The sequence below is a fragment of the Dermacentor silvarum genome, chromosome 5 (genome assembly GCF_013339745.2).
Source record: "Dermacentor silvarum isolate Dsil-2018 chromosome 5, BIME_Dsil_1.4, whole genome shotgun sequence".
Classification (NCBI taxonomy): Eukaryota; Metazoa; Arthropoda; class Arachnida; order Ixodida; family Ixodidae; genus Dermacentor; species Dermacentor silvarum.
Genome location: NC_051158.1, coordinates 136,457,777 through 136,529,865, shown reverse-complemented (window position 1 = coordinate 136,529,865; position 72,089 = coordinate 136,457,777). Strand labels below are relative to the sequence as shown.

General features: G+C 47.4%; 1 long non-coding RNA gene across 1 annotated transcript; it reads left to right on the top strand.

The window, feature by feature from the left end:
* The first annotated feature begins 26,450 nt into the window (after positions 1–26,450).
* LOC125946025 (uncharacterized) lies at positions 26,451–59,462 on the top strand. Its single transcript, XR_007467327.1, has 4 exons — positions 26,451–26,523; positions 46,195–46,227; positions 47,216–47,266; positions 59,311–59,462. It is a non-coding gene; the product is annotated as an uncharacterized LOC125946025 (long non-coding RNA).
* The last annotated feature ends 12,627 nt before the right edge of the window (positions 59,463–72,089 follow it).

The following is a 72,089-nucleotide window of genomic DNA, read 5'->3' as shown; positions in this document are numbered from 1 at the left end:
TTTAACGCTGCTTGGATACTCAGCTGTCACTGATTGACTATATTTTTTTCTTTAAATAAAATCAGCCATATCGTTATTTGCGTCCCTAATACAAGGAAATTACGAGGCGCAGTATGCAGCGCGCCTTCGCCTTTACTATAGCCATTTCCAGGTGCTTACAAGGCACCCTTATGAATGTCGACCCGATCATCTGGAATCATGATCTGTATAGATTTCGATAGGTGAGCGTCGTAGCGGCATGGCAGTGCGATGATAGTCACTAAAATATAACGCACCTGAAATTTTATTCAGGGGAACAATGCACACATTCGACTGATCACCTTGCTTCCAGGAATAGTACGAATCCGTTGTTACACAGATACCAGTGCTGCCGATGAAATCTCTGGCGGGCGCCTTTGCTTTCTATTTTACACTCTCAGGACAACTTAAGATAGTAGCCATGCCAATGGATGGATGAATTGAATGTCTTGCCTTTGTGGCGCTTACGCACAGTTTCTTAATGTTTTTGTATTTATAATAGAATTATCCCTAGGGAAATTACAGGAGTGGAAGGCTCTAAGATGCACAGTTGATACAGTACGAAAATAATACAGCTAAAGGAAGAGCCCTAACATCTCAGCAGAGAAGCAGGTCAGTTCTATTTACAATGTGCTGTGCAAACCTAAAAAAATAAACAGCTGCAGTTTAGGACACGTCAGGCTTTAACTTGCGGCAAAAATAATTTTGTGAACATATTGCAACAATTGTACAACATGTGAGGGTGGCAGGGCAGAATCAGGGAGCGCTTTCTATTCATTAATACTTGTATGAATGAAACTGTACTTGTGTACCATGTACATTAATGACTGTGCGTGGACGTACACTCTATCACGGGTTTTGCCCTAGCTGCCCTGATTGCATTCATCAGATTACTAGGCGCCAAAACATCTATTCAGTGAACACACCCAGTTAGGACAGAATAATTGAGTTTAGGCAATCGGAAAGATTATAATAATTAAACATCGCTAACGAAAATCAGCAAATGCGTTAGTGTTATTAATCCATGCCAAGAAAACCGATTTCACTTCTAGCTCGACTCAGCCCAAGCTCGTCAAAAGGAGCATCGCTAATGTAGGTTTTAGAACTGTTCCTGAAGAATCCTGATGCTCCTGATACACCACTCGGCTTGCACAGCAGTATTTCTTTGATCGAATTTGCCGTCTGAAGGCTTCAGGCTACACTGATCGCAAATTAATTTTGGACACTGTGGCTGAACTAAGGAGGATTAGGAAGGAGCCTTCCTATCAGAATAAAAGAAGGAATTAGTACCGGTAATACCGTACATTCATCGGCTATCACATAAACTCAAGAAATCATCGCAAGGGTAGAATGTGAAGGCTGCACGTTCCTGAATGTGTAAATACTGTGCAAGTTAACTGAACCTCGCTCGACACTCTTTTACCCTAAATAAACTTCATTAAGTGTCAGAGAGGGGAGGGGTATCAATTTTCTCTTTCCTGGGGAAATACGTACAAAGGGCTAATGTGGTGTTGCCTGAATGACCGTTTCATGAAACACTGCAGTAAATTCAAAAACGGAAGCAACGAACATGCGGCTGTTCATTGAAAAAAAAGTGCACCTGCAATTCTATATTTGACAGCTCTACTGTATCAAGTCGGAATACCAAACAGTGGGCAAGACAATTTTTGAGGCGAAGATGGTTTGCGAAGGAAAAGATAAATGTGCCAGCACAGCTTTACTTTCCCTGACTAAAATAATCAACGTTTCTTGGATGCCACATGGGTACACGGCACGTTATGAAGAGCAATATGTCGTGCATACTCAGTTACCGCATAATTTCCAGATCAACCAGCCGAAAGTAGGCACAACGTTGTCTCGTTCTCCCTATGGCCCACTTTGGTTAAGCGCACTTAGAAGTTCGTAATTGGTTGTCTTTATTGTGCAGATGAAGAATATTTGTCTTCTCAAATCATCTGTCGACCATCTCGTAGAAGGTAAGTTTATTACAGAAATTTCGCAATTACACGTCCCTAATATTGTGCACCTTATAAACACAAACTACGCCAGTCCTATTCGTTGATATAATCATCGTGTGTTACACACTGAAGGTGAAATGATAAAAACAGCTGTGCGCAACAGGCTCAGCAAAGTTGTTCTTGAGCCGCCATTTAGCCGTTGTGCAGAAAAAACAGATGGCAAGTGTCGCTTATGCGTCGACTATCTCCACACAAATAAGATTCCGCGAGAAGATGTATACCTGCTACCATGTATTGACCACGCCATGAAGTGCCTGTGTGACACCAAATACTTTAGCTTCATCTTCGGTCCTGCCCCTAGCAGATATCTACAAAACACCTTTTGGCTTGTGCCAGTTCCAAGTCATGCCTTTTGGCATATGTGATACCTCGGCCACTTTTCAATGGATGATGGTTTCGCTACTTCGTTGTTACTAATTATTCACTTCACTTTGTTGCATGAATTGTGACATCATTCTTTCTCCAATTTTTCGCAGCCATTTGTACCGCCTGCTCGCAACTTTGCAGAATTCAAAAAAGCATGCCTTCAACTGCGCCGCACATATTGTGCTGCGTCGGTCTATGTTTTTACTTTACCATATCGTCAAACATTTCTCTGACGTGGCCACATTACAAGCGCAACTAATGAAAAAACACTCGTTTCTCGTAGGACCCGAAACGAGTCCATGAATTTTCCATTGTGGCCCGTCTCCTGAGAACTACAATAGATCTACGCCACCTTCACTGTTCAGAAGGCGTCCAATCTTCGTGACCATTATCATTGTGACCAAGAGTTTTTAGTTATTTCGGAGCAACGCAGATAATTCCAGAATACTCGTTTACTATTTATATTATTGCGTACTATACAAAATAATGAGTGGAATTTTTTTACGGTATGGTTAATGAACTGAAAGAGCCATCTTGTTTCTAGTTGACAAAAACGGGGGGTGTGGTATGGGTAGTGCATAGACTATGTTTAAATTTTATGCTTGAATTGATGTCATTGCAGTAATTTTTAAGCATTTATGGCAAGTCATAATACCTGTTATATACGTACAGCGAATAAATAGCCGGCTGTCCTTTTGAGAACCATCACTGTCAGCAAGGCCAATTTTATTAAAAATATAGAGAATAATACTGCTGAAATGCATAAAATAGTGGTGCATGTGCGCAATTAAATAACGACTTTTCAACTGAAATATTTATTTGTGTGCTTTAGCGGATAGTACAGCCGTTATGCGTAATGTTCCCCCTCTTCTGAAACCTTCTACCTCAGACAAACCTCACATTTGGTGGAACTAGGGGGCATGTTACGGTTAATGTGTCGCAAGAGTGCAAAGCTTCTTTCTTAATTACGAGTTTTTCAGAGAAGCTCCCAGCCTATTTCCTCCTTGCTTTATTCTTTAGTACGTGGTGCGCATTAGGTTTCCCTGATGTCCTTTGTGTAAACGTGCACACTGTTTATGCTTGCAGGAGATATGGCGAGCTGTTCAGAAGGCAAAGCCAAAAACGTTGGGAATAATTGAGCTATTTGCAGCAAATAACTTATGTAAGGGCGCTATTCAGGGTTACAAGTGTATTTGACGAACGAAAAGGAATTTAACCGGTTGTTCTGGGAGATGTACACTTCCATCGAGTTCCAATTTCCTCAAGAATAGGGAAGTGCTATGGTTAATGTACACGCAATGTTTTAGATAGCTGTAGAAATTACGGCCTTTGCCGTCAGATATTTATTTGAGTGCTCGGAAATAGTATACAGCATTTATTTGCGTATCTCCCAGTGTTTGGGAAGAACCGCGCGTGGCAACGAGTTAACAGTAGCTTGAAATTAAGTTTATCCTAGCCGTAATGTATGGCGAGTGTTCCAAGTTCCTGGTTTGACGTTGAATTTGCAGATGAGCAACAAATACTTCCTTACTCTCTTTTATCAGGCGTTCTTCAACGCGCCTAAAGTGTTTGTCTACTAACGTCGCAGAACTAATAGTAGCACTGACCAAATATTTCACGGAAAAGGGGTGCACGTTATGTCTGATTCGCTTGCAAAGTTCATGGTGTGCAGGTTAATAATGGTGTGTTCCAGTCGCCATCCGCATGCCTGGTTCCACGATGGAAAAAAATGATACATTGATCAGAAATTTGGAGTAAATGGGGCCCATGTCATGAGTGAAAAGCGAGCAAACATTTTCATGGTGTGCAGTACAATTACATGCAAAAAGGCTTGTTAAGGCCACCGTTTCATTGCAATAGGTTCGCTGGAAGTTAGGTAGTGTTTCTGCAAGATCACAAAATTGTAGTGACCAGATTTACGAATTGTGTGTCGCCATGTTCAATTAAGCCTAGATGTAAAATTGTTCTTCCTGTGCGCTCATGTACCAGCGTTGAAAGTCTTGAAAATGCCCTTTTTGTTTTCCATTTCTATAGGACCGGGTGGCATAGAATCTGTGTGCAACTGCATCTACTACGCTGTCTCAGCTGGCATGGCGGTGGTCCTGATACTCGGCGTCAATCAGGCAAGATCATTTGTTGTGTATATCTGTGTTGTGCTGATAAAAGATCCGCTCTCCAGGTCACTGACTACAGTAAATGTACGCTGTGTGGGAAAAAATATCTCGGAAAGTTGAACACTCCACAAATGTAAGACACTCAAAATATAAACACTCAAAATATAAACCTGGCATTTTTTTGCAAAATTATTTACGAATGAAACAAACGTACTTTACGCTGATGTGCTGAGTTACATCCTCCACGATTATAACTTCAAAATATTGTACTGCAGCAGGAAAATTTGCATTTCTCTCCGCAAAATTCAACTTCCGTAATAAAACTGTTCCGCCACATGACATACACCCTAACCATCTAGCAGGCACTATTACGCATAAATATTGCTGGTTGTGCGAGATCAATGTGGAGTGCTTTAACACATTTCACCGATTTGAGACTTGAAAGGTGTGAGAGGCTGCCAATGGCGCTGTGTTTCACCGTAAATATATGGGCTTCAAATGTCTCGCGTGATTGCCCTTCCTGTAGTGAACACAAGTGCGTTAGAAGAGTCTCAAGCGCTCTGATCATTACATTATCCCCAACATGCCCTCAATTACACTGGGTGGTGCCGACGTTCATTTCTGAAACTCAGTTACATGAATATGTGCACTTCATATTTCCGTGATATGGGTTCCTTGGCGGCAAGTTACCACATGCGGCATTTACTGAATGTGGTTAGCTGTGGTGTTTTTTTTTCGTACCAAGACTGCGATTTCATTAGGAGCCGGGCTGTAGTGGGGACCTTCGTATCAACTTTGACCACCTCGCCTTCTATGCCTTGGACCTAAAGCCAAGCACAGGGCCGTTTTTGCATTTCGCGTCCATCGAAATGTTGGAGCCGCGGACGAAAAACCATGGCATCGAGCTAAGCTGTGCAAACCCAAAATCACTGGGAAACCACGGGAGGTCCACCTGCGGCAACACCCTTTATTAAGTGCGAAGCACTTGAGGGGCCCGGGCTGTCGACCTGTGATGTCGTGGTAACGCGCAAAGACAAGGCCAAATAAGTAAAGAATTGATAAAATCCGGTTCAAAATAAACTTACATGATTCAGAAAAATGTAAAACATAGTATTAATCCTATATTAAGCCCATTAATTAGCAAAAACTCGTGAAATGGTGAAAATCTTGTATTGTGATCGCATGTCGTCGTGGTCACGCGCAGCAAGCAAGGGCTTTGGCTCCATGTGCGTTTTGGTTCGGCTCCATGCTCGTGGCGGTTTCCCACCAGTTGCGCCTTAGCACAGATGTCAAACAGAATGATGGATTGCTAAACACGAGATAAACACAGGATAAAACAAGATAAACACAAGGAAAACACAAGGGAGTCACCGGCGAATCACTGCTTCGCACTTCCCCAGCTTTCACTTTGAGTGGAACTGCATTACCGCCGAGTTTACCAAAGCAACTGTGCGTTTTGGTCTGGGGTACTGGAAGGCCCCAGGCCCAAATGTCTCGCAATTGATTCCGTTCATGTGTGCTTGCACCGACATCCCCACATAGAATAAGCGTCAGCGAATACAAACTCCTGTTCTTGCGTCGATTGCTGGTTCATTAGAATCTCAAGTGCAGTCGCACAACTCAAAATCGAGGCGCGAGCTACTGACCCAAAACAGTACTCCTGAGCCAGTGCCACCAGTCGTGATTTTTTTTTTTTGCGATGAACAAGGTCGCGTGGCTTCTGGTAGTCCGTGTCAACGAGCCCTTAGGCATGCGCCGAGGTACCAGGAATGAAATGGTGTCGGATTTAAAGCTTTTTTCTTTTTTCTTGGGGGGGGGGGGTCACGTTAAAACCACGATATGATTTTGAGACACGCTGTAGCGGGGGACTCCGAAATGATTTGGACCACCTGGGGTTCTTTAACCTGCAACTAACTCTAAGTAGACGGGTGTTCTCACATTTCACCCACATCAAAATGCGGCCGCCGTGGCCGGGATTTGACCCTGCGAACTCGTGCTTAGCAGCCCAACGTCATAGCCACTAAGAAACCATGGAGGATTTGGAAGCTTTTTGCAAGTGGGAATGGGAAGGCGTGGTTACACATTCCGATTGCAATAAATCACAAATGCTTATACCGAGGTCATTCTTCTGCAGATAGAAGGAAATGCAGGGTGTCGAAATTCAGATTTGCGTTCTCATACATGCCCCTTCAATAGTGTACACACTGTGTATTACCAGAGTGGTCAAGCTATGCATGTTTGCTTTTGAGAAGGCGCATCAGCCCTAAAGACTGCCACGGAAAGTATCTTGTGCTCAGACGGAGTGAGGCGAACGTAAGGTTCGATTTCAGGCACTTCAGGTTCACAGGGTGATCATTCTTAGGTTTTATGGAATTTTTTAAAAATCGCTTGTGGCAGATAGCATAAATCTTGCCCTTGAGGTGGATTGGTTATTCGAAGAGGCGGAAATCGCTAGCATAAGAAATCGCAACACACAATGATCATTAAACAAATATTCACAAATTAACTTCCTTCCTAAATACTTTTTTGCACATATTACAATTAACGAATTGTAGCCGGTGAGCTTGCAATATGTATCCACTTGAAATGAATTTCTAGAATGACACCAGTTTCAAAATATGGGCGTATCCATGGGCGTTCCAGTAACTTTTGTGCTTCGGTGTATAAAAGAGACTTTTGATAAGATAAAGTAAGTGGAACAACAGTGCATTTGTACGGCAAGTTTATTGGCGCATTTCTCTAAACTGGCGTCATTCTGGAAATTCATTCCAAGTGGATACGCGTTGCAAGCTCCCGGGCGACAAGTCGTAAATTGCAGTATCTGCCGTAAAGTAATTATTTCAGAACATTAGTGAATTTTTTGTAAATAATTAGTGAAATATGTTTTTCGATTTATCGTGTTAATATTGTCCGCCTCTCTGATGAATCCAGCTCAAGGAATGCCTGATCAAGAGCACAACCATTGCATGTTTGCTTCGTAAAAAGTTATTACGGTCTCCACAGCCGCTTTTTATAGTTTCTCCACTCTGTTTTTCATGATTTAGGAGCCTCGTAATTCAACGATAGTGTATATGTGAATATATATTAGCCTAACTTTACTCTGAGTGAACACATACATTTGATTTAAATTGATGGTGCAAGTACCTTTCCGCGCGTTGTTGACACCTTACGTATACATATGTTGACACCTTACGTATACAACATATATATGTTTACACCTTACTTAGTTCTGCTACCACTATCTCTAAAGATCCCACGCCCTGTGGCAATCGATGTCATGCGAAGCAGGGTGCGGGGAGCCTACAAGTTAACGAAACGACCATAAGAGCACCAAGACGTAGGCGGCTGTTTCATGACCTACATGACACTCATGTCATGACATTTATGTCATGAGTCTTCAGGAGTCCCTTTGCCATGCCTAAGAGACCTTAAGGCGAAAGCCTTAATGATGCTCATGACTATGACGGCGACTGCACTACACCTTTAGCCTTTTTCTTCACTTACTACTCGTCCGAACTCATTCAATTGGTTTTTGAGTGTTAATCTTTTTTAGCCGCTTCATTGTCATTTTTGCTGAGTCATAGTCATGACTCTGGCTTCAACCACCATCCTTTAGTGTTTCCTTCACTTAGTACCCACGTGGAAAACCATTTAAGTGGTTTTTGAGTGTTAATCTTTTTTCACTGAGTCTTTACGATTTTAGGTAGCTGTTTTATGACCTACATGACACGCATGTCATGAAATTTATGTTCGTCATACACTGTTGCCATACTAGGCCAGTTTTTGTACCTACCAATTAACGAAACGACCATGAGAGCACCAAGACATAGGAAGCTCTTTCATGACCTACATGACACACATTTCATGATATTCTTGTCATGACCAATAATTTATGTTTGTCATGCACTCGTATCATAGTATGCCAATGTTCGTAAATACAAAGTTAACGATACGACCCTGAGAGCACCAAGACGTAGGCGGCTAGATACATAGATACTAAGTGGCAAATGTTCGCCAAGAAATGCTTCGCATTTAATAAGAAAGGGTATTTGAGCGACAAGGATATTTAGCGAAGCTTTATAAGCTTATACCTGATAGGCCTGATCAAGAGCCCAACCAGGACATGTTTGCTTCGTAAAAAGGTATTATGGTCTCCACAGCCGCTTTTTGTAGTTTTTCCACTCCTTTTTTCTAATTGAGGAGCTTCAACGACAGTGTTTAGGAGAATACATGTTAACCTAACTTTACCGTGAGTAAACGCATACATTTGATTGAAACTGATAGTGTAAGTACCTTCCCGCGCGACGTTGACACCTTACGTATACACCAGGAAGTTCTGCTGCCACTGTCTCTAAATCTAAATAAGAAAGGGTATTTGAGTGACAACGATATTAAGCGAAGCTTTATAGGCTCACAAGTGTCGGCGGTGGTGGTGGCGCTGTCACGGTGAAAAGTGGGGCGATCCTGGCGATCGTACGGAAAGGGCCCAAGCTCAATGGCACATACCCCTGTCGTGTGGGCCGATCCTGAATATTGTGCAGAATGGGTCCAAGCCCAATGGCACGTACCAGAGACAGAAAAGAAAGAAGGGGAGGGCGAAAGAAAGAAAGGTATATGGCAAGAAAGAACGAGAGAAAGAAAGAATCCGGAAAGAGAGAGAAAAAGAAAGAGATTGGGGAGAAAGAAGAATAGAAAGAGAGAAAGAAAGACAGAAAAAAAGAACATCACCAGCCCTTCCGCTGTCAAGAAAATGGGGGTAAGCAAAGGTTGTCGCGTGTGTACTTGACCTACTACTTTCCCTTCCCTTTCCCACTACTTTTCCTTCACTTTCCTTCTACTTTTGTTTACCTTTCCTGCAAATTTTCCTTCCGTTGCTTTCTACTTTTTCTTCATTCGATGTATGCATTTAATAAACGTTTATGTTTTATTATCGTGACATGTAGTGAACTTTACGTTACCCTGACGAAGGTCCGACAAGCTTCGCTTACCCAGATTTTCTCGACAGGGGAAGGGCCGGTGAATTTTTTTTCTGGTCAAGACAAATTAAAGGCAGACAAAAAGAAAACCTCCTGACTGATCATATAGTAGCCTGAATAAAATGACGTGGGCTAATTAACTATTTAGTTATCACTTTTCGGCCATTATTTCCAAACGCTCCTTTGTTAATAATGCAGAGTTCTTCAGAAATTCGCTTGAAAAATGAATTGAAAGTTTTTTTTCACGCACTCAGCAGACACGCTTATATTTTTTCCTATTTATCGCGCAAAACCTTAGCTGAGCGCGCATGGATCGCACGACGCTTCAGCTTCGATTGCTTCCAGTGGCCTGTGTACAGCTATTTCAGAAGCGACATCTTTCATTCCTATGGTCATTGTAGTGCCCTTGCGCTTAAACCAAGTAAACGTGCGCATTGGCAGATAAACAGAATGCTCGTGCGCAGTACGCATGTCTCAATCGCACTCACTCTACCGTCAGATTGCGCAGCAGCGCCCATTCAAAGGCGGCAATAACGTCCATAGAATTTTGTTCTCCGCAGTACGTTTGCGGTAGAGTGATCAAGGGTAGAAGACAAGGCAAAACACTGATTCGCAGGTTGGTCTCGGGAAGCAATCGGTCTGGGGTAGACAACCAGAAAGAGACCTGTTCCGGCCTTTTCATTTTATGCCATGCATTTCGCATTTGCAACGATTTGGTGGTCATTGTGTGATTATCACAAGCCCGTTATAATCCAGAATTCCTTCAAGTCCGTTGTTTTCAAATTTTATCCTACTGCCCAGAAAACATGGCTACTGTACTGCCTGTAAGTGTGTTGCTCTCACGTTCGATAGGGGCATGGGCGATAAACATCGCTCGGTATTTTTTTTCCTTGCAGAAGACGTCGCACGCGGTAGCCAGATACGGGTTGGCTTAATGGGTACGGCAAGCTTTATGCATGTCATCCAGGTGCTTTGTTCTGTCGCTAGATACTAAGACGCATTGCTGAAACTGCAGTGACCCTTTCGAACTACTTTGTTTGCATCGCTACTCACATCATTGTAAACTTTGTTATAATGGAGAGAAGTGCAATTAGCAACAAAAACGTTTCCGGAATATCTCTGCCATACATATAGGCGCTTCTCGGATTATCAGGTAACCGACACTACCATATGTTTTCGATCAACAATGTCAAATTGCTTACATAACTGTATTTTCTGCTTTCTGTTTTCTAGGGAAACAAAGCCTACGTCCTCAGCTATATTGAAGTTGCAAAGATAAGAGTTGCCGCAGTCCTCAGTTGGAGATTGCTGACATGTTGCATCGTAAGTTGGATTTTTGAGATGGCTAACTTTTCTTATATATATATATATATATATATATATATATATATAAGCATATTAGAATGAGCCAACAAACTATAACACCAAGGACAACACAGGGGAAAATTACTTGTACTTAATAATTGAATTAAAGAAATGATTAATTGAAGAAAATGACAATGGATGAAAAAACAACTGTCCGCAGGTGGGGAACGAACCCACGTCTCAGGATTACGCGTGCGATGCCCTCACCATTGAGCTACCGCGGAACCGTTTTTCCATCCACCTTCTGGGGTATTTATGTTTTACAACTAGAACTAACCCTGGGAGTGTTAGCCAGCGCCACCACTCACAAACCATAGGGCGGATGTGGAACATCCTTTCTGCCGCAGGCGTCACGAGCACGTGATCTTTTTTGGCAGATGGCAACTGGTCAATAAACCCACATATGCTACCTGGAGGCATCATTGTTGCCGGATTCGAGCCCTCGATATATAGTGAATGAGAAGAAAGGGAACCGAGGCGCCCGATTTTTAATAAGCATATCATAATCAGCCAACAAACAATAACACCAAGGACAACACAGGGGGAAAGTACTTGTACTTAATAATTGAATTGAAAAATTATAAATTAATGAAAACGAAAATGGATGAAAAAAATTTGCAGTGGCTTAGCTCGACTATGCCAGGATATACGTAGCGTTAGCAAAGGTTCAGCTGATTATTCTTAGTTTTCCTGGTTGTCTCCTACGCTCAACTGCTAATTGCCAGGCAACTACTTCGGGATCCGATGAGTCAAGCTTCTCCGTTCTTCTGCGCTGTTGAGCAGCATTTGCGCTCTCCTTCTCCATGGCTATACCACACTGGCAAACGCACGTCAGAAGCGCAGCGGCTCCAGCGCAGTGTCAGACGGCGACTGCACGCGAGCGCGCGCTGGCGCCAGTGCATCTACCACGGCTACGACGTCACTCCTCTGGAATGCGCAGACCGGCAGCGGTGAGTCGCGCTCGGCGGCGGCGGAGTGCGCGAGAGGTGCCGGCTCCGGTGGCTCCGGTGCGCAAGCCGTGTGACATCACTGATCCTTGCGCATGCGCAGCACGGCTCTTGATGTGCCGCGCGAAACGGGCTTGGCTAGGCCAGTGTAGCTAACGCTACAAAACAACTGTCCGCAGGTGGGGAACGAACCCACGTTTTCGCATTACGCGTGCGATGCTCTCACCATTGAGCTACCGCGGAACCGTTTTCCCATCCGCCTTCTGGGGTATTTATGGTTTACAACAAGAACTAACCCTGGGATCGAGTGTTAGCCAGCGCCACCACTCACAAACCATAGGGCGGATGTGGAACATCCTTTCTGCCTCAGGCGTCACGAGCACGTGATCTTTTTTTGGGTGCTGGCAACTGGTAAATAAACCCACATATGCTACCTGAAGGCATCATTGTTGCCGGATTCGAGCCCTCGTTATATAGTGAACGAGAAGAAAGGGAACCGAGGGGCCCGATTTTTAATAAGCATATCATAATGAGCCAACAAACAATAACTCCAAGGACAACACACGGGAAAATTACTTGTACTTAATAATTGAATTAAAGAAATGATAAATTAATGAAAATGAAAATGGATGAAAAAACAACTGTCTATATATATATATATATATATATATATATATACATTGTTGAGGGTGAGATGGGTTTATTTACAAGATCATCGAGTGGGTGTAGAGACGAGATTGCAGGCCGTCAGGCATAGCTGTATACACCACGTGCACTCCTTCCATTTCCTCTTCTTCGGCTCCGCCGCGCAGGGTAACATCTTCCTCCGGCGCAGACGAAGCTCGCCGAGCGAGTTAAGGAACTACGTGGTTGGTAGCGCTCGATTCGGGAACCCTATGATGGTAGGGCTTCAGGCGCGCCACATGAACCACTTGTGTCTTCCGCGACCGGCGATTATTAGAAGTCAGTTTTGCTAAGACGTAGTTGACGTCACTTAATCGGTTGAGTATCACGAATGGACCTCTGTACGTTGCGATAAACTTGCGATACAAGCCTTTCCACGTGCAGGTGTCCACAGTAAAACGTGATCGCCCGAAGCGAAAGTGACAGGTATATTATGCCCGGCGTCATAGCGTGCCTTGGTTGAAACTTGCGAGGAGATGGTTCTGAGGCGAGCAAGCCGACGAGCTTCATCGGCACGACACAATATCTGTGCAATAGATGTGTCTTCGTTCAGTGTGAACGGCAAAATTGTATCCAAGAAAGTTTGGGGACTGCGAGCGTACAACAGATAGAAAGGCGCATACCCGGTTACTTCATGCTTGGCTGTAATGTATGCGTACGTGGCGAAGGGCAGCACAGCATCCCAATTCTTGAGATCAGCTGAGACGTAGAGTGACAACATGCTGGTGAGAGTACGATTCGTGCGTTCGGTCAGGCCATTGGTTTGTGGATGGTATGGCGTTGAATGCCGATAAGTAGAACCGCAAAGGCTCAGCAGATCTTCAACAACGTCGGCGGTGAATTGCCATCCGCGGTCACTTATAACAACACGGTGAGCGCCGTGGCGTAGGATGATAGAATGGAGCAGAAACCACGACACGTTGGCGGCGGTAGCAGAGGTAAGCGCCGCAGTCTCAGTATAGCGTGTCAAGTAGTCGACGCACACAATAATCCAGCGACGGCCGGTAGAGCTCTTGGGAAAGGGGCCAAGCAAGTCGATACCAACTTTTTCAAATGGTGAAGTAGGGGGTTTCACTGGTTGCAAAAAGCCTGCAGGAGGCGACGCCGGCTTCTTATGACATTGGCAACCTGGACAACTGGCAATGTACTGTCTTGTGCTCTTCCAAAGCTTCGGCCAATAAAAGCGCTGGCGTAATAGATGAAGCGTCCGGGAAAAGCCCAGGTGATCCGACGTGATGTCGTCATGCATGGCGCGAAGAATCACAGTACGCAGGCGTTCGGGAACGACTAGGAGCAACGAAGCGCCGTCAGCAGAGTAATTCTTTTTATAAAGCAGGCCGTCACACAGCGTGAACGGCGTGGTCTGACCTGACGTGCGGGCTGTCTCCAATAGGGGTATCAGTGTAGGATCGCGATGTTGTTCACATTTAAAGGTACTGACGTCAGGAAACTCGGTAATGCTGGCAAGGTAGTCGTCGAAGTCGTCGTCGAAGTCGTCGTCGTTAGCGTTGGTATGTGGCGGCGGGAGACGAGACAAGCAGTCGGCATCGGTATGACACCGACCGCTCTTGTAGGCGACAGAAAAGTTGTATTCTTGAAGGCGTAACGCCCAGCGTGCCAGCCGTCCAGAAGGATCTCGCAGTCCAACAAGCCAACAAAGGGAATGATGGTCTGTGACTATCTTGAAATGGCGACCGTACACATATGGCCGAAATTTCTGGATGGCGAAGAGTACCGCCAGGCATTCCGAATCGGTGACAGTGTAATTTCGCTCCGCTCGTGTCAGTGTCCGACTTGCGTACGCAACGACGTGCGGGCGCCCATGGTGAAGTTGAACAAGGACGGCGCCAACGCACACTGCTAGCATCAGTGTGTAACTCAGTCATGACCTCGGGATCGAAACGGCACAAGACTGGCCCAGAGGTTAGTAAGTACTTCAGCTGACGGAACGCGTCCTCGCACTCTGTAGTCCATACGTATGGACTGTCTTTCTGAAGAAGGCACGTGAGTGGGTGAGCAAGTTGGGCTAAGTTCTTAATAAACCGGCGGAAATACGAACACAGCCCTAGGAAACTTCGGAGGTCTTTTGCTGTCTTCGGTTGGCTGAAACCGCGCACTGCAGCAATCTTTTCAGGATCAGGTCGTATACCATCTTTGTCGACGAGAAAACCGAGCACGAGAGTCTGGCGCTCACCGAAGTGGCACTTCCTGGAGTTTAAAACCAGTCCTGCGTTTTGTATGCGATCTAGTACGATGCCAAGTCGGTGATTGTGCTCCTCGAGTGTTTTGCCAAAATGATTACATCATCGAGATAGCACATGCATGTCTCCCATTTCAAGTCGCGTAGCACTATGTCCATAAACCGCTCAAAAGTTGCTGGCGCGTTGCATAAGCCAAAAGGCAAGACATTAAACTCGAAGAGTCCGTCTGGGGTCACAAAGGCAGTTTTCTCCTTATCCGTCGGGTGCATCGGTATTTGCCACTATCCCGATCGTAAGTCAACGGAGGAGAAGTAGGAGGCTGAATGAAGGCAATCGATAGCATCGCCGATACGTGGCAGAGGGTATACGTCCTTCTTGGTGGCTGCGTTAAGTCTTCGATAATCAACACAGAACCTCCAAGAATTGTCCTCTTTAGGGGCGAAGCTCCTTATAGCGGCATCCGTTCCGTCCCCGTCGTCGTAGTAGTAGTGTGTAACGAGTGTGAGAAAAATGAGAAAAAAAATTCCGAAGTTGTGTCCGTAGCGCGAAATCGAACCAGACACCCCTCGCTTCCGAGCGCGCGGCGTTAGCCCACAACGCCACGAAGCGCACATGGACATAAGCATCACGATGGCAATAAATGCCCAACATTAACGAACGGCCGCGTTTCTAGCGCGTTTCTAACGCGTTTGTGCTAGCATAGAGAAAGAAAAAAAAGTTAACTTTTTTTTTTCTTTCTCTATGGTGCTAGCGCGTAACGGCCCGTGTAAGAAGCTGGTGTAAGACGCTGTGGCCTCTCCGCCTTACCTTCAACGCGTTTCGAACGCGCTGCCCAAAGCGGTGGCAAGTCAAGTTCAAGTCGAAGAGCGTTTATGAATACGGGGGGTATACTCTCTCAGCAGTCATGTGATGGCGTCGGCAAACGCGGTGCACGTTCCGGCATGTGTAAATGGCTGCGTAAGACGCTGTGGCCGCTCCCCCTTACTAGAGAGTACTGCACGTTTCTAACGTGTTTGTGCTAGCATCCCCTTAAGCGGGAAATCCGATGATTCCCTCCGGAGCTTCGCCCGCTCATCATCATTCACCCCGTGGATATGCTGTGATTTTTTCTTGACTAGTATCACTGGAGCTGCCCAGGGACTGCAAGTCTCTTGGAAAACACCTTTCCGCAGCATTTCTTGAACTTGCTCGTCAATTACATTTAGTTCTGCAGGGGAAACGCGGTACGGCTTTTGGCGAATAGGCGTTGCTTGGCCCGTGTTTATGCGGTGCTGCGTGCGCGAGTCAAGAAGTGAAATTGGACGCTCGTCTTGCGCGAAATCGAATACTGGCGCATAGCAGACGAGCACCCTTTGCAATTCTTCCCGCTCTGAAGAGGACAGCGACTTGTTCGTCATGCGGTAGAACTCCGAGGTTTAGTCACGCTTTGCTGCGCTCGCGTCAAGAGACGCGTCAACGGCAGCAATACTGAAAGTCGCTTCTGAGTCAAAGGTGGCCAGCTTCAGTCCAGACGGCAGTAAAACTTGTTGCATAGACGCGTTCACCGTCCACACGTAAGCACGACTATCTAAGTATTCCATAATCGATCGAGGAACCAGAATATTCTTCTTAAACATGGTAGGGAAGTATGGCTCAATTAAACCATGACAGCGATGCGGAGGGTCATGCGTGGAAGTCACCGGAACAAATGCCGCTGTCTGAGCCGGTAAAAGTACATCATGGGAGACGGAAAAGACTTGTTGCTTGTCCACGTCAGATACTTCTGGTAATGGTGCTATCACGTGATTTCGAAGAGAAATTTCACCAGCCCCACAATCTAACAATGCACCACATTCACCAAGCAAGTCAATCCCAAGGATGATGTTGTGAGTGGTGTGTTCCAAAACAATGAATTCAGTTGGAAAATCTTGTCCGCCAACACACACTATAGCAGAGCAAACACCAACGGGCCGCAGGGTTTCACCTCCAACTCCACGAAAAGTAGTCTTTCGATCCCACGCGAACATAACCTTGTATCCAAGACGATTTTTAAACGAAACACTCATTACTGAAACTGTAGCACCGGTATCTACTAAGGCATCAGTATTTAAACCATCAACACAGACACACACTTTGTCTTTGAGCATGGCGACAGGCGGAAGACTACATGACCGTCCCGCGACCTCACCTCCATCGGTCGCACCAGCTAGTTTCCCAGCTGGGATGGTGGCGAAAGTGAGCGACGGCGAGGCAATGGCGAGCGGCGAAAGCCGGTCGGAGGTGGAGTAAGACTGCGGTCGGAAGCTGGAGACTCATGCTGGGATGCATGTTCACGCGCATGTCGTCGAAGAGGCACAGGGGTCTGCCACGGCGCCCTGTAGCGCCCTCCAGATTGATAATCGGGGAAGGCCGACACTTGCTGCTGCCGCCTGCGACAATACCTGGCGATATGTCCACGGATTCCGCAGCTAAAGCAAATAGGTGGCTCCCGGTACACAGAGTTGTCACAAAATATGGTCTGAGGGTGGCTGTATTGGGGAGAAAGGCGTTGGGGTGGTGCAGCCTGGCGGCGTTCGAAGTTAGGTGAAGGATGCCGGAACTCCGCCGGGTCGACGCGGACGTGTTCATCACGCAAGGGCCGATTTTCGCTGTCTGTTTGCAGTTGGCAAAGTACCGGCTGTGCAGGACAGCTTTCATCAAGCGTGGATTGCTGGTATTCCCGGGGGGCGTCTCGTCCTCCACTTTGTGCTTGAAAGTGAGCCAGTTCTTCTTTAATGAGTTCACGTACTAACAAGGCGATGTCGTGGGAGCTAGAGATGTCCACACTTGCGACAGTGGTCACGTTGTCAAGTCTTCCAAACTTTGGCAATACTCGTCGCGTCTTCAGCGCCTCAAACGCACGGCAGTGACGTCTTAAATCTGAAGGAGTACGCAGGTCTTCCTTTGAAATAAGAAAATTGTAGACATTTTCAGCGATGCCCTTCAGGAGATGGCCAACCTTATCTTCATCCGACATGCCCGTGTTCACAATTCTGCACACTTTCAATACTTCTTCAATGTAAGTTGTGCATGTTTCACCGGGCAACTGTGCTCTTCGCGCAAGCGTATGCTCAGCTTTCTTTCTTGTTGAGAGTGAGTCCCCGAAGCAGCACTTGATTTCCTCAACGAACCTTTCCCACGTAGTCATCGTGCTCTCGTTGTAATCGAACCAGAGAAGGATGGTTCCGGTGAGAAAGAAAACGACGCTAGCCAGTCGCGCCGTAGAGTTCCAGCCATTGTGACCGCTTACCCGTTGATAATACTTCAGCCAGTCGTCGACATCCTTATCAGCTTTACCGGAAAAGGTGCGCGGTTCTTTCTGAGGGATCCAGCAGATGACTTGCCTGGGGCGCTCACTATCCTCTTGCATGCTTGTGTCATGGCTGCCGCCAGCTGCTTGCGGTTCGTTGTGTCCGTGTCTTCTTCAGGTGGTAGTCCGACCAAGCGCCGGCTTCGTCGGAGGGTCCGTAGAAGAAGGTTGTCCAGAGCGATTACCCAGCACCGTCCACCAAAGTTGTTGCGGGTGAGATGGGTTTATTTACAAAATGACCGAGGGGGCGTAGAGACGAGATTGCAGGCCGTCAGGCATAGCTCTACACCGCGTGCACTCCTTCCATTTCCTCTTCTTCGGCTCCGCCGCGACGCGTAACACTACACACACACACACACACACACACACACACACATATATATATATATATATATATATATGTATATATATATATATATATATATATATTTACAGCGAAGCTGTGAAGGGCTCACTCTGCGGTGGTCGCGTCAAGCATTAGACAAAAACTCTCCTTGGCCTAATGCTGCATGTGACCACCACCACCAGCGCCGAAACTTGTGAACCTATAAAGCTTCGCCTAAAGAAATATCACAAAATGGAGGAGCCGTGCACTGTTGTATATATGGGCATCTCGACATTTATGCATTCAAAGTTAGTAGTGCCTTGTGAATCTATTCAATGCTTCATCCCCCTCCCAACCTCCTCTCCAAAATGTTCTCCTTAATTGATATTTACAAAGGAGTACTAACATAAAATTGTTGTCCCGTTGTTTGAAGACAATGTCTACCTTGGCGTGGCACAGTCACTTTTAGGTATCGCGTATGTCTGTTTCTAGCTTCAGCTTCTTTCGTGGCCGATCCCGACCGTAAGTGCAGTTTTAAAATGTTACGCAACTTATTATGCTTGCTGCTGATGAGGATTAACCATAATTCTTCGATGGAGATATTGTCTTCAAAATATGACAGAATTGAGTATGATTATGAACCACACAATTTCTTATGAAAGCCGCGCTGGAAATGATTATGAACATGATGCTGAATATTTGATAATGATGATCACGCTGACGATTATGGCAGTGCTGCTGCTCTTGACGATTACTATGATGCTAATAGTTGTCATGATGGCAACGGTGATATCGGATCACAAGAAGTTGGAATGCGATTCAACTTCTATTTGACATCGATCAGCCGTTGTCGCACCAGTGTGGTTTTCACGATAAATTATGCGGCTCATAAACCTGCGTGTCATCCCCAGCTTGGCAGCTCTATTTCCAAGCATTTGACCGTAAATGTGACGGCAGGCCGTCATTTCTATATTACAATATTTTAAAATCATCTGGCACTTCCCATGTCAACACTAAACGAAACCTAGCCATCAATTTGACAGTATTTTTCCGTCAATGTGACTACATATTGTCATATTAAAATGACGGTGTTTTTTATCATTTTGAAGTTTCGCGCATCAATGTGATATACAACCTAGTTGTCAATACGACAATTTCACCGTCCATGTGACTGCATGTTGTCATTCTGAAATGACGGTGCTCTCGATTATTTTGACGTCTCATGTGTCAAATGAAATACAACCTGGTTGTAAATTCTGAAACAAGCCGTCATTTTCAAATGACGGCATCATTTTCAAAAGACTTGGGCCATACAGGCCCAAGTCGTTTTTTTCGCAGTACAAATTCAACTGTCACTCCTCATTTACATGTCTGTGTCAGTATGGTCCCCCTAAGTGCGTGACTCATTTGCAGTGGATCGTACATCTAATAAAAGATCCCACAACGCTTGGTATATATACTTGCAGATTTATTTTTTAGAATGTTGAGTCCGAGTTGCATTTTGGGTTTAGCATGAAGAGCGCAGCATTATAATAGCACTAAGGTACCTGCAAAATGGAATGTAATATTATGACCAGTAAAAACAATAGTAGATATCGAGTTTGCGCAAAATTACACAAAAAGAACTATGTAGACATAAAAAAATGGTGACTGAAACCAAGCTACAAAACAAACAACCAAATTCACGTTAGGGTAGGCTGTTCCAAAACTGCAATTCTCTGTCAGCAATATCATATGGACTAAAGACACCGCTAGACTCTAGGCTCATAAAGAGAAGTCAACGGGTTTCTCAATGTGGGCTGCTCTTGTTTTTTTCTTAGCATTCTCTTAGAAAGGTACGTATTGTTATCTTTGGTGTGCACTCGCATGAAGTTCCAGTGGTCTGCCAGATGTCCTTCAGATTTATTATTTGTAAGTTCAAATTCAGGCAATGTTTGTGCTTCAGGTGTGTGTGAACATAACCTGAAAGTTAGAAACGAATCTCGGGAAGACCTCAATTATCGCTGTAGCTGGGGTGGCAGCACGTCTTATTTGATCTGATTACAAAAAAGCTTTATTTTATTTATTTATTATTACCCTCACAGCCAAAGGCAAAGAAAGAGGAGAGTGGGTTACGGCAAATGAAAAGAATCAGAACAGGTACATAGTATGAGTACAAAGGCTTCTGATTATACAGTTTTAGTTAGGGTTTAAAACGTCATGAGAAAGTGGTAGCAAACTGAGAATGGAATGTAAATACAAAATTTCGTGAATACAAAATGCACTTAGGTTACAAATATGTAGTAAAAAATGGTTCGATTACAGAATGCTAGCTAAAGCTGCTCGAAATCTTTGGTCATCGTGAATGAATAAGACTTCAGCAGGAAGGTGGTTCCATTGCGTGGATGACCGAATAAAAATGACAGCAAAAAAGTTTTAGTGTGACATGATTCAAGACCAACCTTATAAGGGTGGTTTATTTGAGGTAATACTTATTGTGGCTGAAAATTTCGATCGTTTCGTAGTGCTGAATGATGGTATAGCTTGTGAAAAAGAACTAAACATGCGATTTTACGACGAAATGAAAGTGGAGTAAGTTCAAGGTTGGTTTTCATGGCAGACACACTTCCAGTTCTATTACAATAAGATAAGCTGAAACGAACTGCATTATTTTAAACTTTGTTCGTATAAATTTATTAGTTTGTCAATGACAGGATCCCAAACAGCGCATTCATATTCTAGTTTCGGAGGTATAACGCTAGTAAAAGAAGCTACGGCATGGATAGTCAAGCTTGCGGTTAGCATTGCTAATTATGTAGTCGGTTTGAACATTCCACGTTAGTAAAGGTACATATAGGCATTTATAAGAGTTAACCAATTCCAAGGGAACATTATTTAGGCAATATGTGTGCATGCCTGTTATTTACTTGGGATACACGCATCAATTTACATTTCCTAACGTTTAGTTCCATTAACCAATGTTTGCACCAGTTAGCTACAGTAGTTAGACCAGACTGAAGATAGTTAGGATCCTCTGCATTAGATATTTCATGAAAGATAAAAGAATCGTCCGCAAATAACTGAATGATAGTGAGGAAGAGAGGTCTTAATATAAATGAGAAATAAAACAGGCCCAACAATGAACCTTGTGGTGCAATGCATAAAATCGAGTTCCTGTGTTGTAGCTAATTCAGTTTGCAGAATGCACACAGAAAGTGTCATAAAAAACTATTCCTTTGCCAACACAGAGCCATGAGTGCGTATGCACACCTACGTTCAGTCAGATTAAAACTCTAAACCACTCTCTCATATTGGTATTAAATAAAAAGGTTAAATAATCATGTTTATGCCGTGTCATGCTTTTGTTTTTACCTCAATTCACCTCTGTGGATGTTTATTGTAGCAACCCATCATGGGCAGCTAGCCCAGTGGCTGTCATTGCACTGCCAAGCTGAAGGGCTTAATGCCAGTCTGGCCAGCCGCAATATGATGAGGACAAAGTGCAAAAACATTTATGCACCTAATTTTATGCGGTCGACGAAAACCCAAGGTGGTCAAAATAATTTAGAGTCCTCCACTACGATATACCTCATTGTCAGATTGCAATTCTGTCATGTAAAAATCTAAAATTCAATTTCGTTTATTCCAGTTTCTGTTGGTGACTGGATACATCCTAAAATACAAATAATGAACATTTTTGTACCATTGAAACAGTGTGATTTGTTCCACACTATAGAGGTGTCATTGACTACACACCAGACAAAACATATTTCCCTTCACTTGACATGCATGTTGCAATCATGTTGTAGAAGAATAAAAACAAATGAAAGGTCGAAAAGCACTAGGGAGAGTCATTCTACCAATAACCTACCACATTACAACTCCGATGGCTTTGATGAGACTCAGCAGCCTTGGCGCGATGCCGCAATTGAGCCCTTTGCCCCGCCTTTTTGATGAGTTTATTTGCCCAAAGTACCTGGAAAAGAACAGAGGAAGACGGAATATATCTGCCTTAACCGTGACTGTCAATCACTCTGGCTTCAGTGCCGTAAAGCCATGGACGCGTGAACTACACTACGTCATGTAAAACACCGTGTGCTCAAATGAACAGACTACAAACATGGCCCTTCATCATAACCTGTGGCAGACAATGCAAACCCATGTGTGTGTTTAAGTAGATGTTGTTTCTATGCTCTAGTTCCAATAATATGTTTATAAACGTAACATCATAACTCCAGTTCACAATGTGATTTATTTCAATAGCAATTAGGGGTAATAGAAATTAACTAAACTGGTCTCAGAAAGGCCATTGGTCAGAAAGCGTCATGAAATCGCTGAATTATACATGAAATTAAGACATAAGGTCGAAAAGCTACTGCAACTTTCCTGATTACACTACTGACAATCTTCCAACCTAGAACACAGGACGACAAGCTTACAGCTCCCAATGCTTTCGCGCAGTTTTCCATAAAGCACTATATAATTGATGACTAGACATGTTTACAATTAACTGCTTGTGGAAATATTTACTGGCATTCCCACTGTTTCCAGAATCAAACGGGCAAATGAGTGAGAATCCCATTTTTTTAGACACAACCATGTGCAAACAAGTAATGAAGAGGAAAGCAGATGGTAAATTATTTTGGCTTTATATGCAGAAATTACAACATAAAGGCAAATGACAGTGCCACCTATGGGTTCTCCCACTGGTCACAAATTCTTTTTTGCGCATTTTCATTTTCTTTTACCTCCTAATTATTACACTTCAATTCAAAAACTCCAAATAACGCCCCATATGATTTCCTTGGCTTCATGTTGTCTTACACGAATGGGCTCCGGCATATATTAAGCTTCTTCTCATTCATTTAATAAGGTCTCGACATGGGCAAGTTTGATACATTAATGTAGCATATGAGTTTGTCAAAAGCTCACTCCAATAGTTCACGTACTGCATGATGCTATCAAGAAAAAAAAGGTTTACATTCAGCACCATGCACATTATGCACTTAAGTGGCACTGCCTAACACTCTCAGGGTTATATATTGTACGCATGCATTCATATCCAAGTGGATGGGGGCGTAGCCGCTGTGGCATAACTGCTAGTGCACCATACACATGTTGCGGACGTTGTGGGTTCAACTCAAATTAGCGTAAGGTTGTTTTACGACTACGTTCATATGCGTTTATCTTGGTCTTTACTGGTGGTCCATGGCTATTCTGAAGTTCGAATCACTGTTTCAGGAGCTGTTGGAGTTTTTATCTGACTGGTAGTGGACAGCACTGATCATAAATCATAACAGCAAGAGCTACCCCCTGATAAAATTACTGTGGGTTTAAGAAGCAAAACATGACTGCTTCACCTTTGTATCCTGGCATACAGTGGTTCGCCGTATGCCACTGTTTCAAGGGTTCACTGTTATATGCTGCAAGCAACGCCAAATATATAATGCCAAAGAATGATGTGCATTGCTCTATAGACTAAACAAAAGTTTAGTCTCTTCGCAGTCTCGTCACAGTTTAGTCTCGTCATAGTTTCGTCACAGTCTCGTCACAGCGTCGTCACAGACGACGCTGCGCCTTGGTTTAGCTCAACTGTGAACGCATCAATACCGCGCGCATGCATCTATGTAGCCATTTCCTATGAAGTCTCATTGTCCTCGCAGCTCCCTAAACAGGACACTTCTACACTTGGTACACTTTAGTGGTCACGCTACGTATCACTTATCGCGCTTGATGCTTCCTGTTGCTCTGTGCAGTCGCTCTTAGAATAGAATCTTTGCACCGGCAATACTATGTCGTGGTGCCTTCAGGTAAGAGAATGAGGTACTTTTTTTACAGAGCTGCATTTTCGTGAAATGCCGGAATCTCTTCTGAAACTACTTGAAAAGGTCGTAAAATGGTGTAGACATCATTTTTATATATCAATTGAGATTAGCTGCAAATTTTTTGTTACACTAACACCGTCTATAACCTCGTACAAAGCGAGTTTAAAATTATCGGTAAAATGGAATTGTCATCTGTCAAACTGTACCGCGTTTATTTGCTCAGAGAAACAAAATATGCTATCACAGTGCAAAAACAAAAGTACGAAAGACGTGGCATTGGGGGGATGAGTATGCGGTGAAAAGCTCGTAGATTGTTGGAGCTTCCCGTTTCCCTCACAATATACAAGTATGATGGTCCGCCAAACATATTTACGTTCAGTTAACACGCATCAACATTTGTGCATCTCGCCTGTGCGAGTCGATGGCAGTAAATAAATAACTGAAATTTCTCCAGTCGCTTCAACGCACCCGAAGTATGTTCTCGCCTCCTTATCCGGAGTGCACATGAAACGTCATCTGTCATTCAAGCATTTCCGACAGCATGAAGTACTGCCGCTCATCACTGACATCTGGAACCCTCTGGAAGGCCTCCGTTCCTTGAGGCATGTTCACGATTGCGACATTGCACACGACGCGCGCACACGCATGCAACGCAAGCGCGCGCTTTTCTTCCGAGAAATACCAAAGATATCAAGAACGCCTGGCATCAGGTGAACGCGGCAGTTCGATAGGAAAAGAGCAGGCGCGCAATTCGAGGTGAGTAAAGGAAAGAACGGCGGGGCAGGCGAGACACCACGTAGACAGAAAGACGCCGCGCCGACCGCCACAGACACGTGTTGTATTACGTAGCGCGACGTATCCAATACGGGGGCCAATCGAAGCGCGCTAGATTTCTCGTTCGCTCGTTCCGTCGCTCTCTCCACTTTTGTTGACGGCGATATTAGCGTTTTCTCCATATGACGCCGGCAGGTTGTCAAAATTGACGAGGAGAATGCCATCAAAATGACGGTTATTTTTTACATTGGGGCGTGATACTAAGTTGTGGCGTCGGGAGCTATGTATTAGAGCCAAATAAAGAGGGAACTAAAATTTCGTGTCAGCACTCCGCTCCCTGCGCTCCCGGTCCACATGGTCCTATAGAAAACGAAATAATATGCTGTATGCGCTCATTTTTTTTTGCAGAAATGAAAAAAAGTCTCCTAATTCTATGACAATGTGTAACATTATTTTCCAAAAGTGATCAGTAATGAAGACAACTTTACGAATAATTCCAGCATCACCTTGATGCATCCATGAATTTATAGGTGCAACATTTAGAGAGGACAAATTATTGGCGTAGTGAAACAACTGAACTTATATACTATAATTTACCTAAGGCACGTAGGCATCACCAAATTTCAATGAATAAAAAGTTAAACTAAGTAAAAAATACATAAATTGCTTAAGCCGACTAAAATAATTAGGTAAGCATGCTGTACGGTTGTCGAGCAGAACTCGATAAGCTTCGTGACATTTTTAGCGGGATTACAGGCGGTTGCGGCCTAATTAATCTTTCTTGCCATTTTTTCATCCACAATTTCCCGGAGCGTTCGCACAAATTAGCTAACAAACAAAGTAATGTCATATAAACGCTACAGAGTCATCCAAGTATTATAAGATAAATTTGCGATGCCTCATAATAATTGCCGAGGAAAACAACGTCCACTCTCCATCTTTATCCACTGAGGTGCCGCCCTTGCTCTATGCCACGCAAAATTTTCACGAATCCACAGTTCTACTGCAGTAACACCACCAATCGCTGAAGTGCCACCAGCAACCCATCTATCGGACACAGCAACCAGCAACCAGTGCACTTCTGTGCTTCAACACAGCAGATGGCCTAAGCACTTCAAGCATTCTGCCCTACTGTGTAGTATTAGTGCACAGCTATATATGCCGACCACGCATACCGCTGAATGAGCCGATAATATCACTGTGGCAAGGTACATGCGTGCTTCCGAGCCGACTTACTTCGGCCAGCGCCTTCTACTCCTGGACAATTTCAGCAGCGATCCCGGATTTAGCCTGCGGCTGAACCAGTTCGGAACGGTTCAGCCAAAAAGTTCCGGGTGGGTTTTGGTTCCAAGATGAAATAAATAATATTAGAACGCTTCGGTCGCGATTCGGCAGAAAATAATGGTTCAGCTCTGGTTTTCGGTTCAGTTTCGGTTAATTTCGAAACCAAGTCATCGTGCGACTAGTTAATAGTAGAGCTTGTTCAGTGGCTATATTGTAATCGCAAACTGATTCATTCCAGGTTACTGGCCCAAAACTGGAGGTGAAAGTAGAAGTGTCGAACAAGGGGGCAGGCCATACCCGTTATACTACAACGACAGGAGTAAGTATGAACCTGTTTATCAACACTTTGCACTACAATAACCTACCGATGACCAGTTGTCATTTGGGCACCAGACCCAGAGTTCCCTTGCAATTACTTCATTGATAGCGGCAGCCGCTTAGACCTTCTTCAAAGTTCACAGCCCGAATGCTGTGCAAAGAACCAAATTGCAGGAGAATATGTGTGTCGTTTGCAGAAAAGGGTACAAAAACAAGCGCTGACTGCCGACTGAACCACAGCGCCCAGCACCCAGCACTATCCGAACCACGCACCTCCTCTCCTGTTTAAACTCACCGGACCTTCTTAAGCATGCTGGCTGGAGTTTCGTATCAAAGGTCACAAGACGCTCTCAAGAAATGAACTCAACCCATTAAGAACACAGAAAAAACCACCGGCTAAATTTCATGGATTTTTTGTGCTAGATGATACTTTTACACTGCAAGTACAATGTGAAAGTTCCATGAGTGCCGCTTCATTCGTTGAAACGCTACGATTGTGTACTTTATAAAGTACGATGGGCCTTTCTGGGAACAAAACCTGATGTAGGTCACCAAATGTGAATGCTATATTTTGGAGCTTCAAAAAACAGAAAGCCATGCAGCGAAGAGAGAAACACACTTTGCTTAAGCATTCATAACCTTGTGGTAGCAAAATGAGCATTTTAGTGGTAAATATTCTTTGCTGAGAGGTGTTCTTACTATTCAAGTGTGCAGCATAATTTAAAGGGGAAGGACTTTGGTGTTGCTTTCAGAGGCGCGCGGGATGAAAAAATATTATTGGTGCAAATCTACACGTGATATCTTACGATGAATGCAGGTTTTCAAAACTAAGCATTCAGCATTTGGTTCAGCAGTAGTTGAAACATTCACCAGACTGGTGGCATCTCCTCCTATAACAGTCTGTTCTTGCATTTCAGTCCTGTTGTATGATTTGGTCGGCAACATTTTCATTAATATTTTCTCACCTTTCATGAGATGGGATCGATGTCTGGTTCCCCAGTGCGGGTTGCTCTTCTTTCATTACATAACTCATATCAATTGGCGCAGGAATATAGATCGTCATTGTTGTTTTCTGTTTCCTTCCACCTATTTTCCGATTTGTAATAAATTTCTGCATAAATATTCTGCCGCTTTAAATAATGTTCATGCGAAATTAAATGCATCTTTATTCATCTGAACTTAATGCAACACTGCTCGCTATTTTATTGACTCTGAAGATAAGAGCGTTATCTTTCTCGGCAGCAAGAAAGTAACCAGGAAGAATAGTAGCAATCTTGATGTAATACTTAATATACTTTTTACCTGCAATGGTGTCTGAAATGTTACTAGTCCGCAAAAAAATATTTAGAAAATAGTCAGCGAAAAATAATGGTAAAAAAGCCACCGTGTGTCTTCGAGAACAAGCACACCGCTCTAGCATACACGTAGGCCCAGTGTACACCTACATTCATTTTCTCACAACGCTATAAATATATAATGTATATGGTACGTAATAGCATGCATCGTTTACGCCATTCTATATAAAACTTCCACACAAGCCTCAGCTTCGTGAAGTATATGATGTGCTTCATAAAAAATGAAGAAGGTGGATGTACAGCAGCACCTCCTACGTTCAGAACTTCTCCAAGTTTGTCGATGAAAAATGCCACAGTTTCGCCCCAAGGGCGAAGCAATGAATGCGATAGCAACACAGCAATGTCATACGAAGTAAGGTGAGTGGCTTTGGTAGCAATATGAAGTGTAGTAAACATGAGCTGATTAAGTAAGCAGGTGTGCTGCGGCGTAAGTAGACCGACATGAAGAGAGACTCGATGACCACGAGAAGGCGCGTGTGAAACGCTGGTGTTGATGGGAAGCGCTTCCCGTGGGCAGCGCGCGTGCGAAGGGACACACCTGTAGCGCTGAACTGCCGATCCGGGCAACATTACATGTGTAGCGTGCGTTGGAAAATGTGGCCCGACTATTACTAACTGAATGAACAAGCGTGGTGTGAGCGCGCACAAACAAACATGAATAGATCACACTGAATGACTGCAGACAACGACTGTCAAAACGCTGGCAGCAAGCGCATATATACGCCGCAGCAGCGGGCGAAGGTACGTGCGGTCTATCGCTTCAACAGAAACTGAGCGGCGAACGCATAGTACATAAAGGTCAGAGCCGTGTGGAGAGAAGAGACGGTGCGGCGAGTGACGAGCGCGGTTGTTGGCAGAGGAAAAGTGCGCCCCCCCTCCCCCCCCCCCCCCCGCTCCCTCCGGCGCTGGCTTCCCGCTTCCTTGCTTGCGCGTGGGAGAGATAAGAGACCGTGCGGTCGAGCGACGAGCGCAGTTGTTGGCACAGTAGAAGTGCCCCCCCCCCCCCCCACCGCTCCCTCCGGCGCTGGCTTCCCGCTTCGTTGCTTGCGCGTGGGAGATTGAGTGCGTTCGCTCTCCGTGATAGCGCGCGTCCCAGCACGCTTCCGCTCGGGCATACGGCGCGCGGTGAAGATTTTATCTATACGGAACCTCACGGCGACGGCGACGCCGACGGCAGAAATCCAGTTGAAGTGTCCATATAATTGATATCGCAATAATAAATCAAATACATCGTGCAACTGAGAAAAAAACTGCAATGTGGTCGTCTTCGCAGGATGCTTTTTAGCAAAATGGTATACTAAGGAACACAATATATTTCTTCTTTAATTATTTACAAATGAAAACGGTACTGTACTTTTAATAGTACGCTGGTATATATGGGTTAAGTCAACAAGGCGACAGATTTTCTACCATCACCTCATCGATCGAGATTGCTGTTTCTCAATATGGGAGATCCTAACTAAAGTTATCCTTCCGTCTTAAGCGCCCTCGCCTAAGTTTACTTAGGAGTTATCACAATACCGTTGTTGAAAGTGAGATAGTCGATTCCTGTGACAGGATATTCACAATCACCTTAAGAAACGTTCTTTCCCGATTTTTGGAGAACTTAATATTTCTTTCGTACTCTGGCCGAAGTCTTCAGCAGCCTTTATGGAGACTCTGTAGTATGTATTTACTATGATGCTGCGACTGATGTTTGTTCATAGACTGATGAGAGTTTGTTGCCGAGTCTCAGAAAAATCTCCTAAAGTGGGCACTTGGTCAGGAAGCAAACAAATATTTATGTAATATCCTCCCAGTTCTTGCATAATTGTCATATAAATGGCTTGTGGTCCTAAATTTTTTCACGTTCTCGCAGCTTAATTTTTGCAATATACCTATGTGCTCTTTGATGCTTACTATGCTGCGCCCAGAGCTCGTGAAGTTGTTCAGTGAATGCCTCCAGAGGATGCGATCCCCATGTGTGGACTGACCAGGGGCGGATCCAGGTTTTTTCTGAGAGGGGGGGGGGGGGTCAGCTTCTCTCAAAGATGATGACGACGATGATGATGATGATGATAGTAGTCTTTCTAATTTACCGAAATTCACCGTTTCTGCTCACGATAAACCCGCGTTTTATACGGCTAGAGCAACACCTGTAGCCCACCATGGTGGCTCAGTCAGCTCAGGCGTTGCGCTGCTGAGCACGAGGTCGCATGACCGAATCTCGGCCGCGGTGGCCGCATTTCGATGCAGGCGAAATGCAAAAATGCCCGTGTGCTTGCGTTGTAGTGCAAGTTAAAGAACCCCAGGTGGTCAAAATTAATCTGGAGCCCTCCACTACGGCGTGCCTCATAGTCAGAACTGGTTTTTGCACGTAAAACCCCAGAAAGAGGAAGAATACCTGTAGCGAAGTCAGGTATCAGTTTCTCCGAGCTTATAGGAAAAGGACGTTACCCAATACAGCCATGTGCTTGGCGGCTGTGCCTGATAATACAGGGTGTTCAAAACGAAGCTTTTATGCTTTTCTTAAATTTAGGCACTGGGAGGCACGCGAAGACCACCTGCGCACATAAGTTATATGGCCAGGGGGGCACAAAGTGAGATGATAATTATCGCTAAGTTAATAATTATTAACTAAAATTGAACAATTATTTTTTGTCGACTGCAGTAGGTGGGTATGTTTGTATTGAAAACTTAGAGACAGTCGCGTTTCTACATAGTATCGGTCGGAAGAATTATTCTAGCGTGTTCGTGCTCCGAGATATCTGACTCCAAATTTCAATTGTCGTACTGCGCAGAGTTATCGAGTCCACGCGAGAGTGGTTTACGCTTTGCGTTGCTGTGGAAGGGAGGCATTTTGAACATTTTTAGGGCATTGACATCTTGATGGGTGAAGTGTTGTCATGCGATTTGTGCGTGACAATACCAAACTTAAAGCGGAAGTATGAAATAATCCTTAGCATAGCTAAAAAGGTTTATGCTGTTGATGGTGCAGTTGTTGCTCTTGATTTCATTAAAACTTACAATACTTCGAAATCAGCAGTCACTTTATTTTCGCAGCCCAGGCAAGGACCATGGTTGGTCGTCTAGTCACCATAGGCCCGCGCACTGGCCTCGGGTTTCTCCGCTCGCCCCATTATCTCGGCATGGCAGCTGCCGCCATCTTTACAGGCTGCGCGGTCGCGTGTTACCACAGCGGTTACGGGTTCTTCGATTTTTTTTAGTTCGCCAGCCGTGAGGGGAAGGGGGACAGTTATTATCTTTTCCAATGCCTCCGTCCTGTTGTCAGACTAAACGCCGCGCGCAACAGTCGCGTCACGTCAGGGAGGAGCTTTGCGCCGATCCTGACTGCCTTGCATGCGTAATCATGCGAACGACAATTAAAATTCGGAGTTGGATATCTCGGAGCACAGAAATGCTAGAATAATTCTTCCAAGTGAAACTGTGTAGAAACACGACTGCCTCTAACTTTTCAATAGAAACATACATACATACTTCAGTCAAAAATTAATTATTCAGTTTTAGTTGATTCGGCTGCTGACAGCGATAATTATCATCTCACTTTGTGTCCCCCTGGCCACATAAGTTATTTGCGCAGGTGGTCTTCACGTGCCTCCCAGTGCCTAATTTTAAGAAAACGATAAAGCTTATTTTGAACACCCGGTATATCTAGCCTGTATTGTTTCTTAAAATAAAATTTGGGATGATCTGTTCCAGGTTCGTTATAAATGCATAAGCACGGGTCCTTCTTCGGAGTTCTATTGGGACACCTCGATTTCCTTAGGAGATTCTTTGTGTCCGGTTGAGACACCTTCGTTTGCTTTGGAGCTCCAACGCGGCAACCACTACGCTGGTTGTTTACGATATGCGAATCACCGCGTATGAAGAAGACTCACGACGCCACCTACAAGAACGATGTGGCGTAGTAGCCGAGAGCGCGAGCCAGCGTCTTCATGTTTTGTTTCCCACGCGACGTCATCCTTTTACACAAGGCGCGCATCTGCTCCCGTTTCTCTAACCACGCGATGCCATCGCGTCACGTGGTTAGCGGCCAACGCCCGCGCGCTGGCGTTGGCCGCTGACGTCACGCTCCCTCACTTCGCAGCCGCTGCTCGAGGCTTCGCCCCGCTCCGCGAGAACGCCCACTCAGATCAACGGATCTGGCGGCTTTGAGCCTCCTATGTTTAATGTACGACAATAAAACTGAGAAGTTACACTGAAAAACTTGTAGCGTACGAACGGTACTGTGCTCGTACTGGATATTGTCAACGTGTAACTGTGATCACAATTAGTGCTACAGTTAAAAAAAGTTGCCTATGCGTAGTTCTTAGTTTAGCTGTTAATTATTATTATTTATATAAGAACACTTCAGCGAGAGATCTCTTCCATTAAGCAGGTTGGTCACGGAACCGATGACAGCCAATGAGGCAACCGATGACACCCCAAGGGGGAACTAAGTTGATCAGGCGCGAAGGCGCTCGCGCGGACATCGGCGTGCTTGGCAAAAGGAACGTCCCCTCGTTCATTAGACGCCACCGACATGTCGAGTAAGGCACGGCCGGCGCCAGGAGGTCCAATGGTGTTCATGAGAAAAAATAACTACGGCAACTTCGCGACACCACACACCTACGGAATACAACGAAGCTTGTGAGCAAGCTAGTTTTACTTCTACATGGCTGATATCACTGGTACTCGCGAAAAATACTTTTGAAGAATGCTGGTGACCATATATTTTTTATTATTTTTTTGCGACAGGGCCATCTCCCTGTCAGCGAGGGGGCGATGCAGGAATCTGAGGGGGGGGGGGGGTCAGGACATCCGGACATCCTCCCTGGATCCGCGCCTGGGACTGACTTTTCTTGACGGCTTCTTGGGGCATGAGCACCAGCGAAATTTTTTTGGCGACGAATACATACTTTAGCCAGCTGTTTATTCTATTTGGCAGCAAACCAACAAGAGAACGACTTGCTAACAACACACCGCCTGTTTTGGGGAGAACTTAGCTTCGCTTCCTGGTAAGAGCTTGTGTGAATTCAATGGCACCATCTACCAGGCATAGCAGTGCACCGACAAGCACAAATACAGCCAAGAATCATACATGAAAATCTGACGCGCCACGCTGAGTAAAAAGGATGTCAATTTTAATGCGTTTAGGTTTCTTTGGACACTAATTATGATTTCTTGATAGTGCCAAACCATTTTCGTTGGCCGATCGCAAACATTGTGCAGTCTAACACGGTGGTAAATACTGCAAGGTGGTACCGCTGGTACGGAGCCACTCGTCAGTGGTAAGCGGGAGCGTTCTCACACGTGCATTCGTGAGAACTAGCGCTTTGAGATGGTACGCCTCTGGTCGCTGGCGTCGGCAGGGTGTCTGATCTGTTCTTTGAGGAAGCGGCACTCGGTGTACCAGTAGGCTACCGCATACGCCTAAGCCACGCAGGTAAGGGGAGTGCCCACAATGAACCAAAATACACTCACAATGAACATCCTCCGAAAGCGTGCTAAACGCATTCTTGGCTAGCAACCAGGGTTGGCTTTTTTTTCCTCCGAGCGACACCCATAATGCACCGTTACCCAGATGTTATTTATGCTCATGAATCGCAGTAGGATGGTCGTTATTCGTCATTTAAACATAGCAGCGCATCCACGCGAATCACCACGGTTCGAATTTTAAAAACCCCTGACTCCCCTTTATGGACAAAAAGAGACTCTGTACGACGTACGCGGGCTTCTCTGTCAGACATTTACATGGCTGCGACTTCTAGCTTTCAGCCCGGAAAGGTGAGAAGGGGCAGCGCTACCGCGCGTCTAGCAAAATTTGTGCGGTTGACATTGCAGAGCAACCGCTTCTTTACAAGTATTCCTCATATGTACAAAACACCATTTTATCAGGGGACCACTTCGAAGAAACCAGTAGGCATCGTCTTCTCGACAAGGTGATGCCACTCCCTCTCACTAGCACCATGCCTACCTCAAATCACTTAATGGTGGCTGACAAAAAAAATAACTCTGTGTTTTTACGTGCCGAACCCACAATATGATTAGAGGCACGCTATAGTGGGCACTCCGGATTATGTTTGACCAAGTGGGATTCTTTAACGCGCACCCGATGCACAGTACACAGGCGTTCCACACCAACTGCTGATGATGACAGGTTCGGCAGCGCCACCCAACGATAACAGTCGTTTGAAAGGGTGAGCGCGCACAACAAGTAGAACGACGCTACGAAACTACGCAACACCATGTTCTACCTGATAGATCTCGCAAACCTGTAGTTTTGTATCCATGAGTCAGACTTCGCCACTTGGCCTACTTTCAAGACGACCTTTGCGGAAGTGTTCGTTCGCCCTGCAGTGAGCAAGCTTCGCGCTGGACAGCGTCTACGCGGGCGTGCGCAGCACCAGGGCGAGAACTTCACGAGCTCTATCGAAGACGTCATTGACTTGTGGAAGCGCGTGAATCCTTCCATGATTGAGCAGGACAGGATAAAGCACATCATTCAAAGCTTAGACGACGACTCCTTTCCTATGTTGCTGGCTAAGGACCCCCGCACCGTGTCTGAAGTAGTGGCGTTGTTTCAGAGCTTCGACGAATTACACAAGCAACATGCCTCAGGTCAGCGGCAGACGTCAACAGACGATTCCCTCGCTGAGTTGATCATCGGCGGCAACCGTGAACATTGTGGTTCTATTACAGATCAAACTTCTGCGTAAAGAAATTGCTCGACATCTTCCGCTTTTTCTAGCCACGCAAGCACCTACGCACAATCGCACTACGACCATCCGACAGGTGATACAAGAGTAGGTCGCCCAGGCTTTGCCGTCTCTGCCTGCCCGCTGACTCCTGTCAGCGCGTCGCTATCGTATGCGGTGCCGTCCGCCTCTCCGCCGACTCCTGTCGCCGCGGCCTCTGACGTATGCGAATGCGGTGATGAAGCCACGTCGTCTGCCAGTACTAACCCATCACCCACCAATTCGACAGCCAGTGACGCTGCTTTTCGAGGCACAGCCGCAGTACGCAAAGCCTTGTCGCACTGCGGACAACCGGCCGATATGCTAAGCTTGCATAATTCCAGGTCATATTGCCTGCTTCTGCCGCCGGCGTGCTCGAGTGTACCGAGATATCCTGAGTACTCCTTCCGACCTCCATACGGCTCGCAGCCCGAAGAAGAACCTGAATTAAGCATACGCCCGTGATCCCCTGCCCACTTCCGATGTCCAACACTTCGCTTCTCCTCGCTCACCCTCTCCACGCCGCCATTCGATGTCACCTTGGCGTCGCCGTTCTAGTGCTTTTGAGGTGGAAAACTGACTACCCCAGCTTCCGAGGCACAGGCTGCGCCGTCGTCCACCTGTATAAATTCTCGCTTGGCCCCCGCAAACGTTATTGAAGTGTATGTTGAAGGTGTACGAACTCTCCACTTGGACACTGGTGCCCGTTTTTCTCTAATGTGCCATATGCTTTGCCGCTTCATACGTAAAGGGACGTTGCTACCTTACGGGTTTTCTTTCGACACTGTGACCACACAGCATATTGACACATTGGTGGGGCTTCCGCACCGCGGGACGGCACGCGCAAAGGTAGGCGCCATGAAAGACGATGAAGCGCGTAACCTGCTCGTTCTTCTTCTGGCCCGCCATTAAAGGGACGCGTCTATTTTTTCAAGCCTCCATCTTCAGCCTCCGTTACATTTTTCTGGTGGAGGTGCTGGGTACATGCTACCGCTTCCAGATCGAACCCCGTCTACAAGCCCAGCGCGAAGTCCAGTCGAGATGACTCCAGTTCACGTACGGAGAAGCCGTCGACTTTAAGTACTACCACCTTCCAGTTCCTTCTTCCTCAGCTGCACCGACCGAGCTCGTGCTGAACCAGCCGCGAATCCCCAAATCCTTCCATGGGGACACCTTCGAGGATGTTGAAGACTGGCTCGATCACTTTGAGCGCGTCGCCGAATACAACGGCTGGACTCCGGAGCGCAAGCTGCGCAACGCCTACTTTGCCCTCGAGGAATATGCGCGGACATGGTTTGAGAACCGTGAAGCGGCTCTATCGACTTGGGACGAATTCCGACGGCAGCTAATCAGCACATATGCGAGCCAGCGGAATCTGCAATTCAGGCGAGAGTACAGCGGCCGAACGAAAGCGTCGCTATGTTTGTAGAAGATATGTGCCGACTCTTCCGACGCGCGGATCTGTCCATGCCGGAAGAAGCTCAGGAACTTAATGCGCGGCGTCAAGCAAGAGTTATTCGGCGGCCTGATACGCAACCCACCAAAAACCGTTGCAGAGTTTCTCGCTGAAGCAATCTCAATGGAAAAGGCACTGCAGCAGCGAACAAGGCAGTACAACCGCGACGTGTCTACCTTATCGCGGGACCCTCTCGCCGTACCCTTCGACAATACGGACGCCTTGCGGGAGCTCATTAGGCTTGTTGTTCGAGAAGAGCTCCAAAAGCTTCAGGTGGCTCCGGCATCGGTACCGCGACTCGCTCTGGCTAAGGTTGTCCGGGAGGAAATCAGACAGGCAGTCCAAGTCCCAGAGCGAAGCGAGACACCACAGCACGAGGTACGGCAGCCACAGGCTCGCATGTCGTATGCGGAAGCTGCGCGAAGTTCTGTGTCCCCGATTTTTCATGGTGTGAATGACGTCGCGGGCTTTCATGGTGTGCGCGCCGTTGAACAAGCAACTGGTGACTTCAGGCCTCGCCGCACACCGTTCCTGGCTGAAGCGCAACCACCCCGCAAGAGCGACGTATGGCGCACTGCAGACCGGAGGCCCTTGTGTTTTCATTGCGGTGAAGCCGACCACCTCTACAGGGCATGTCCTTACCGCCGATCTGGGCTCCGTGGGTTTTCACTTAATGCGCCGTGCCCGCGCAATGGCGAACGCCCCATGGAGATTGAAGCTTACCTTGCTGACACCAGGACATCGTTCGCCCCACGATTCCGTGAGCTCCGGTCACTGTCACCAGCCCGAAACAGGTCTTCCAGCCCCCTCTTCCGGCCGAGCGTAACAAGGCGTCGCTCACCCAGCCCTGCCACTCGGGAAAACTGAGTCCAGCGACCTGCGGAGGTGAGGTCGCTGACGTTGCGAACGCTGAAGATCCTCCACTACAACGACAGCGATATGACGAAATTGAGACGCAGAGAAATCAGTGCAGATCGGTGTCAGTATATTGCGACGTACCAGTTACCGTAGATGTCCACGAAGTCACGGCGTTAATCGACACGGATGCGGACACGTCTGTTATGAGCCAGAATCTCGCGCGTATACTGAACAAAGTTTCGACGCAATGGGCCGGAACCCAGATTCGTACTGCAGGAGGGCACCTCGTAACTCCAGTGGGCCGATGCACGGCCCGAGTCAACATTCGGGGCTTCACGTACGTCGGTGACTTCGTCATTCTTCCTGAATGTTCAAAGGACCTTATACTTGGCATGGATTTCCTTCAGACGAATGGTGCCATCATCGACCTGCAAGAGTCTCAAGTCAGCTTCGCTACGACGCAAGCCATAGCGAACAGTAATGAGAACGACCGTGACATTGCGCTTCGCGTGGCCGATGATCACGTCACGTTGCCACCCAAGAGCAGCGTGCTTACCGTTGTCCGATGCGAAATGGAGGACGACGCCGAAGGAATTGCTGAGGCAAACATTTCCCTGCTTCTTGAACGCAACATTTGCATAGCCAGAGGAATTCTTCAGGTGCGAAACAAATGTTCAGTCGTTTTGCTAACAAACTTTAGCAACGAGTATCGGCATATACCGCGAGGAACGACAATCGCCTTTCTTCGCAAAAATCATTGACGTTACTGACATTGGCACATTGGAAATGGCACCGCCTCAGCAATCGGAGTTACCGAGCTTAAAAGAACGGATTCACGTTAATGCTGTTCTGCCAGACCATCAGAAAGACCGTCTACTGAATCTTGTGAATGAATTTGCGGACTGTTTTTCAACGTCGTCCAAAGTACGGCGCACTTCTATCACAAAATCCCGCATTATTACGGACGAGTCAGCACGTCCTGTTCGCCAGCATCCCTACAGAGTGTCTCCAGTGGAAAAGGAAGCGATCAAGCAGCAGGTGAAAGAGATGCTCCAAGACGACGTGATCCAGCCGTTCACATGCCCGTGGGCCTCCCCTGTATTGCTAGTCAGAAAGAAAGACAACACACTACGCTTCTTTGTAGATCACAGAAAGTTAAACAGTGTCACCAAGCGTGATGTCTATCCATTGCCACGCATTGACGACGCATTGGATCGTCTACAACACGCAAAGTTTTTTTCTTCGTTGGATCTTAAATCCGGGTATTGGCAAATCGAAGTTGATGAAACGGATCGTGAAAAAACAGCGTTTGTGACACCTGACGGGCTTTATGAGTTCAAAGTTCTCCCCTTCGTTCTCTGTTCTGCACCTGCCACCTTTCAGCGGATGATGGATACCGTGCTTGCTGAACTCAAATGGCAAACCTGCCTCGTATACTTGGACGACGTCGTCGTGTTCTCGAGCACGTTCGACGAGCACCTCGCACGACTCGAGAGCGTCCTCGCTGCGATCCGTACTGCCGACCTCACCATCAAGCCTGAAAAATGCTACTTCGGGTTCCAAGAGCTTAAATTTCTTGGCCATGTCGTTGGTCCTAAAGGCGTCCGACCCGACCACGACAAGTTAGCTGCCGTCGCCGAGTTTTCACCACCCACAGACAAGAAGGCTGTCCAACGCTTCCTTGGTTTGTGCGCATATTATAGGCGCTTCGTCGAGGGATTCTCTAGAATTGCAGAGCCTCTGACACGGCTTACACGCGATGATGTGCCTTTCATTTGGGCGGACGAGCATCAGCAGTCGTTCAATGAATTGCGTCAGCGTTTGCAAGCTGCCCCAATACTTGCTCATTTCGACGAGGACGCCGATACAGAAATTCACACTGACGCCAGCAATGCGGGTCTCGGCGCAGTTCTTGTGCAGAGGCAAGGTGGTGCGGAACGTACTATTGCTTATGCAAGCAGCAGTCTCACCAAGGCTGAGAAAAACTACTCAACCACTGAAAAAGAATGCTTAGCGGTTGTGTGGGCAATTAGTAAATTCCGACCCTACTTGTACGGTAGACCCTTTAACCCTGTCAGCCATCACCAGCTGGCTTGCCAACCTCAAGGATCCTTCAGGCAGACTAGCCCGTTTGGCCTTGAAGCAAGCAGCTCTCGATTGCTTGCACTCTTTCTACTCTGACCGAATCCACATATATACGGATGGCTCTTCCACTCAGACCAGCTCCACCGGCGCAGTGGTTATACCATCACGATCAATGAGCATCACATAAAAGACTTCTCACGTGACATCATCGACCGCTTCGGAGCTTGTTGCCCTCCGAGGTGCAATTGATTATATTAACAACCAACCGGCTAATCGGTGGGTAATATTAGGTGATTCAAAGGCGGCCCTACAATGTCTTTTGTCAGCTCTCCGTCGCGGGTCCTGCAAACAACTCGTCTCGGAGATACGAGAAATGCACCACCATACGATCGCAAAAGGACACGACGTCGTGTTTCAGTGGCTGCCGAGTCATTGCGGTATCACCGGCAACGACATCGCTGACGAAGCTGCTAGGAAAGCACACGAAGGAGCAAATATTGTTTCTGTACCTTTATCGAGGACTGACGCAGCCCAACACGTAAGCAAGCTAGCGCAAACTATGACATTGGAGGAGTGGCATACAACGGAATTCGCCCAACATTGGTTGCATTCTCTCGACCCATCTATGCAACTGCAGCTGTTGCCTGGATTTCCGCGAAATGAGGAAACAATGCTGTGCCGCTTACGCTTGGGTGTTGCATTCACCAATGCTTACACGTGTTTGATTGGAATGGCTGATAGCGCCGAGTGTAATGCCTGCGGTGTCGATGAGACTATAGAACACCTACTATGCTACTGTCCATCTTTTCAAAACGAAAGACATGACCTCTGCAATGTTCTCAATAGGCTAGATAGAAGACCGTTCACTTTGAGCAAGATCTTGGGACCATGGCCTCGAATATCACAGCTGCAAAAGGCCACAAAAGCGCTGCTGCGATTTTTAAGAAAACTACAGGACTGAGTGACCGTCTATGACCCGGAATGATTGATAATCAGTGATAGAAGAGAGATCTGTTGCTACGTCGGCGATATCAAGAGTGGACTTTCTATTCTTCTCTTAATCTCTCTCTCCCCTTTTTCCTTCCCCCAGTGTAGGGTAGCCAACCGGGCTCAGTCCTGGTTAACCTCCCTGCCTTTCATTAAATCATTTTCTCTCTCTCTCTAGCCCGTTGGAGCCTACGCTTACAAGAGTACGACATTACCGTTGTCTACCGATCTGGAAGGAAGCATAGCGACGCTGATTGTTTGTCACGCGCACCACTCCCTACGACATCATCGAGCCCTGACCAGGGCTTGCCATTTGTAGGCGTTATCGACGCCGTAAAGATGGCTGAGCACCAGTGCGCTGACCCTGAGCTGCTGCCGCTTCAACCTTAAAGGAGTTGAAACTGTTTTACCTCGCTCGCTCGTTCGCGGCTTATCTTCGTACTGTTTGCACGACAACGTACTTTACAGGAAAAACTGCGGAAGCGGTCCAAACACGTACCTCCTTGTCGTGTCGTCAGCATTGCGCCAAGACATTTTGCAAGGCTCACATGATGAGCCATGCGCGGGACACCTGGGATTCGCTAAGACATTATCAAGGATACGACAGAAGTATTACTGGCTCCATCTGTTTTCTTCTGTGCACCGTTACATGAAGACCTGCCGTGATTGTCAGCGCCGCAAGAAACCTCCCGTTAAACCGGCCGGCTTTCTACACCCTGTCGACCCTCCTCAAGCACTGTTCCAACAAATAGGAATAGATCTACTTGGGCCATTCCCAGTGACCGCTTTGCGCAACAGATGGATAGTCGTCGCTACCGACTACTTGACCCGGTACGCCGAAACCGAAGCTATTCCACAAGCAAACTCATATGAAGTGGCCAAGTTGTTCGTCCGCCACATCGTCCTACGACACGGTGCACCGTCTGTTGTCATCACCGATCGCGGTACAGCATTTACAGCCGAACTTATGCAGGACGTTCTCCAACTGACGCATAGCTCTCACCGCAAGAGCACTGCGTATCATCCTCAAACAAATGGATTAACGGAACGACTGAACAGAACGCTGACTGATATGCTGTCCATGTATATCGACATGCAGCACAAGACGTGGGACGAGATTTTTCCATATGTCACATTCGCCTATAACACTGCTGTACAGGAGACCACACAGTTTACGCCGTTTGAACTTGTATACGGGCGCCGCGTCACGTCGACACTTGACGCCATGCTTCCTGTGGCTGATAACAGCCCGACCAGCGAACACGTGGAAGAGTTCATTCAAAATGCCGAAGCAGCACGCCAGTTTGCTCGGCATCGTATCCAGAGCCAACAGCATACCGACGCTCTTCGTTACAACCAGGGTCGACGCGACGTCCATTATAATACCGGCGACTGCGTGTGGGTATGGACGCCCATCCGTCACCGTGGACTTTCGGAAAAGTTGCTCCGCCGGTATTTTGGTCCCTACAAGGTTACACGCCGCCTCAGTGACGTAACCTACGAAGTCGTCCCCTGCAGTTCTGACCCCGGTTCACTCCGTCGTCGTCCCCGTGCTGAAGTTGTTCATGCAGTGCGCATGAAACCATACCATGCGCGTACGTGAACGTCCAGATGCACCTCAGAAGTCCAATTTCCTGCCGTCGACCTCACTGACAGGACTTTTTCACGCGACCGAGACGGTCGCTTTTCGCATGAGGGGCAGTTGACACAGTGGTGGGGCTTCCGCACCGCGGGACGGCACGCGCAAAGGTCGGCGCCATGAAAGACGATGAGGCGCGTAACCTGCTCGTTCTTCTTCTGGCCCGCCATTAAAGGGACGCGTCTATTTTTTCAAGCCTCCGTATTCAGCCTCCGTTACAATATTCAACCCGTTGCAACAGGTACGGCCGTTATGCTCACTCAGGACGTAATATAGATCGTTGAGTTTGCTGTGCTGGCTCCGTTTTCGCAGTACGTGAGGCTTCGGCGGGATATTTTGTCACGCAATCACGCCGTTATCGACTACCTTCGTGCTCAGGTAGAGCTCTCTGTATTTTGCCAAGACTCTTTCCGCCCATGGGGCCGTTGCTGGGGACAGAAAGATTGTCGTCACCAACGATATTCGCCTGCTGCCTCACAGTGCTGCCATTGGGCCCGTTTCCTGTGCTGGCTTAGGAGCGCCGCCGTTCTGTTCACTACACCTGACATATTTCGTCGCCGCCACAATACGTCACATCCATTTTCCATCCTCGCGCTTTATCAAAATAAGCCCTGACTACTTGTTTGCAACCCCAACACAGGCCCTCTGACTTTGTACCATAATGAAACGCTTGGCTACGTTCAACCTATAGACGCTCGTGTTATCATGCCCCTTGATCCCTTCGAGCCTGAGACAAAACATCAGCTGAACGCTCTGACACTTCACGTTGCGTTCGACGCCATGCTCTCGGATTCATTTCACCGTTCCGTCTACAGCGACCTCGCTCCGGCTGAATGTATGCAGCTGCTTGCTCTTCTGCCTGAGTTCCGCACTTCATTTGACTTTCCGGAATTTTTACTAGGCTGACCTTATGCGGTCGTTCACAGGATCGATACTGGAACTCACGCTCCTTTGTGACAGCGCCCCCACCATGCGTCACCTGCGGAGCATCGTGTAATTACGGAGAAAGATGACGATATGCTTCAGCGCGCAGTCATCACGCCTTCTTGCAGCCCCTGATCCTGTCCCGTTGTACTGGTTAAAAAGAAAGGGCGCTCTATTAGATTCTATGTACACTACCAGCGCCCGAACAATATTACTCGCAAAAACATTGATCTTTTTCCTCACATAAACGAAGCCCTCGATTGCCTACAAGGTGCCGAATTTTAAGTGCGTAAGCATTTCTATGGTTATCCAACTTGAAAACTGTTCGAGCGCCCGTCCGTCGTCCGCGTGAAACAATCGCTTTCAAGCCAGCTGCGGAAGAAGACGACGAAGGCTCGAGCAGCCTCCCGAGCGGGTATCTGTGACCACGTGACGTATTCAATTAGGTACGCACTCAACAGACCTCTGTAAGCCAAAACTGTGAAGCCGCCGTGGCTTCGGATCGGAACGTCATCAGCGCACCTGGCTCCGCCACCTGCAGTAGTCTGCTTGCCTCATCAGTTCACGTTGCGCCACCTTCCGCAGCAGCTAGCATACAGTTTTAGTATTGTGGAAATAGCACCACGCTAAACGCCACAAAATAGCGCGGCAAGACTGCACATGCTCAGAGCTCTATTTCAGTTTTGCGCGTAGCGTGCGTCCGCTATTTTTCGAATATAGCGGAGATGCTAATCGCTCGCTAAGTTTTTAGCGTTGCAAACATGGCGGCACCCTCGGCCCGAGCACTCGACATGCAGGCTCGTTTCAAGGCTTGGCGTGGATCCACACGGATAGTTTGGTTGTCGAGCTGCTCAGTTTGCTGCTTCGACTACTCGCAGCTAGATGGCACGGCGAAGTTTTGCGCTTAGCGGCGCATCGTTGTCTTAAGCTATAATAAAACTATATAGAACAGCGTTCCGCAAAGATTTAGCGTGCGTAACACGCTAACGCTAACGCAAACGTTTTCCGCAATACTAAAACTCTCTAGTGTCGCCGCAGCGCTGCCGCATTTACCGTAATGGAGCCAAGATGACCGCAGCCGCTGAGCAGGGCTAGGATTACCAGCAACACCACGTCTCTACTACAAAGTGATTACGCATCATTCAGATAGCTCCCTGGGAAGACTCTACGTAAATGCTTTCTCTTAGTAGCTGGTGACGTCACCATCCGTGTTTCTCTCTCTTGTGCCCATCCGGTACCTATGGCTAAGAAAACAAATGGCATGTCGTAAGCACGCGTTGCATGGCCGGATTATAAATCGGCATGAGGGCACCGGCATACGGTCATCGTCCCCATCGTCACCGTCTTGTTGCCTCGTCGAATACACAACTGCTCTTTCCCACACAGAAGTTGATTTATCTGGAAACGGTTTGACGAGCCCCAAACGATGCTGGATAGTCAACTATCTGCAAAATGCTTCGCGAGACATCGATTCCCAAGGTGCGTAAGATCAGCATTTTTTAAGCGAAGCTTTATAGGCTCACAAGTTTCGGTGGCGGCGTTGGTGGTGGTGGTTGTGGTGTCTCGCTGAAAAGAGGGCCGATCCTGGCGATAGTGCAGAAAGGGTCCAAGCTCAATGGCGCATACCATGGAGAAGGAAGAAACAAAGAAAGGAATAGCGCAAGAGAGAGAGAACGAGAAGAAGAAAGTGAGCGAGAAATAAAGAGTGAGAGCAAGAGAAATAGAGAGAAAGAGAGAGCCTGTGACATGTTGTGAAGTTTACGAGACCCTGACCAAGTTCAGAGACACACACGACAAGCTTCGGCTATCCCCAGTTCCTTGACAGGGGAAGGGCTGGTGATTTTTGAGCATTAGGAAAAACTCGCCTAACGAAGACGTCACTGCGCGTTGCCAAGAAACCACCTGCCACAGCTGCGCTTCACTTTTCCTAATTCCGGCAACGCTCCTCCACCGCCTCGCCAGCGATGACGTCACCGCGTATTGCATAGCGCAGCTTGCAACACCGACACCGCGTTCCAATGCCGACACCACATTCCACAGCGTTCCAGCAGACCGCTCCGGCAGTGGGGTCGCCAAGCAATCACTTACCCAGCTTCGCCTAGCCATCGCCACATCGTCTCTGCCAAGTCTAAATTAGGTGGAAGAACGGATGGGTCTCCTCGTGTACCAGTCGTGACCCTTCGTCGTCTAACCCACGGAGCCGGGAAATACGGCAAACACAGCCAAGTAATCAACGTGCCCATCGATGTGCAAAATACTGTGCAATGCCTCCCTCGCAGCGTGCGTGATGACGCGGCCATTGAGATTCAGTTGAAACGCCGTCTTCTAACCAAGCCAGCGTACAAGTCTGGGTTGGTTACTAAAAGCAAGATTCACGCCTGGCTCGAGTTTCTGGTGGAGATGCCATTGTGCCACTTCTATGAGGTAAATATTTACTGGGATAAGCTTCGTCATATCCCCGAAAAATACGAGCCCGTCAAAGACGAGATTGAGAAGGGTGAAGAATTGGAATATCTTAACGATGCTCTCCAACTGGCATGTGCCATGAACTCTGAAAGTAAAGCAATGGTGTCTCATGATGCGATTGGCGCGCGGTTGCTCGACGGACGTCAATGTTTGGCCATAGCTGCCGGTGAAGGTAAGGTCCCAACTTCCCGGCTGTAGGATAACAATACAATAATAAATTATATCCACGACACGATAATAATAATATAACGACACGACGGCGACGCATTTGCCTTGTATCTCCGTGCCGAGCGCGTCACTTATGCTTTGATTGGTCGACCTAAAAAGTACGTAACCAACTGAGAAGAATTACGAAACGGCCGTGGCGGGCCGTTCCGGTCGGTATCGCACACCAATCGCGGATCTCAGCAGGGGTTGCAAGGCCGATGAAGAAGCTTGGTCGACCCCCCAGCTCCACTGTTTCTTCAGCCTTGCACCACTAGTGCAAGCTGCCCTTATTTTTTTCGTCCCTCGACGTGCGGTCCGTATAGTGGCAGGTCCCTATGGCGGAGTGTGATCGTCCAAACACAGCGTTCGTTACATCGGATGGCCTGTTTGAATTTACAGTGTTGCCATTCGGACATACCATTGCGCCGGCAACATTTGAGTGTATGATGGAAGGCATTTTACGCGGTCTGAAATGGAACATATGTAACTGCTATCTGGATGACATCGTCGTGTTCTTATATTAGTATTTATAAAAAAAGTATTCTATACTTCGTATTATTCGAAGCCTGTTTTCTCTTTTTTCATTTGTATTCAATTGTATTTGTCTTTTCGAATGCGCCTAACTGTAGACAAAGAAATTGCGATTATTCAATGCTGGTTTGGTGAACTGGCCTATGTTGTGGCCTCCTTCACAGTCTCAGCTTTTCTTAATATTACGCACTAAATTTATTCTTGCACACTCTAACGTTTCAGAACTGAAAAAGAGATGAAAAGGCTTGCGGGAGGAAAAAAATTATTATTGTTTATGGTCGGTGTTAATGAAATGGTTATAGTAAAGAGGCTGACATTGCATTTCGTTTAGTGGTATTAATTTTGCGTTCAGTAGTGAGTGTTATCTAAAGATGATGGCGGATTTCTTTTACTCATAATATTGGTGTAGTTAGTTCTTGAGATTGATAACTCCTTTTTTTCATTGCAGGACGGCCTTCTGGTCCAACTGCTTGCTTTGGCGGTAAGTTAAACTTTAGCAATGTGATATCAGTAGTCTTCCAATAGAAGAGCAGTTTCTCAGTCGCCGTCATGGCCATTGTGCTGCCAGAAAACAACGAGCCGCCCGCGCATCGGTACTGCTTGAAGCGCGACATCTTTCCGCTTAGTCATTGTTCGTCATGCAATCGAACCCAAGCTTCCCGGCGGCCGCGCTGCTGACGCATACGCGACTGGAGAGTCGTGTGTTGTAGGTCATATGTGGTGGTTTCCAGGGCCTAAGGGCGAGCCAAGATGGCTAGTGGCACCATGGACGCTGCCTTTCATGGCACTTAGTGACGTAGGTAATTTCATCTGAGCATTCCAGGCCCTTCACAGTTGAAGTGGTAAAGTGAGTGGCAGCAAAAAAAAAAAAAAACGTTCTTTGCCACAAGCGTGCGTGAACCCTACTGCCGGCTCTCTTCACCCACCTAGCACTTTGATTGCAAATTATTACCAGTCGTCAATTATCATTCGATTCCTATTGCTCAATTCAACATGGTATTAACACATGCGTTAACCTATTCCTAATGACGTTAGGATTGAGAGTACTTCAAGTATTTCAATAAATATACTCACCGAAGGCAAACTCTGAACCATAGGTACCAAACGATTTGCCTCAACGTCTCCACGAATCGCGTTAATCGCCAGAGCTTTGCGCTGACCTCGCGCTATGTATTTCAGTATCAATTTTTGCTGTTCACTTTTATAGTGAAAGCTTTACGCAAAAGCATCTCATTTATTTTCAAAGCATCTCATTTATTATCGCAACGCTGCTTTCTATCGCTGTGTGTTAATTTCGCGGAATAGGGGAAATTTTCACGGCTATGGCATTGACCCTACTTCCAAAGTCTTTTGGCTTTAATATTGCTGGAAAGAAAGGCGATGTAATATTCAAAGGATGAATAAAAATAAATACGAGACTCCAAGGCTGGGTTTGTTTCAGAGCGCAATGCCGTTTTCTATTTTTGCAGATTGCAGTAGCCGTTGTTTGCGTGGTGCTACTTATCGAAGTCTCCTACAAAGTAAGTAAGCACTCAAACTGATAGTCCTGGTAATTACGGCAATAAAAGATTTCTATTTTCCATGGCTACATTCTATATCAGAAGTGACCCCGGTTCCCTGACACCTACGGTTCTACCGCACTTGAATGAATCACCTTTGCTGAAGTAAAATAATGCACAGAGTGCAGATGTACTGACGCCTCAGTGTGCTCATAAACGGTGCCAACCCCACCGTCTTGTAATAGTTAGTGGTACTATCAGTGACAGTTTAACCCTGCACTACGAAACTTCGATGCTCTTTCTTAGGTCGTATCCAAGTTAGCAAAAAATAGTGGCTTCTGTGCGTGATTCCTCAATAACAATGTGGGCACGGAATATCGCCCACAGGTTTTTCGGTTATGCGTAACCCGTGAGTGCATATAGTCATACAGAAATGTAGCGTGAAATACATCCCTAGAGATACGCAGCTCGAGAGTGGTGGGTTTTTCGGACGCCATGCGCTTACCCTCGTAATAGTACCTGTGCTAACCAAGCCGCAGGTAAGGATACTAACGTTAACGTGGTCAACGTAACGACAACCATAAACTAATTCATTCCCATGTGTCCATATCTTTACCTCTTCCACCCCACACAATATCTATCATACTGTTCCTACTGTGCGGCAAAGCTCACAGTATATCAATGCACCTGGGAATGCCCGCACCCACCGGGCCGCCCTCCAATTCCTTCATCCTCACCTTCCTTTTCGGAGACCGCGCTCACCAGTTCAGTTCCGCCGGATCAGCGATGGCTGATATAGTGGGCACGCGGATTGGAATGGCGCGAGCCAGTTCAGAGCTCCACTACACGAGCAAGACGTCACAAATGAATAATAATACACGTTTTCCTTTCAAATCAAATCCAATCAGTTTATTTTCATCTCAAGGATGAAAGGCTCTCACCCTCACACACAGTACGTACAGGCTAAAGGACGTTTGCACCATTCGGAGCTTATCATGTCCCCAAACCAATCGTAATAATTTACCGTTACCTTTACCACGGCTCGTGCTGTACATTCATGTCACGAACGGCGTACGCATCATAGCGTCACATGGCAGTATTGGCAGGAATGTTGTGAGACCAGACTCTTAAATAAAACAAATGCGTGCAAGATACACGAAATGTAATTGATTTTAGGAAAAGGTAAGCCGAAAGAATGTACAGTAGCTTTCGACAGTAGGTCTATTACGAGAGGGGTTTGTGTTTGTCTGATTCGTTACCGTTATAGGTGATATTTTATGCACTCTATGCATGCGCCGCTTGCTTTCAGTATTGCATAAAATATTCACCAAGATAATTTCCAATAGAATCAAGGCAACACTTGACTTCAGCCAACCAAGAGAACAGGCAGGCTTCAGGAAGGGATATTCTACGATGGATCATAATGTCATCAATCAGGTAATCGAGAAATCTGCGGAGTACAATCAACCTCTGTATATGGCTTTCATAGATTATGAAAAGGCATTTGATTCAGTAGCGATACCAGCTGTCATAGAGGCATTGCATAATCAAGGAGTACAGGAGGCATACGAGAATATTTTACCAAATATCTACAAGGATTCCACAGCTGCCTTGGTTCTGCACAAGAAAAGTAGAAAGTTACCTATCAAGAAAGGGGTCAGGCAAGGAGACACAATCTCTCCAATGCTATTCACTGCATGCTTAGAAGTATTCAAGCTCTTAGACTGGGAAGTCTTAGGAGTGAGGATCAACGGCGAATATCTCAGCAACCTTCGGTTTGCAGCTGACATTGTCCTATTCAGCAACAATGCAGACGAATTACAGCAAATGCTTTAGGACCTTAATCGAGAAAGTGTAAGAATTGGGTTGAACATGAAGATGCAGAAGACAAAGGTAATGTTCAATAGCCTGGCAAGGGAACAAGAATTCAGGATCGCCAGTCAGCCTCTAGAGTATGTAAAGGAGTACGTTTATCTAGGTCAATTACTCACATGGGACCCTGATCACGAGAAAGAAATTTACAGAAGAATAAAATTGGGTTGGAGTGCTTACGGCAGGCATTGCAAAATCCTTCCTGGGAGCTTACCACTGTCGTTGAAAAGAAAAGTGTACAATCATTGCATTCTACCGGTGCTAACATAGGGGGCAGAAACTTGGAGGTTAACAAAGAAGCTCGAGAACAAGTTAAGGACCGCACAAAGACCGATGGAATTAAAAATGTTAGGACTAACGTTAAGAGAAAGGAAGAGAGCGGTGTGGATCAGAGAATAAACGGGGATAGCCGATATTCTAGTTGACATTAAGCTGAAGAAATGAAGCTGGGCAGGCCATGCGTAGGATGGATAACCGGTGGACCATTAGGGTTACAGAATGGATACCAAGAGAAGGCAAGCGCAGTCGAGGTCGGCAGAAAACCAGATGGGATGATGAAGTTAGGAAATTTGCAGGCGCAAGTTGGAATACGCTAGCGCATGACCGGGGTAATTGGAGATCGCAGGGAGAGGCCTTCGTCCTGCAGTGGACATAAGATATAGGCTGATGATGATGATGATGATGATTCATGCGCTACCTCTTCTGGAAACCACGACATACATGCTTAACGATTGCCCTTTAGGCATACATAATCTTGTACAGTGTGTAGAATTATGTAACGGTGCGATGAAGAATTGGGGTTCCACCTTGCCACAGCATCACAAACACCATGGCGCACCCTATACTACGATGACTTTCAGAAGTACTGTGTTAAGCATCAATAAAGTGACACAAGGTATTGGCACCGTCGAAACGAGTTATGTATAAGGCGTGCACTGCTGCGGGATTCCCCTTTCGCGCTTCCCTAACAACACTCGTCACCATATAGTGCAACCACTGCTATGTCTGCGCTTGGCTTCCGAAATGCATGGCTTTCAGATGCGTGCGAACGCTGAGAAACGCGTCTTAAGGCAACCATTCTCCTCTCGCGCGGACCGACACGGTAGGAAGCGTAGAGCGGAAAGCTGAACGGACGTGCCTCGCATGGGATCCGTACTTCTTGGCCCGTTTCACCGCAGCTCTGCACCCTTTCTTCACGAAATTTCACCAACGCATCCGTGAAGGTGAGAGGGTGCGTTTGACGCCTTCGGTGCCCAATTCCGTCCATTTTCGACCATATCGAACCTTTTTCGTGATCTGCCACACCCCCGACGCGCTTAGCATAGCGCGCAACGCTCGACTCCGAGTCCCTGCGCAATGCGCAGCTGCGTTCCACGCCACACCTGCGGCCGACGCCGCCCGGTTTCGCCGCCTCCACCGAAACCGTTCGCAGCCCTCCAAGCCGGTGACATGGGATATCAAGTCGAAGGTGTCTTCATCACCCCTGCTGAGCTAGAAACCGACTCACGATGGATTCATTGTGTGAAAGCACACCATGCAGCCGCAGCCCACCAGGAAATCGCCTCGACACCGCCTGCCTCGCCCCCATCCAAGACCGTACTCCACCGCCAGCCGCCACCCCCAGCACTACCACTCTCCGTCGTTACGCTCCCCTCCCTCGCCTCCCAGCAGAGGACTTCAAAATCGTTTTCAGAGCGGGAGGGAGCTTGACCTCGGCGCAACTACTAACGGAGCCCTGCTAAAAATCCTCTGCACTCTTGCCACCATCGACTATGCCACCGCCCGCACCGCCGACCGTGTACGGAACAATCCATACAACTCCGTTACTGTCAGCACCCCATCTAGCCACGCGCTCGTCTCTACCTTCGGGTATCGGAACTCCGCCTGGGTCCCACCTCTGACCCCCTGCGTGCCTACATGGCAACACCCGAGAACGCCCTCCGCGGCATCATATGCATCGCCATGGACTCCTAAACCCAGGACGAGATCGTCAAAGATCTACAATCCATGAATACACCCCCTACGCCATCGCCGACGCACGCCAGATGGGGCGCTCCAAATCCATCCTTATCACCTTCGTCGGCACGACAACTCCCCCCCCCCCCAATGCGATCGTCTTCAACTGCGGGATCTACCACTGCCACCCGTTAAGCCCGAAAGTCTAGGCCTGCACTAACTGCTGGGCTCCTGGCCACCGCGTGAACGTCTGCACCAAGCCCAAGTCCGCCCTCTGTCACCGCTGCGGCTAGGCTCACAAGGTAGTCGAGCCCCCGACCTGCGTCCCCTGCTGTATCCTGTGCAAGGGGGCACACGTCAAGGGCTGGCGTCCGTGCAAGCTCCGGTTCGACCGGAACGGCCCGTCGTCACCTCCGGCCACGTCTAAGCCCTAGCCTCCACCACCAGCGCCACCAATCAGGCTCATCCACAAGACCTCTCGGCCTTCTCACCGCCGCTCTGCCTCCCGTATTGCCCGGTCTGAAAGCCACCACCGCTCCATCTCCTTCCCGCCTGTGCCCAGGACCGAGGCGTCAACCGCCCCCACCACCACATCACTGGTATGCTGGAAATCGCTGCCACACACGTCGGACCCCCAAACTGCGGCCCTCAGGGCCCCTATCGCTGCCCAGCAGCTACAAATTCAGGAGCTGTCGCGCCAGTTGCAGGCCGCGCTAGCGCGTCTGTCCTTGCCCGTTCCTTCTCCTCCTCCTTGCCCAGCTCCCGCACCTTCACAAACGCTGCCTCAGCCGGCGCCAGCTAAGGAGCCAATTAACACGGCACTCACGGCTGCGTCATCGCGGGCCTCCTCTCCCACCCGCCGCCCCCGCACAAACGCCGATCACACTCCTCCGACGACGTCGCGCCAGAGCGTGACATCGTTCGCAAAAGAGTCTGCTTCTTGCATGCGTTTGAGCAGCTCGTCATGGCGCGTGTCGCCAGTGTGGACAACCACGTGGTCACCATGGAATCCCACCTTACCGCCCTATACACCATGGTCGCGGTCCTAGAGGCCCGCCAGAGCTCGACTGAGGCCACCCTCGCGCACCTGTTGGTCCCTGCCCCCCTCACCCCTCCGTCCGGTGACCCCGCCATCGATCATGGCCAGACACCCCCGCACCTTAATCTCTGGCAGTGGAACTGTAGGGGGTTCCGCGGCAAGCAGAGCATCCTGCAACTCCACCTCCAGAACATCCCTCCCGACAATGTCCCTTCTGTCCTAGCGCTTCAGGAACCCCAAGCTCCCGTGAAGCTGCGCGACTCCACCTCCTTTCATCCTTCTTCTGAGGCCTACCCAAACGTTGCCATGCTGTTGCACGATAACCTTGCTGCCGTGCTGCACCAGCTGGACGTTTCAGACTGTTCTCTTCTCCTCCTCGAAATTTCCCCGCCATCGCACTGAGGCAAGCCTCTTCGTTCTCAATATGTACAGCCCTCCCAAAGCCCCTTCAGCCCCTCTACTTCTCGTAGTCCGCAAAGCGCTCTCCTGTGCTAGCCGCCACGCCCTGGTCGTTCTGGGCGATTTCAATGCACCTCAAACTCTATAGCTGGGGCTACCCCCTGAACACCCGCAAGGGCCACTCACTTGAGACATTCATCCTCAACGAATGTCTTTCCGTCCTTAATGACTTCGCTCGCCCCACCAGGATCGGCTCCAGTGTCCAACGAGACACCAGTCCGGACCCTCGCCAAAAATGTCCGACCTGGTCTAATACAGGAGTCTCCCTCGGTAGCGATCACTACATCCTCTGCACGACTTTCCTTCTCCCCTCCCTTGCTCGCACCTCTACCCGTCTGACCCAGATAGTTGACTGGGACCGCTTCCGTTCCACTCGTCTTTCTACTTCCTCCTCTGCTCCTATCACCGATCTCTCTGCCTGGACTGAGACCCTTTTAGCGGACGTCGGGGCTGCCACATCCACACTCCCTGCAGCACCACACTCCACCACGGCAGACAGCCGTCTACTGCACCTTTGGGAGGCCCCTCCCAGAACAAACTCACTCGAGCTATCTTGACGCCGCACCTTACCAAAGCATTCGACAATGCACACCACACCATCATTCTGGACGCTCTTTCCTCCCTTTATGTCGGACCCCATGTCCATGCATACGTCACCGCTTTCCTCGCCCTCTGCGCAGCCGAAATCTCGTATGGCCCACTTTCTTCTCCTTTCTCCCTTGACAACAAGGGTACTCCCCAAGGCTGTCTTGTCCCCTCTTCTATTTAACGTTACCCTCTTCCCGCTGGCACGTGCTCTACGCACTATGCCAGCTCTGTCTCATGCTTTCTACGCCGATGACATCTAGACTATTGGTGACCGCCGGCAATCTTGGCGACATGGAGACCACCCTCCAGGCGGGCGCGGACGCGGTAGTGACTCACGCCCTGTCTGTGGGGTTGAGCTGCTTCCCGGCCAAATAAGAACTTTTGCTCCTTCTGCCTCGGGGTATGGCCCCCCTGTCGCCTTCTCCACTCACCGTCTCCCTTGACGGCACACCCCTTCCCCTCGTCTCTACCTTCCACATCCTCGGACTCTTTCTTTAGTCCAATAGCAAGCACACCGCCCTCATCACACGACTCACAAACGCTGTACACCAGACCATCCGCCAAATATGCCGCATTGCCAACCGTCACCACGACATGCGCGAACACGACCTCCGCAGCCTAGTCCATGCCTTTGTTCTCAACCGCTTCCTCTATTCTCTTCCGTATATTTTCTTTTCACGTACCAAGGTACGCAAAGTCAACAGCTTCATTCGCCAGGTCTATAAGTCGGCCCTGTCTCTTCCCACATCTACTACGGTGGCTCGGTTACTGTCGATGAGTGTCCATAACTCCCTTACGGAGCGGACGGAGGCCCATCGCACGGCCCAGCTCCTCCGTCTCTCCCTTACTAGGCGTGGTCACACACTTCTCTCTACCCTTAATCTCTCCCCTCTTACCCCTCTTCCCGTCTCACTACCCATTCCTTAACACGTCTACTCCCTCCTACCTGTAATCCCCTCCCTAAGAATATGCACCCTGAACACCACCCCTCCCGTAGAGCACCGCGAGCCTCCACGCTCTGGCGTCAGTACGAACGGCAACCCGCCATGGCTTATGTGGATGCCGCCCCGTACCGCCACTACCCAGCCGTTGCCCTTGCAGTCACTGACAACTATTTCCGACCCACTGTTACTGCCTCAGTATACACTTCGACCTCTGTCACGCCAACCTCAAAGGAATACATTTTCAGCGACTCCAAGCCTGCAGTCTACAACTGCACGGTTAGACGGGTGGCACCCCCGGCCTCCGGTATCTTGCGTTCCGACACTATTCCGCCTCGCCCAATGCAAATCATCTGGGTGCCCGCTCACGCGGCCCATCCTGGCAACGAGGCCGCCAATTCCATCGCTCGCGATTCGACTAACCGAGCAAGCCTGCCCCCGCCGGGAATGGATAGGCGCGACGCAATCCTCACGTACCACGATGCCACCTTGCACTACCGCCTCACTCGTCTCACGTTCCCCCCACCGTACAAATTCCTTTCCCAAAACCAACAACACTTGTAGCGCCACCTTTCTGACACACCTTTCTGACTACCTCACGTATTGCCCTTATCCACCCCGGGACGCACTCGCCGGCCTGCCGCTTATGTGACAGCTCCCACGCCGATTACTATCACACCTTATTCTCCTGCCCGACACACTTGCCCCCTGCCTCTTGGCACCTAACCAGTCCGCAGCAGTGGGAGGCTGCTTAGTCAAGCACCGAGCCGGATCTCCAACTCCTGCTGGTGACCTGGGCAGAGGACATCGCGACTGGGCACGGCCTGGACGCCACAACTGGCAGCCTGAAGGCCACCCACAACACTGCTTTTAAATTTTCTTTACTTCGGGCCTTCTCAATAAATGTATTCCAACACCACCTCTCTCGCGCTTCTTTGTGGACACCATCTGCGCCATCTACTGAAACTGTTGAGAAGCCCGCCCAGACTTACGAGACCATAAGCGTGGCTCTCCGGGGCGTGCGAGCGCTGCGAATTGTTCCCTGGCTTGCAGCACACCTACTGCCACATCATCAACATGTCCATTGCAGGATGAAGGGCTCTCCCTGCGATCTCCAATTACCCCTGTCTTGCCCTAGCTGATTCCAACTTGCGCCTGCAAATTTCCTAGCATAATCACCTCTCCTAGTTTTCTGCCATCCTCGACTGCGCTTCCCTTCTCTTCGTATTCATTCTGTAACTCTAATGGTCCACCGCTTATCCATCCTACGCATAACGTGGCCTGCCCAGTTCCATTTCTTCGACTTAATGTCAATAAGAATAACGGCTATCCCCGTTTGCTCTCTCATCCCCACCGCTTTCTTCCTGTCTCTTAATGTTATGCCTAATATTTTTCGTTCCATCACTCTTTATGCTGTCATTAACTTGTTCTCGAGATTCCTTGTTAACCGCCAAGTCTCTAACCCATATGTTAGCATCGGTGGAATGTAATGTTTGTACACTTTTCTTTTCAACCACATTGGTAAGCTTCCAGTCACGATTTGGCAATGCCTGCCATATGCACTCCGACCTAATTTTATTCTTTTGTAAATTTCTTTCTCATGATTAGGGTCCCCTGTGAGTAATTGACCTAAATAAACGTACTCCTTTACAGACTCTAGAAGCTGACTGGCGATCCTGAATTCTTGTTTTCTAGCCAGGCTATTTAACATTATCTTTGTCTTCTGCACGTTAATCTTCAAGCCCACTCTTATACTTTCTCGGTTAAATTCCTCAATCATTAGCTGTAATTGGTCCCCAATGCTGCTGAATAGGACAATGTCATCTGCAAACCGAAGTTTGTTGCGATATTCGCCGTTGATCCTCGCTCCTAAGCCTGCCCAGTCCAAGAGCTTGAATACTTCTAAGCATGCAGTGAATAACAATGGAGAGATTGTGTCACCTTGCCTGACCCCTGTCTTGATAGGTATCTGTCTACTTTCTTGTGGAGAATCAAAGTTGCCGTGCAATCCTAGTAGATATTTGCCAAGATATTCACGTATTGTTAAAGTACTGAAAGTTGGGCGTGTTGGTAGCTATTCATCTTGAAACTGCAGCGCGCACACAAGAAACGAGGACAATAAGGCAAAATTAACAGACAGCGCCTGTCTGTTACCTTTGCCTTATTGACAGCGCTTGTCTGCAGTTTCAAGATGAATATTCAGGTATGCATCCTGTATTCCTTGATTACGCAATGCCTCTATGACTGCTCGTAGCTCTACTGAATCAAATGCTTTTTTCTAATCTATGAAAGCCATATAGAGAGGTTGATTGTACTCCGCAGATTTCTCAATTACCTGATTGATGACATGGATATCATCATAGAATGTTGCTTCCTGAAGCCAGCCTGTTCTCTTGGTTGACTGAAGTGTTACCCTCATTCTAGTGGAAATTATCTTGGTGAATATTCTTTACGATACTGAAAGCAAGGTAATGGGTCTTTAATTCTTCTACTCTTTAACGTCTCTCTTCTTATGAATTAGTATGATGTTGGCCTTCTTCCAGCTCTTTCGTACTCTTGAAGTCGTGAGACATTGCGTATAAAGGGCGACAAGCTTTTAAAGCATGATATCTCCTCCATCTTTGAATAAATCGGCTGTTATTCTATTTTCTCTAGCAACGTTTCCCCTGGCCATCTCTTGCACGGTCCTTCTAACTTGATCGCTAGTTACAGAAGGAGCCTCTGTATGATGTTCATCACTACTTCGAATGAATGTAGCTTGGCTGCTCTGGGAACTGTACAGGTCAGCACAGAATTCCTCAGCTGCTTTTACTATGTCATCGAAATTACTGATGATATTACCCTGCTTATATTTCAGTGCATACATCTTGCCTTGTTTTAGGCTAAGTGGCACTTGTATATCAGTGACCAAAGCTGTCCATAGGTTCAGTGCATGCATGGCACACGTACGCAGTGCATGCATGGCGCAGTGCATTCATGGCGCAGCTCACTAAAGCGCTAACCTAAAAGGCATTCATTTGAAGCGGTGCATACCCTGTGCCTTTGTGGCGCACTCTGCTAATGCGTCGGGTTGCTATACTTAACGAACTCTTGCGACGTGCTTTTGATTCCGCTCAGCATCGGATGAATTTGAGGCAAATTTTTCATCACTGTAGAGCGGCATATTCCCAGTTTAACATACCCACCCTATTTATTGCAAGAACCAGCTTCAGTCAGTACCTAGCAGTGTGAAACCAGCGGTTTTTTTTTTTTTTGCACTGGATCGCACTAGGGCTGGGAGTCAATGGGACCCCAGTTAGATCGTGGGATAAGAGCTGGGTCAGACAGGGCGAGACGCTGATTTCACTGATATGACGCTGGGACCCACTGGTATGTGATATTGAACACGCTGGTTCTCGCTGGAAATTGCTGGTTCGTACCGGAAACTGCACTGGTTGCGTATGCGCCGCACTGGTTCCAGTATGCAAGGAGTATAGACTCTGCTAAATCTTAAATGGTTGATACAATCTTACCCACAGGTTAGTCTCTGGTCCTAAATAAACGCTATATTTGGAGGTCATCAATATCTGTTTATTTGCTTTATCAGGCTGCGCAACAAGTGCACTGAGTACGTGCCGCTTTTCCATGGACGTCTTTCACGCCAGCGCTTTAACAAGCTACGCCATTAATGCACTGGGTATGTGCGACTCCTCAATAAACCTCTCGACAACCTGGGTTACTATGTAAGCACGACTCGCTGAGCGGCAGACGAGGAAACAATTCCCAGTTTTCGCGTGCGCCGGAGCGCCAGGATTCTGGTCTCGGATTCCAAGCGCGGACTTCTCGGCCACGCCACTAGATGGTGCAATATGCCCATAAAAAGCGAGAGAGTGGAACCCGGCTGCCGCATAACGCGTTGCTCACCATTCGCACGCACCGGTGAGTCATGCATTTTGGAGCCAGCGCACAAGCTTTGCGGCGGCCACGCTGGATGGCGCTGAGTGTTTGTAGCGAAGCGCGAGAGAGGAGTCCCGCTGTAGTACACGCCTCATACATAATTATTTTCAAAGGTGGCTACATTGATTGACTCTGCCGTTTGTCACCTTTGCCTATAATTCCTCGTGCCACGACACAGCCGGCTATTCCCCATTTTTCCTCCTGTTAGACCGAGAACCAGCACTGCGCCTCGACACAACTCTTCCTGTTCACGCGGCACCCACCAGTGAATATGCACTTGATGCCGTCGCCCGCGCTGCTCACGCAAGGGAAATTGCCCGTGACCGCCTTCTGAACTCCCAAGAGAGTCAAAGGCGTTTGTACGACCAGCGACACCGAGACGTGCACTTCCGGCCTGGTTCTTTGGTGCTTCTATGGTCTCCGTCGCGTCAGGTCGGCCTGTCAGAAAAACTGCTGTCGCGTTACACAGGCCCCTACCGAGTGCTTCGTGCAGTGACTCCCGTCACATACGAGATCGCCCCTGACGCCCCATCTGCTTCCCAGTTCAGCGATATCGTGCACGTTACACGACTGAAGCAGTATCATCCTCCCAGTGATGACATTTAGACGCTCCGGGACGTCGCTTCTGCCGCCGGGGGATTATGCTACACGCGTGTGGTATTTGATTGTTTGACCGAGGCGCGCGGGCACCATCACTTGAGAAAAGAAGAGGAAGAACGAGCTGGGCTGGCGCTGTGAACCTAACCGGTCAGCGCTGCAACCGCTGTTGTAAATACAACCTGTAAATAGTTGCCCCTCTTACTGACACGTTCTTCGCGTAAGAATAATGTCACGTGCCTTGAGAGAGAACTGGCGACGTGACGTTTAATGAGGGCAGCAGGCTCCTGAAAAACACGGCGGCAGGACCATGCTATCGTGCGGGCGGGTTAGCACGCACACTTCTCGCCTCTTGTCAGTACTTGCCTCTTAGCACTGTACCCACTACAGCAGGTGGCAATATTGATTGAATGCTAAACGCATTACCATCGCCAGTCATTGTGAGATGGATCCTTCCGAATTTTTTTCGTATAGGCATGCACTGTCACCTTGTGTCGTCCTTGAGCAGTCCTTTCTTACACCTTAAGCAGCGTGTATAGCCAACTAGCATCTGCTGCAGCTCTGTTACCGTTAGAGTGTGCCTGCAAAACATTTGTCATTTGTAATAGCTGATTAGTTAGCGCAACCTGCTGTTAGACTGACGTTGCAGCTCATTGTATCTTATTATCTCCTTACAGTGGTTCATCATCTGGAGGATTGAAGCGTACGCGGCGAACATGCCGAACTAGGTGGCCCTGCCCTTGAATATTTTCTGCTTTTCGTTATTCGCACTGTAGTTCAAAAATCTTTTGATGAAACTTGCGCTTCAAAGTTGAAGCACGTTTAACTGTTATGCTGCGTGATAAGCTTTTGAGTAAAATTTGCTCGAAAAGAATTTACGTTTTGCAAATCTTCTGTTGTCACCGCCGTTTACGTTGGCGCTAACAATATGTTTGTTTTAAACACATATATAACGTAGCCATGCAATAAAAATTGTATTTCGTTCGACACGTTAGTTCGCAGGGGCATAAAGTGAAAACACAATTAATACTTCGTCTTTAACGTGCTGCTGTTTGACGTGCGGTTCATATTAAATCTTAATGGACGTCCAAAGCAAATGTCAATAAAATAACGCCATCTACGCATAGCAATAATAAGGCTTCACCTTGTATTGACATAAGCGCAATTTGAAGTGCTTGTGCAATAGCGTTTATTATATCCTCCTGAGTTCCAGCTATGGAGATTTGTCTAATATATTGAACATCAAATACTCCATTACTATGCCGTCCTCAGCATATTTTTCCGCGTAAATAACACTTGTACAGTATTTTGGACACCTCCTAGTGCCATCTATGAAGTTTTGTCGAAGTTGCGCCAGCGGATCCGGAAATAAAGGAGACGAGATGGCGGCGTTCAGCGGAGCGGCCTTCTACGGCGACCGCCGGAGAAGTAAATGCTGTTCATGGTTTTATTTGACCATTTTACCGTGTTACTTATGATTAACTGGAAAGGTAATGATACAGGGAGAATGGTCAATGAAAAATTTTAGTTGCGCGTACGCTTGCTTTTCTCTGCTAGTGATTTTATGTTGCATGTCCAACACATTGGACACTGGCACTCAAGACCATCATTGCGAATGTACGGACGCCACGTGCAGTGCGTTGAACGCGTGTTAATTTTGGTGTCACGCGACGTTTCTTTGTGCTCGCTTGTCTTTTAAGTGCGAAGCACGCGAGAAGCCCGGGCTGCCGGCGTGTCATGTCGTGGTCACGCGCAAAAACACAGTCTTAACAAGTGTAGAATTAATCAAAACCTGTTTAAAAAAACTAACATGTTATAGTATAATCAAGCATTAAGCGCAGTAATTATTAGAAACTCGTGAAAGTCATTAACATCTTGTAATTTGATCGCATGTCGTGGTGGCCACGCGCATCAAAGTCTTTGGCTCCACGTGCGTGTCGCTTTGCCTCCATGTGCGTGGCGGTTTCCCACCAGTTGCGCCTAATCACAGGTGTATGATGGATTGCTAAACATAAGATAAACACAGGATGAAACAAGATAAGCACAAAGAAAACACCGGCGAATCACCGCTTCGCACTTCCCACGTTGAGTAATTACCACAGAGTTTACCAAGGCCACTGTACGAATTTTTTTATATGGCGTGCATTGATAAAGTGCCTCTTTTTTTCGTTCAGGGGACAGGCCTCGCATGTCGGATGACACGGCGGAGCAGATATTCCAGAGCAGCTCGTCAGACCTCAACTTGTCGGACAGTAACGATGACACTATCGCTGATCCGAGCTCTTCTGCGCCCCTTTAGGGCCAGAAATTAGGACCCACTTCAAATTTTATTTGATACTTGTAAAACGTTGATTATTAATGGTATTTCCAGCATTGGTAACAATTTTCTTCTGTAAAGTAGCTTGCGTTTCTGCAAGCCCACTACTTCACAATTTACCTGATTAAGTTCCAGTGTCCAATTTTATTGGACATCATGCCATACTAAAACCATGGACATTACTGAAATAATAAGCGTCACTTTTTATCTTTGTTGTCTACACATCATATCTTGAAAGTTTCAGGAAAATCTGTGAACCTAAATCCAACCCGGAAGTCAGGAGGATATAAAACTTGGGCTACTTTATACGCGGTTATTCCATCTTATTCAGTGTCAAAGGTAAAAAAAAAAAACACCGCATATCCATGGGGTGAATGATGATGAGTGGGCGAAGCTACGGAGGGAATCATCGGTAAACCGTGAATCTTCCGTGTAATTCGCCCAGTCTCGCCGCACTAAATCGAACGATTGACTTCCACCAATGACACGCGCCATATGTGACGTCATTCCTATTTTATAACAGCGCCCTTCATTATAATTGCACCATCTCCCGCTTAAGGGGACGCTAGCACAAACGCGTTAGAAACGTGCAGTACACTCTAGTAAGGGGGAGAGGCCACAGCGTCTTACGCAGTCGTTTACACATGCCGGAACGTGCACCGCGTTTGCCGACCCCATCAGCGTTTATGAATACGGGGATAAGGCGGAGAGGCCACAGCGTCTTACACCAGCTTCTTACACGGGCCGTCACGCGCTAGCACAAACGCGTTAGAAACGCGCAGTCTTTCGTTAATGTTGGGTATTTATTGTCATCGTGGTGCGTGTGTCCATGTGCGCTTCGTGGCGTAGTAGTTAGCGCTGCGCGTTCGGAAGCGAGGGGTCCCTGGTTCGATTCCGCGCTACGGACGCAACTTCCGGAATTTTTAGGGGCGAAGCTCCTTAAGGCGGCACCCGTTCGTCCCTCGTCGTAGTAGTAGTGTGTAACCAGTCTGAGAAAAACGAGAAAAAAATTCCGAAGTTGTGTCCGTAGCGCGGAATCGAACCAGGGACCCCTCGCTTCCGAGCGCGCGGCGTTAGCGCACTACGCCACGAAGCGGACATGGACACACGCACCACGATGGCAATAAATACCCAACATTAACGAAAGGCCGCGTTTCTAACGCGTTTGTGCTAGCGCGTTACGGCCCGTGTATAAGAAGCTGGTGTAAGACGCTGTGGCCTCTCCGCCTTACCTTCAACGCGTTTCGAACGCGCTGCCCAAAGCGGTGGCAAGTCAAGTTCAAGTCGAAGAGCGTTTATGAATACGGGGGGTATACTCTCTCAGCAGTCATGTGATGGCGTCGGCAAACGCGGTGCACGTTCCGGCATGTGTAAATGGCTGCGTAAGACGCTGTGGCCGCTCCCCCTTACTAGAGAGTACTGCACGTTTCTAACGCGTTTGTGCTAGCGTCCCCTTAAGCGGGAGATCCGATGATTCCCTCCGGAGCTTCGCCCACTCATCATCATTCACCCCGTGGATATGCTGTGATTTTTTTTTCATAAAAGTAGACGTGGCTACCTACTACTACTACGACGACGACTACTACTACTACTACATACTACAGAGGAGGGATAGACCCACTCCCTAAGGAGCTTCGCCCCTAAAAAACAGTCAGCCCTTTCACTGGGGTGCAGATGAAAGACCAGCGATACTGTACTATGGTGGGAATTATGTATTTCCAATTAGGACTATTGAGATGTGATGGTGTAATTCGTGATTAGAACTATTAACAAATGAGAAATATATATGATTCGGGGGTTTTCATTTATTTAGTGACCACAAGGATCATGGCCTTATGGTCGCTATGGTACACCGCCATAGAGTGTACGGCAAAGGTTGGCAAGTTCTTCACAAACACGTCACCAACGCTGCGCGCGTTTGGTGCGAACGCGGGCAACATGCCGCCGCCGTGGACAACAGTTGTGCGCCTTGTTAGCGTCACTGCACACAACAGCAGTAAAAACGCTGGCTACGTGACGAAATGGCTAAACGCCGTTGTCGAAATTGTAAAGGCCTGACCACATTCAGCGTTTTCCCGGCGGTTTCTGGCGTTTCGTCACCCGGCGATGCTCAGCGTCGACGGTGAGGAAGGCGCCAAGGTAGAACGCCATGCTCAAGACACACCAGAGCAACGTTTATAGATACTTTTAAAAGTATCTATAAACGTTGCACCAGAGATCTCGCCGCCGGCGCTGCAGCCGGAAGCGGCTCGATGAGTGCCGACCAATAAGCGCGTGGCTGCAGCTGCGCTGCTGGCAACTTCTGCAATCGACTTCCGCAGCAACCAGTTCGCGTGCGTGCCGCCTTGGAGCTCCAGACCTGAACTCCACGTCTTGTACTTAATAGCGCATAAAAAGGGGACGAGGCACAGATGGACGACGCGGACACAGCGCTAACTTCCAACAATCGTTTATTCTACGAAGCACTTCACATACGAAGCACTTCACATATATGTGAAGTGCTTCGTAGAATAAACGATTGTTGGAAGTTAGCGCTGTGTCCGCGTCGTACATCTGTGCCTCGTCCCCTTTTTATGCGCTATTAAGTACAAGACATGGAATACCAACTCGCCCAATCTTACGCTCTTTCTGAACTCCACGCTCGCCATGCTATCTAAACTGCGCATGCGCGAAAAAAAACTGTACATAGAGATTTCTGTTCCTTGAAGATTCACATGTGTCTAGCTCCTACTGAGGACTTGTCGCTCCTTGAATATCTGACTTTGCCTAGGGACTACGCCGGAGAACTCACTTTGCTCGTTTTGTATGCGGCAAAGGTGTGTCCCTAGGCTAGCCGGCATGTGCGTTTGCGGTCTCGTCTCGCCGTCCCCCCAGGTCCATGCCCCGGGTAGGGATTGTTCCCGCGGGCCATTGACTACGCTACACGCCTCGCTGCCGAAAAGCCGCGTCGCTCAAATATTGAATGACTAAAGTAGGCACACTCACAACGAAAAAAGGGAACAAGTCAGCGGGATGAAGGTGCCCGTGTGTTGAGGCGACATCATTGGCGCCGACACGGTAAGTTTTTTTTTTTGTTGTTGCAGTGAAATTGCGACGATGAGAGCGTCCGCTCTTGCGCAAGCAAATAGAGCTCTCGTTTGTGCCACGTCGCCGCGGCGGAAGCAGCGGTGCCGGGCGCAGACGCGAAGCGGTTGTCGTTGAGGTGTTGCTTAGCGCAGCGTAGCAACACCCCAAATAAAAAGTACTGCTCCAGTCAGGTAGACTGCTCCCTACCTGATAGTGAGATTATATTTGGATCATCAAAACAGTGATACGTTTATTTAGGAATACCATCGATTCCTTAACAGCAGCCACAGTTGCGCCTAGTCACCACCTGCCCAGCGTGTTCTCCGTTCCAACGCCGGCGGCGGGAAGCCAGAGTCGCGTAAACAAACCTTAAGTCTCGGAAGCCAACGTAAGGGACAAATGCATACAAAACGAGCAAAGGAAGTTCTCCGCTATAGTACCTAGGTAATGTGAGATATTCAAGGAGCAAATGCCCCCAAGTTTTCTCTCGTAACACGACTTCGCGCGCTGTCAGCTCCGCTAGGGATGAAAAGAGCAAAACCGGCCACTTGACAACTCCTCAGTAGTACCTTGACACAGGCGAATCTTCAAGGAAGAGAAGCCCCTATGTACAGTTTTTTTTTATTTTTTCGCGCATGCGCAGTTTACATAACATGGCGAGCGTGAAGTTCAGGTTGGCTCCAGTGTCTCGTCGGTGAGGCGCCGCCCTCTGAGACAGCAGCCGCTCATACCTTCGAGCGCGCTGCCGCGCAGGTTTTAAATGCGAAGAATTTCTTGGTGAGCATTTGCCACTTTGACAGTATCTATCTATCTAACTATCTAGCCGCCTACGTCTTGGTGTTCTCATGGTCGTTTCGTTAACTTGGCATTTACCAAAATAAGCATAGTACGACAAGAGTGTATCAAGAACATAAATGATACGTCATGACATTATTATTACGACAAGTGTGTCATGTAGGTCATTAAACAGCTCCCTACATCTTGGAGCTCTCATGATCGTTTCGTTAATTTGGTAGGTACCAAAATTGGCATAGCATGACGACAGTGCATGACGAACATAAGTGGTGGATCATGACATGAATATCATGACATGCATGTCATGTAGGTCATTAAACAGTCGCCTAAAATGACAATAACCCACCCAAGAAAACATTAACACTCAAAAACCACTGAAATGGGTTTGGGCGCGGGTACTAAGGGATGGAAACACTCGAGGATGGTGGTAGAAGCCAGTCATGAGCATGACTCAGCAAAATTTACAATGACTGGGCGAAATAGGATTAACACTAAAAAATCATTGAAATTGGTTCTGACGTTTATACTAAATGAAGGGAACATTAAAACATGATGGTAGAAGTCATAGTCATGAGCATGACTCAGTAAAATTGACAATGAGTCTGCAAAAGAGATGAACACTCAAAAACCACTGAAATGGGTTCTGACGTGGGTACTAAGGGAAGTAAACACTAAAGGATGATGTAGAAGCCATAGTCGTGAGCGTAACTCAGCAAAAATGACAATCTCTTAGCGAAAAAAGATTAACATTGAAAAACCAATGGAATGGGTTCGGATGTCGCACTCTGCGCTGGAAAAGGCTAAAGGTTGACGGTCGAAGTCACAGCCATGACTAAGGGTTTCGCCTTAAGGTCTCTTCTTCCTTTTGTGGTTTTACATGCCAAAACCAGTTCTGATTATGAGGCACGCCGTAGTGTAGGGCTCCGGATTAGTTTTGACCACCTGGGGTCTTTAACATGCACTACAACGCAAGTTCACGGGCGTTTTTGCATTTCGCCTCTATCGAAATGCGGCCGCTGCGCCCGGTTTTGATCCCGCGACCTCGTGCTCAGCAGCGCAACGGCTTAGGTGATTGAGCCACCACGGCGGGTCCTTAAGGTCTCTAAAGCATAGCTAAAACGACTTCTGAGGACTCTTGACATGAATGTCATGATATGCGTATCATGCCGGTCATGAAACAGCTGCCCACATCTTGGTGCTCTCATAGTCGTTTCGTTAACTTGGTAGGCTCCCCGCACGGCTGCTTCGCATATTCTTGATTCCCACAGGGCGTCGGATCTGTTGGCTTTTTTGCTAGGTCATTGTCATGACCTACATGGCACGGATGTCATGACATTTATGTCATGACATATAATTTATTCTGTAACCCTAATGGTCCACCGGTTATCCATCCTACGCATTACATGGCCTGCCCAGCTCCATTTCTTCCGCCTAATGTCAACTAGAATATCAGCTTTCCCCGTTTGTTCTCTGGCAATGGATACCAAGCAATCATTGGCAATCATTGGCAATCATTGGCGACCATTGGCAACCATTGGCAATGGATACCAAGAAAAGGGAAGCGCAGTCGAGGTCGGCAGAATACCAGATGGGATGATGAAGTTATGAAATTTGCAGACGCAAGTTGGAATACGCTAGCGCAAAACAGGGTAATTCGAGATCACAGGGAGAGGCCCTCGTCCTGCAGTGGACATAAAATATAGGCTGATGATGATGATGCTGATGATGATGATATCATTTATGTTCGTCATGCACTCTTGTCATAATATGCCAATATTGGTACTACCAAGTTAACGAAACGACCATGAGAGCACAAAGTCGTAGGCGGCCAGATAGGTAGATAAATAGATAGATACTGTCAAAGTAGCAAATGTTCGCCAAGAAATGCTTCGCATATAAAAGATCACCGCCCAAGCACCCCGTACCGATGATTAACCAGCGAAGCTGAAACGTGCGCCCCCGGTGTTTACGAGTGCATAGGTTAATGCCGACGATTCATTAAAGTATTTCTCAAATATTGGTTACGTCTTTTTGTATCTTAATGAGGTTTCACACGCGTTGGCTGCGACGGGGGAAACGACGTCACTGGCGGTATGCGCGCAGTCCGCCGTTCTCGCTTGCTTTCGATGTCTCGAGTTTGCTTGGCGGCGTGGCTAGCAGCATTCTCCCGCCATGGCCGCTTGCGATTCTTCAAAATAAATTGCTTCAAAATCAAATCTGTCGGTTACGTAAGATAATGAATGGCGCATATCCTGTAAACGCGGCCACCCCATTACGACGACAGAAGAGAAGTTAAATTCGACGCTGCAATGATGAGCGACAACGCAGCCAGCTGTGGAAGCAGATGACCACGACGATCGCGGGAGCAGTGGCACGAGTGCGTGCCGAGCATGAGCCAGCTGCGGAAGAAGACGACGCTGGAGCCGATGCTGATGATGATAGTTTTCTGTACTCAGGCGACGGGCAACGCTTTAAAAACACTCATTTGCTTAAATTTAGGCGCACTGTAAAGAACCCCAGGTGGTCAAAACTATATGCCATATAATGCCATATAATTATATCCTGGTCTTAACACGTGCAAAACCATTAAGTTCTTTTTTGTTCCATCAGGACAGCAATTACTCTTATTTATGCTTCTCGGATACAGGAGGCGCGTTCATGCAGGTGCCGAATCTAGAGATGGGCCAGACGGCTCACTTCAGTGAGGGACTCGGAACGGCTCAGATCACTGAAATCAACCGGTTCACTTGAACCGCTCACCGGTTCACTTAAATCTGTAACCTGTGTTATGCATATTCTATAGTTATTTGGCTTTGAAAAACAAGATATGCGTAATTGAGTAACCGTGTTATTCGTATTTTGAAAAAACAATTTTTGGAGAGTATTTTTACATATTTTAAAAGCGCAAATTTTTAATTGTAATGAAACTTTCTTTTATAATAGTGGGGGATAAAATGCTTATGATACTGTACCAGGCAGAATGCGACATGCTTCTTTCAGAAAAAAGAAACTTCATCGTCATTGCAGGAGCTTTTCGGCTTTTGTGGTACTTTGAAGTCAACTTTGGTCAAAATGAAAACAAAAATTATTGTAAATCCTCTTTCAACTTCATTCATTCGTTCGTTGACTTAGGCACTCTCAATATACTATGAGTAAGCTGTAACGCAATACAATATGAAACTCAAAACCGTTTCTTGAAGTAAAATACAAAAATCATACGCAAGATCGACAAAACTGCCCCGCGTGCTTTCGTTTTTTTTCGTTTTATTTTTTTTTCAGAGCACACGCGCGATACTGGTGATCATGCCATCACGTGCCCGGACAAAAAAAATAAATGAAGTTCTACTACAACACAACAAATTATTGGACTCATTTTATTGACGTGCTAATGATACATGCTCACAAAATGCACAGAAGTGGATGCCATGGGCGACATTTTCATGGCTACGCTAATTAGCACAAACGAAGGCCAGGATGTAAATTGTACGTTCATCTGTTGTCTTTCAAGACACGGGAGACCGTATTCGAAGTTTTTTTGCACCAGCGCACGATGCGCAATCGGTTGGAGTTGTGACATATTGACCCTTTTCGCGGAGCAGTTTGTTTTAGAGAAACGAGATGGCGCTCAGGGCGGCACGCCATACCTCTCCTCAGCGACCGCGCACGAATACGAGAAACCATTACCGCTTAAAAAAATTTAATTATGGTTTTTTACGTGCCAAAACCACGAGCTGATTATGAGGCACGCCGTAGTGGGAGACTCCGGAAATTTGGACCACGTGGGTTTCTTTAACGTGCACGTAAATCTAAGTACACGGGTGTTTTCGCATTTCGCCCCCATCGACCATTACCGCTTCTGCCTTGATTCTGTGCGATCAGCTGTCAGAAATGCAACTGAGTTTTCGCTAACACACTGTGCTCCAATCATGCTAGATTGAATCATGTGGATTGAAGACGTGTGCAGTAGTTCGCTGCAAAAATAGTGACTGGCGTGTTAAGGAATAGAATGAATCTGTGTGACCAAGTTCGCGGACCGCTGCTGAAACTGTCCGAACGTGTTACGGGCACTTCGTGATATAGGGCTTTCCTCAAGGATACAGAAATTTGCTCATCCGCCAGCCTTGTATAGCTAACCGTAAAAGAAAGGGCTTCATCCCCAGAACGTCGGCAAGAGTGAGTACCACTCGTTAAACAATGACAAAGGGAGTAGCGCCGCTTCCTGTCATAGTAAGTTTCGCGCGCGTTATCTATACACATCTATCCCAAATGGCAGGAAAACTTACGCCCACTCTATCGCCGACGTATCAAGAAGAAGCGAATGGGCTCACACTTGAATATATGTGCACTCTATGCGCACAATAAATGATGGACTACATCGATGGCGCACGAATCGAAGCTGAATGATTCGTGACGGTCCACAAGAGTAAGCGAGTTACTAGCTGTAATATATATTTGCTACAAGGTAATACAACGTACAAAACAGCTACGTTTCAAGCCTTGTGTGCAGCAAGAACAAATCTATCGGAATTGAGTGCACCCGCGAGCGATTAGGCAGAAAATAATCAGATAGTGGCCGCGCAGAGGAACTTCACTGAGTCAGAAACTGACAAGCCACTGCTTCGAAATATTTGCCGAATAAATAAGAAAGATCAAAACACACTAACCCTGACTGAATTCCTGAGCGGAATGTTTTGATAGCTTGTAATACATATTTAGCCCCGCTTTTAGAACAAGCACCATATACGCTGCTTGCGCCGTTTGGACATAGCCTAATCAGCTCCGAAAGCGCTTTTGCATGTCCTCGGAAGCTGTGATCAAAGCTTCGTGTCGTTCACCCAGTCACCGTCCACGATATCTCCCAAAACAGAGGTTTTCTAAGCCGCACCGGCGTCGTACACTTCCATTGTAAACAAGGAGGCAACGTAGGCAGTTGAGGCAAGCAATGGACGCGTCACCACGTGATAAAACGTGGCAACGCCCACGGGATCGCCGCGAAAAGGGTCAATCGTTTGAACAGTAGCAGGCAATGAACGGGGCCATCCTTTGCCAATTAAGGCTTCTTTACTTCGCCCTGTGGTGGCATCAGGTTCAACACCGTAGGACGCAAAAAAAGCCGGCAGATCCCACGCCGTGTGGGAATCGATGTTATGCGAAGCAGACGTGCAGGGAGTCTACCAAGTTAACGAAACGACCATGAGAGCACCAAGACGAGGTCAGCTGTTTCATGGCCTACATGGCACGCATATCATGACATTCATGTCAAGAGTCCTAAGCAGTCCTTTTAGCTATGCCTAAGATACCTTAAGGACCCACCGGGGTGGCTCAGTCAGCTAAGAAGTTGCGCTGCTGAGCACGAGGTCGCGGGATCGGTGGCTCAGCCAGCTAAAGTGTAGCGCTGCTGAGCACGAGGTCACGGGATCGAATCCCGGTCGCAGCGGCCGCATTTCGATGGAGGCGAAATTCAAAAACGCCCATGTACTTGCGTTGTAGTGCATGTTAAAGACCCCAGACGGTCAAAATTAATCCGGAGCCGCCTTCCACTACGGCGTGCCTCATAATCAGAACTGGTTTTGGCATGTAAACCCCAGAAAGAAGAAGAGACCTTAAAGCGAAAGCTTTATTCATGGCCATGACTTCGACCGTCACCCTTTAGCCTTTTCCGTCGCTTAGTACGAGATCCGAACCCATTCTATTGGTTTTTAAATGTTAATCTTTCTTCGCTGAGAAATTGTCATTTTTGCTGAGTTAGGCTCATGACTATAATTTCTATCATCATCCTTTAATGTTTGCGTCACTTTGCATCCACCTCAGAACCCATTTCAATATTTTTTTCAGTGTTAATCCTTTTTCGCTGAGTGATTGTAAATTTTGCTGTGTTATGCTCATGACTGACTTCTACCACCATCCTCTAGTGTTTCTTTACTTAGAACAAACATCCTAACCCGTTTCAGGGGTTTCTAAAAGCAATATATGTGGTTTTATGTGCCAAAACCACGATCTGCTGATGAGGCACGCCGTAGTGGGGGACTCCGGAAATTTGAACAACCTGGGGTTCCTTAACGTGCACCTAAATCTACGTACACGGCTGTTTTCGCATTTCGCCCCCATCGAAATGCGGCTGCCGTGGCCGGGATTTGATCCCGCGACCTCGTGCTCAGCAGCCTAACACCATAGCCACTGAGCAACCATGGCGGCTATTCAGTGGTTTCTGAGTATTAATCGTTTTTTTCCAGAGTCAATGTCATTTTTGCTAAGTCATGCTAATTATAATGACTTCTATCATCATGATTTAGTGTTTCCTTTACTTAGTACCCACGTCAGAACCCATTTCAGTGGTTTCTGAGTGTTAATCTGTTTTTGCACACTCATTGTAATATTTTCTGAGTCATCGTAATGACTATGAATTCTACCATCATAATTTAGTGTTTCCTTCCCTTCGTACCCACGTCAGGACCCATTTCAGTGGGTTTTGAGGGTTAACGTTTCCTTCGGTGGGTCATTGTCATTTTAGGCAACTGTTTCAAGACCATCATGTCACGCATGTCATGATATTCATGTCATGCGTGTCATGATGTGGGCACGGTGGACAAGGAACGGCCATGACACTGACAGGAGCCTTGTTCTTCATTGTGCAGGGCTTTCTTGGATTCGCCGTGGTATCAACTACTGTTCATGAACGCCTCGGCGAACATCGTTTCTGCGATGTACGCATATGCACACTCGGCGGTGATATGGTGCCTGCAATCTCGTCATCTCCAGAAGAAACCCTGCTCCTAGCGACCCCTTAATAGCGCAGCGCTGTGACGTCATCGGTGATCGCCCGTATAAAAGCGCCGCCGCAGGAATTTTCCTTCTGTGGGCACGGCGGACCAGGAACGGCCATGACACTGACAGGAGCCTTGTTCTTCATTGTGCAGGGCTTTCTTGGATTCGCCGTGGTATCAACTACTGTTCATGAACGTCTCGGCGAACATCGTTTCTGCGATGTACGCATATGCACACTCGGCGGTGATATGGTGCCTGCAATCTCGTCATCTCCAGACGCAACCCTGCTCCTAACGACCCCTTTTGAGCGCAGCGCTGTGACGTCATCGGTGATCGCCCGTATAAAAGCGCCGCCGCAGGAATTTTCCTTCTGTGGGCACGGCGGACCAGGAACGGCCATGACACTGACAGGAGCCTTGTTCTTCATTGTGCAGGTTGGTTCCGATTCAAGCTCCTTGCTTAGCGATTATCGTGGTGTTATGGTCTTGCCGTGCCCACGGCGATGCTTTGCTA